This window comes from Pezoporus occidentalis, unplaced genomic scaffold, assembly GCF_034315485.1.
Source record: "Pezoporus occidentalis ecotype Australia unplaced genomic scaffold, CSIRO_AGI_Poc_V1 ctg13, whole genome shotgun sequence".
NCBI classification, from domain to species: domain Eukaryota; kingdom Metazoa; phylum Chordata; class Aves; order Psittaciformes; family Psittacidae; genus Pezoporus; species Pezoporus occidentalis.
In genome coordinates this window covers 8241355-8305470 of record NW_026913103.1, presented here as the reverse complement: position 1 = coordinate 8305470, position 64116 = coordinate 8241355, and the positions used below count along the sequence as shown (strand labels likewise).

The 64116-nt window shown below is 39.6% G+C and overlaps 2 protein-coding genes and 1 long non-coding RNA gene across 4 annotated transcripts; 1 reads left to right on the top strand and 2 right to left on the bottom strand.

Annotated features, from left to right (window-relative positions):
- Window positions 1–5884: 5884 nt before the first annotated feature.
- LOC134158413 (cytochrome b5 reductase 4) lies at window positions 5885–56606 on the bottom strand. Its single transcript, XM_062608310.1, has 16 exons — window positions 56460–56606; window positions 55050–55203; window positions 51888–51988; window positions 50129–50213; window positions 46468–46506; window positions 42994–43048; window positions 41309–41366; window positions 41112–41205; window positions 40518–40550; window positions 39726–39848; window positions 29264–29404; window positions 17846–17998; window positions 17053–17203; window positions 12187–12273; window positions 10584–10748; window positions 5885–9618 (listed from the first exon to the last, which is right to left on the bottom strand). The coding sequence occupies exons 1-16, from the start codon at window positions 56532–56534 to the stop codon at window positions 9564–9566; spliced, it is 1569 nt and encodes a 522-aa protein (XP_062464294.1). The 5' UTR covers window positions 56535–56606; the 3' UTR covers window positions 5885–9563.
- LOC134158414 (uncharacterized) lies at window positions 19488–27215 on the top strand. The gene is made up of 2 exons (XR_009962757.1): window positions 19488–19525; window positions 24638–27215. It is a non-coding gene; the product is annotated as an uncharacterized LOC134158414 (long non-coding RNA).
- A 946-nt stretch (window positions 56607–57552) lies between the features above and the next one.
- Window positions 57553–60369, bottom strand: RIPPLY2 (ripply transcriptional repressor 2). Of its 2 annotated transcripts, none has more exons than XM_062608126.1 (3): window positions 60047–60369; window positions 59559–59623; window positions 57553–57839 (listed from the first exon to the last, which is right to left on the bottom strand). In XM_062608126.1, exons 1-3 carry the CDS (start codon window positions 60131–60133, stop codon window positions 57680–57682), a joined length of 312 nt encoding a protein of 103 aa, XP_062464110.1. In that variant the 5' UTR covers window positions 60134–60369; the 3' UTR covers window positions 57553–57679. The 2 variants fall into 2 exon arrangements, with proteins under 2 accessions (XP_062464110.1, XP_062464109.1); XM_062608125.1 differs by lacking the exon at window positions 60047–60369 and adding an exon at window positions 59776–60040.
- Between the last annotated feature and the right edge of the window lie 3747 nt (window positions 60370–64116).

Genomic DNA, 64116 nt, shown 5'->3' with positions numbered 1-64116 from the left:
CTTTGCAAGTTTTCATTTGTAATCTCTAATCACCCAGTCCTGGTCTATTTTATAAGACCCTGCCCACAGTAGACAAACAGTACCTACATTCTATTACTTTCAGCAAAGAGAAAATAACTTGAATTTGTGTGTTTTGGGGTTTGTTTTTTTCCTTTTTTTTCATTTCCCTAAAGAATACTTCTCTACCTTCTTTTAACTACTTCTACCTCTAAAACCATAAAACGTGGTACATAAATTTAATCTGATTTGCAGGTACATGAAAAAGAGTAAACAAACCAGATGTAGCAGTGAGTATCTCTGCAACTTGAAATGATAAGAATTCCTCCTTTTTAATGACTATAATTTTTCCTACATAGACTAGCTACCATACCATAAGTAAAGGGATGGTATGGAAAAAACTGCTGCATAGTCAAGTATTCAAATTTACAAGTTTTATGCAATAATCCAATACTGTAGGCAAAGTTGCTTGTTATTTATTTACAAAAACACACGTGGCCACAACACTCCAATGGCTATATGCCTCAAGAGACTAATCAGCTGCTGATGCTGTCATCCTTAATGCAATATTACAGGTTGAGTGAATACACATGTGAAAAAATATGATAAACAGAGAAGGCGCGTGGTCTTGATGCGCCGGGTAGGTTATGCTCCTCAGCAACAGAATCTGCACAAAACCAAACTATGGATTAACAGGAATTGTCACCATGAAAAAGGAAATCTGCACACACATTCATAGAATCAAAGAATATTTGGGTATGAAGCAACCTCAGGAAGTCTCTAGTCTAGACCAAGCTGCGCGCAGCTGTACCCAGTCAGGTTTGGAAAGCCCCTGAGGGCAGAGACTGAGCCACCTCTTCAGCAGGCTCTTCCAGACAAAGTTTCCACAGAATCCTATACAAGAATTGTGCTGGAAGCATTTGTCTGAAGATCTGAAGTACTGTATTTCTCTGGCATATTTTATAAGTCACAGAAGCTCCTCTGCAATATGCTTTTGTAAACACCATCTCACACAGGAACGCAGAACAGTTGCAGGAATGTGCCTGTTTGATCACATCACCAGCAATAAAGGTTAATTACAAGAGAAAACCAGACTGTCAGCAGCTCACTTCAACAGCCACATAATGCTGTGATGCTGCCTAATGCAAACAGGCAGAGCACAAACATCACTACCTTAAAAAAGACCATTTTCACTTGCTAATAGAAATTAGCCTTGATGTTAGATATTCAGCATACTGTCCACCACTTCAGGGATTTAATATAAAAGTTAGAATCCGCAACAAGTCTTTCAAGTATTAGAGTAAGTAAAACTTGAAGTTACACTTCAGCCATTTTTAACAAACAGTGCATGTAGATTAGAAAGTTGAAGTAACGTCAAATGGCCATTTGCTGCTAAGCTACTCGTGCAAAGCTAGATGTGAGTAGTAACAGATCTATTAAAAACTTCAAAGGAAATCAGAGGCTTTTAAAAGTATGACAATTCATCCTAAATTACATCTTTTACAACCTCAAAATGCCTGAAGTTTTGAGAGCCTATCTTGGGGGAATCAAGCAGCTCTGCTGGTCTCAACAGAAAGTAAGCTTTGGAACTTGGAAATGAGAGTCCCTCCACTTTACTGCAAATGTCAAATTATGACTGCTTTCAACTACATACTTGGCCGTGATGTGGATTTCAATTGTTGAAAAATGATGCTTAAATAGGCATTTTCTCAATTGGGGATGTAAAATGCCATTCTTAAAGATGCCCTCCTGAAGTGGTCTAGGAAGAATCACTATAGGGATATAAGCCTTAACAAGGTCAAAGCAATGAAAACTGTAGGTGGAAGGAGAACATCTGGGGGTTACTCTCCTTTTTCCAAATGCAGCTCAAAGAGCCACATTACAGACCTATCTGCAAAAGAAGAATGAGAGAGGGGAAATGCACCAGTCTTCTACAGCAGCATTTTATGAGCCAGTGAACTCACATAAACGGTTTGTTTCTGAAAATTCCAATCCAAATTGTGATTTAATGTGCAGATTTTGTGGGTGTCACTTCCACAGGTCTGTGTGGTGGGTTTATGCTTTACTTTGGTTTTGGTTGGTTGGTTGGTTTCTCAAACTGCAAAATCAGGATGCAGCAGTCTGACGTAAAAGGCAAAAGGTTTATTTCCAAGCCACTGATAATATACCGTCTTACGAGGGAGGAGAACAAACTGTTTATTTCATGTGCATGCAGTACGAGCCACTGATGTTGAACAGTCACTGGCACACAGAGTTTATGACTCTTTTTTAAACATAAGGTGGGTGTTGCAGTGCTTTGTAATGCAGGACTTTTTCTTGAAAAGCAGCCAAGAGTTACTATGACTAAAGACACACCTACGTGGAGGTTTCTGTGGCTTCCCGCACCCCCGGATCAATTTTGCTCAGAAAAAAAGAATGCATGGGAGGGGACATGGAGCAAATTTTTCAACCTTACTCTGTAATGAATCTCCAACAGAAGAATGGGAACAACTGATGCAGTGAAATCATAAACACTGTGTAAACAAAACATTAGAATGTGGTTTTTTGGTTAATGAGGACCTACTAAATGATGACATGCTTCAAATTCCTTATATTTAACTGTGTGGTTTTAGTAAGGGAGCTTTTGTATGAACAATTACCTCTTAATGGACACACAAACATCTCCTTAAGCAGCAGCAGAGACATTATCAATTACACCACATCACATTGGCTCCTCTCACCTTGTTTTAATCAGTGTTTAAGTATGCAAGAATTTCTGAACTAAACCAAATACATTTGCAATTGGATTTTCCTACAAACAAATGTCTCCATCACATTTACTAAACCCAAGCAGATGAGTTTTTTAAAATACAGCTGGCAAATAACTGTTACAATTTATCATCCCTTTTTACTATCAGCAGCATGCAGCAGCCAGCTATAAAGCAGTTTTACACATGGATCACTATGTATAATTGGGGTTTCAATCTGTGTGTCTTCAACAACAAAATGCAATATAAACACCGAATTAACTATTGTTATTTTCATGTTTCTCGTGTGGAGAAACTTAAATACTTTATGAATAGTCTCTCTGCAGACTTGTTAATATACTGTACTCAAGTATTTACTTCGAATTACCATTTTAATTACACAAAATATATATCTACAGCTGTAAATGTAACAAATTACATGAGTTTATCCAAAATATGTTCCAAACAAAGAGCTGGGAGACTGCAGATATCCCTTTTTCCCCATGAATGATTTTCCATGTAAGTTCTCCATTTGACCCTGACAGCACAGTAATTAAGCCAGTGCCTTTTGATAAACGTTTCCAATTTCCTTTTTGAAAACTAAAAAAAAAAGAGTTTGCTTCTGGGTGAACTACCATGCAGAGGTGCAGAGAGCATCAATTCAAGAGAGTGTTTATCTGATATTAACCAGGTAATAGGAGAAGATTCTGATGTCATCTTCTACTTTTAATCTTATTTCCCAGGAAAGCATGGCTCTTTCCTGGTCAATATGCAAAGCACAAGAGCCTATTCTCTCTCTCCTCTTCCCATTAAATACCCCTGCACCTGTAGCTCAGCTTCAAAAGAAGCTGGGTAATGTATCATTTTGCTGATAGCACAAACTTACTGTAAAAGTAATTTTAACCAACTGGAAGCTTATGGGAAGAGCCACTCTATTTCAACAAGGCAACTGAACCAATGCTAAAGAACTAAAACTTGTACCAGTACAGGACAAAACACTCCACAGTTTTCCAGGAAATTAACATGTTGCATCCCTGGAAAATTCATAGTGAAAATTCTTAAAAACTTACACCATAGGCTGACAGTCTGCCAAGGAAACACCAAACACTGGATATATGTTTTAGGGTTTTTTAGTTTCCAAAAAATACTTATCTCTTGCTCTGTTACAAAAAAAACCCCATACATTATAACCATCAGAAGTTACAAAATAACCTTATGTACTTGTTGAGAACTAGATGCCACCACAACACAACTGTAGCGCAAATGTATTAGAAAAAAATTAAAAAAAATTGTTAACCACCCTAAATGATTATAATTTGTGACAGTCAAAATACCAAAGTATGAAGCTTTCCAGAACAGTATTATTCTTAATTACTTTAAAACAGACTACATCACAAGCCTATCTGACCTCATGAAATTCAACAAGGCCATGTGCAAGGGTCCTGCGTGTGGGTCGAGGCAACCCCAAGCACAAATACAGGCTGGGTGGAGAATGGATCGAGGGCAGCACTGAGGAGAAGAACCTGGGGTGCTGGTTGATGAGAAGCTCAACTTGAACCAGCAGTATGAGCTCACAGCCCAGAAAACCAACTGTATCCTCGGCTGCATCCAAAGGAGTTTGACTAGCAGGTAGAGGGAAGTGATTCTCCCCACCTACTCTGCTCTCTTGAGACCCCACATGCAGTAGTGTGTCCAGCTCTGGGGACCACAACACAAGAGGGATGTGGACCTGCTGGAGCCAAGTCCAGAGGAGTACCTCTCCTGTGAAGACAAGTTACCAACTTCCCAAAGGAAAGCAGAAACACTATTTAATGTTCAACATGTCACATCTCAGGATCATCAGCTTTCTTTTAATCCCCCAGGGCAATGGGATCCCCACAGCACACTGGTCCAAATGATAACTTCATTATCTGATTCATAGACAATCTCATGCAGGAAGCACCAGCCTCACCCATTTACTAGGCCACATTTACATACTCAATTTTTATTATGAACAGAAAGACTTCTGAACTCAGTATTTGACAGTGACTGAATGAGTTAAACAGAAACTAACTACCAAAAGCGATCCTTCAAAAGATTTCAAAGGTAAAACATTTGCATTTTGAGACCGCCAAGGATTTCTCTTTTACACGTTAGTCTTTTGGTCCGCATCAACAACATCAGCATTTCAGTATTACTCAGATTTTTATTAAGTATTAATAAAAATATTAAATATCACAAAGTAAATACAATTAATAATGATTTTAATTTTAATTATTAATTAAAAAATAATAAATTAATAAATTAAATTAATATTTTCATTTAAAATACAGCTTCAACAGGCTATGGAAATGGACTCTTTTTCCTGTGGACAGCAGTAGCTGAAGATCAATGAAACTTACTCCAACTCCATAAAGATCTGACCTGGAAGAACCACCACAGCAGAATACATCTGCACTCAATGTCTTGTTGGACTTGCAAGGGCAACTACCAATTTGATTGCTTTCCTTGCTTCACATTCGAGGTATTTTAAGACCTACTTGCCTTACAACACTGAACACAACTGATCATGTCAGCATCTTCCTTGCTTCAGGATGATGGTCCTGAAGCCTCCAAGAGCACCAATTCCTTCAAGCTGCAACTGTAAACAGCAATTACCAACAGTACACCAGACTGAAAACAAACTTTAGCCGATGCACATTAACTGAAGACTTCACAAACTTCTACACCTGCTCTGATGTAGTTCCACATTCGTGATCACCACATGGACTGCAGGAAGCCTTCGAGAAGTCATCATCTATTGACAAATACAGCCTATGTCCTAAAGAAAAGGATGAAGTCATTGACACACTGTGTCACAACAGCTACTTACACAGATTACTTTGTCCTTCTGGATAAAGGCAGGTAAGGACAACCAAAGCACAAGGGGCAGGATATAGGCAAAGTAACCTGTTAAAACCAAAAAGCCTGAGAAGGAGGCAATTAATAAAATTATTTTACACAGGAGATCATCCCATCACATCCTGGGTGATGGGAACATGAGAAAATCCTCACTACCCTAAGGTACAAAGGTACAAAGTTTAGTCATTAATACCAAAATGTAATTTTCTAAGTCACCACAATAATTCTGCACTTGTGACAGGAAAAAATAATAAAAACACATTGAGGGTTTTGTTGGCATTTTGTTTTTTTTTCCAGCATAGCACTGATGTTTCTGCTCAGCAGAAACCTGTTCAGAGCTTTGTAGTACAAATCACCCCAAATAATCCATTGCAAAATTGTAACTGAAAACATTCAGATCCTTCTAGGTGACAAAATGATGACACTATCACCATTTCTAGTGAAATAACTTGCTACCTATTGGCAAAAACTGACAACCAAATCCTTTGCTAACTTCAATATATGAAAGGGCACTGTAGAGATGACAGCTCATTTTATCATTGCCAGTCACTGTCAGATACCAATTTTGTCACAGAAAGTCATGAAAATGAAACTCCTATACTGATGTAGCATTAAGAAGCAGGCATCACTTATTACAGCGCACAGGGGATAGCTCTGCCTAACGTGCATGCCGATTCTTACAGGTTTCTTGCTTATAAGCATTCCTCTCATACACATGCACTGTAACTCCCAGAAATCTCACACATATTGTAATTTCTTCCCGGAACTAATTAACATGGGTTACTATCCACTAGAGCAGGCGCAGGTTGTTTTGGGTGAGGGCCCCAAGGTGGTTGTATCTTTGTTGGCCTTCGGCTGAACTCTCATTGTCTTCCTTTTATGGTCTTAGGTTGGCTTCTCTTCTGGCTTTGTGAGGAATGGTTCCCAGTTCAGTGAGCTGGATAGGCAAAGAATGTTCTTTACCCTTTCTCTTGTGCCTTCTTGACGCGTGTATGGTTTTGTTTGGTTAAAGATCAACTTGGCAGTTTGCTTCAGCTAACAATGGGTAAAACTGTTTTACTCCTACCATTTCCCCCCCCTTTTGAAACTTTTCTAGGCCTTCGAGCCATTTGATATGTTTCAACTTTAGTTTTGTCAACAGTAACATATACTCCTGCCATATTTTGTGTGATGATTTTCTTAATACAACCTAAAGCAATCCCAAGTAATATAATGATTACAACAATTACAATTACTGTTTGCAACAAGTTAGCAAGCCAACCAGTAGGCTAAAATCCAAGCCCATGTAGTATTTTGTTTGGACAAGTGGCTTCCGCTGTCCTGGTATCATTTCAAACCCCAGGTAGGTAACTTGTTACAATTTGAGCCTTTTCTCGAGATACTTTATTAGTTCCTTGGTGCAAAAAATTCAAAGGCTAAATGCTAGTTCCACACATTTCTCTTTAGTTTCCATCACCAGCGAAATGTCATCTACATATTGCAAGACCAACCTTTCTGGATTATCTTTCTTCTGCACTTCTCTTTCGCTACTTGGTTTCCAAATATTGTTGGACTGTTCTTGAACCCTTCAGTTAGAACAGTCCAGGAAAGTTAGGTCTTACAACCAGTTTGACGGTTTTCCCACTCAAAAGTGAAAACGGTTTGGCTTTGCTGATCAAGAGGTATGCAGAAGAAGGCATCCTTTACATCTATTACTATAAACCACTGATGATTTTCTGTGAGGGATGTTAATAAAGTGTAAGGATTGGCAATGACAGGGTGGACATCCTGAACTATTTGATTAATAGTCCCTGGATCTTCACTAATCTATACTTGCCTGTTCCAGGCTTTTTTAACAGGCAGGATAGGAGTACTGTACTCTGACTCCTATTCCATTAACAACCCAAATTTCTTATAATTTTCTATCAAACCCTTTATTCCATTTCTTGCTTCTAATTTCAAAGGGTATTTTTTTCTGTCTTACCACTCTCGATCCAGGTTTTAGGGTAATGCTTACAGGCTGAGCTTGTTGGGAACATCCTGGAGTTCCGCTAGCCCAAATCAGGGGTGTTACTGCATTTTCTACTTCCTCTGGTACTCCTTCAAGATTATTTGGTTCTGTTTTTCCCTGCAACATAAAAATCCTTGCCTTGACGGCTTTAGTCTCGGGTACCAATAACTGTACTTCTCCCCCTTTAAATATGATTTGAACATCCAGTTTACTTAACAGGTCTCTTCTCAGGAGGGGTATTGGGCATTCAGGCATATATAAAAACGGAGGAGTTAACTATTGCTTGCCAAATTTAAAATTAATGGCGTTAAAGAAAGTCCATTTTTCCAGTCGCACTGACAATGATCACAGCTTCTTTGCTTAAACTACCTTGCTTGGTATTTATAACTGAAAATGAAGCCCCTGTATCTAATAAAAAATACTTTTTGTTTCTCCAGTTCAAATGTAACCAGGGGTTCAGCTAGGGTCTGTTTCCCTGGTCCTCCTCATTGTTGACTTAAGGAAAGTTTCAATGCTCCCTCCCCAGACAGCCTCGGAGGGCATTCTCTCTTCCAATGTATATATTGGCCCTCACTGATTGCTATATTGTACTAATTTTGCCTTGGTTAAAGGATCCTCTCCCATCTGCTTTCAGTGTTTCAATACACATTTTAAGGGAGATTTCAGGATATCCTCCCATGGTTTAGACCCACTTGTCCCCATTTCTTAGAAATCCTAGCGACACCACAAATTATTCTTGTATCAATTACACCACCAATAGATTAAATTGATTTTTACCTCAACAGTAGGACCTGGTGAATTCCTTCTTCCAGTATAACACCCTATAATACAAGTCTTCTATCAATTTCACCTTTCTGAAGTGTATTATTAAAACATTTTCTCATGAATGCTTAAGTATTAATGCCACAACTGCAAGTCTGGCTACTACTTTGGAAGAAAAAATATCTATTCAACATAATAGGAGGATGTAAACAGTGCTAGATGTCACACAAAACAATGCCTCCAGACATTACCGACAATATCTAGAAAGGGGGTAGCTGCTTTGCTGCTGTTTTCTTCAAACTATTATTAGACAGCAGATTAATGCCTCATGATAACATACTTTAAATAGTGGAGTAAAAAAGCCCAAATTCAAATAACCTCATTTAATACTACTGCAATGTATCAAATATTTTTAGTACTTCTGTGGTCCTTACAGTGGTATCTGCAGGGCATAAACTGTCAAGTTTTTACCCCCAGAATGTCTCACAACAGCGGATGCCCAGTATCAGTGAGGCCACACAGAAAGTTTTGTGAGAGGCCACAGCTGTTTACCTCTGTTCTTAGTTCTCAGCTTGTGTCCTAAGCTAGTGCAAACCTTTCTGTATAACATTATAAAAGTAAAAAAAAAAAATACAACAATGCATGATGTAAAACTGTAATTTTTTTTTATTATTTGATGTAAATTTTATACTTTACCAAAGGTACTTCTATTCTTTGCTTACAAAGCTAAAAACGTATCTGGATCACTTGCAAGTCAAATAGAGAAATCAGATGAAAAAGAACATTTTTCAATGACCAGTTACCTGAGTTACAGTGCAATATTTCATTTCAGACAGTATTGCTCTTAAGACCTTTTACAGTAAGAAAGAATAATCTTTTTCAATTCAAACCTGAAATCAGTGCTTCTAATAAATTTAAGAATTCTCATGAACCAAAACCATGAAATATCTTACATAATGTACACTATGCATTTTTGCTTGCCTCTTTAATAAATTAATACCCTGGATGACTTAAGTATTAGCAAAAATATTTACAAAACCAAGATAAAACACATTATAAATTTTTTTCAAAGATACATTACTTCTGAGAAACAGTTTGGTACCAAGAGCGAGATTTCAAGTCTTACAAAATTGCTTCTCACTTATTTAAATTCATGAAGGTAAATAAATAACATTGAATTATACAAACATTAATCTTCTCCTATGGGATTATGCAGTGAAAGGGTGCACCTCTTCTTGGGAGTAACCAAGATCCTTCAAATATCTGAAAGTCAGAAATCAAGTTTGCAATATTAATACTTGGAGAACAAAATTCACCACAGATACAGCTAAACCTTAACTTGAGCACCACCTGTTTTTATTCAGGCATGCACAATGCAGTTTACCTTTGCTAATACATTTAGAAAACAATTCAAGCCCAGGAGCCCATAAGTACTATATGATCTTTTAGGATACTGAAACAAAAAAAAAACTAAAAATAAATAGAGGTATCACTTGCATTATCTCAGATTTCTGAAGTTAGCATAATTATTAGCCAATTCCACCCTCCATTAGATCCATGCACCTTACTTCAGTAGGGCTGCAGAAATGCAAGTGATGTCTATATTGGTTCAATATTTTGCAGCTGGGCAAGACACAGTGAGAGGACCTTTTATCTTCAAATATATGGCATATAAGATAAAGAAAGTATTAGGTACAGCCATAAATAAATGCATTAATTAAAAAAAAAATTGAGAAGGGCTTGTGATAGAACAACTGCTCTGAATTTTACTTTTTATAACTCCATTTGTCAAGCTAACACCAACACAGAAGTATTTCCTATTATAGCAACTTTGCTACGAATATCAAATTAAAAGCAGCATTTAAAACCCTGGGGAAAAAAGGTTATTGTTAAACACACGCTCTTAGAAAGTTTTGGACAGCTTACTAGAGCCATGAAATTTACATATTGCTGATACTTACTTAGCTACACACTAAATAAGCTCCTCTCCTCAAGTATGATGTCAAGTGTTTTTTAATTTTAATTTTAAAACAAACAAAAATAACAAAAAAAAGAAAAAAAAACAACATACAAAACCAGAAAACCACCCCCAAACCACCAGTTTTCTTTCAAAGCAGAAAGTAGAAGGCCATTTTTGAAAGACTACCAAGTGAGAAATGCTATAGCAGGTTAGATAATCAGATTTTTAAAACTTCCTCATTCTCTAGTTCATAATTTAAAATACTCACTGTACTCCTTGTTCTGTAAAGGGTGTTGGACCACAGATGCAGATAAGGACTTTGGAGTCTTTTCTGCTTCTTTTCACAAACTCAGAGAGAAGAGATGAAGAAATCATCCCCTGTTTACCCACCCAGTCCCTTACTGGTTGTGAGAGAATGAATTGAACCTCAAACCTGGTAAGCAGAAGAATATTTCATAAATAATCACCCCTGATTAGAAGAAATCCGCTACACAAAATGCTAGTGACTGAAATACTGGTGTTTCCTAAGGTTACTTTCCTGTTCTGTTCAGCTGCCACTGCACAGCATCAGATCTCACAGACATTTAGCTATTGCTACTGATCAAGTTAATCAAATCACCTCCAGTATTGTGTATTTAATTATTCAGTGCAACCTTTCAATCTTAAAAATGTTAGTTGCATATTTCACTTTACAAAGAAAAACAGCTGGTACCACTTGATACTAAGGCACAGATTTTACTGTTCTGTTATTCCCTTATACAAATGTTGGTGTAGCTCAATGTGCAAGTGATGAAATAAGAATGCTTAGCCCAGCTTCTGAAAATGTCAGTGCAATTTCCTCATTCATGAGAAAATACTGTAACTGGTTTCAAAAAGTCACTAACAGTAGTTACTGAGTAAAAAACAAGGATTCATGTATCTGAGGCTCCTACTGAAAGGAAGAAAGGGTTTTTACTGTAAATTTGCACAGTATATAGACTATGAAGCTTTGAATGTGCCAGACACCAGCAGGTTATGAAATAACCTGATTGATTCTTCACTTCGGTGTTGTGAAGGAACAAGTGAAATCAATTTGCTCATACAATTTCAGATAACAATTAAGTAAACATAATGTACAGTAAACAGAATGTACTTCTATCATGGGAAGTCTAGGCAGTGACAATTTATCTAGGGATAAAAGAGTACTGAAATTCAAAGGCAACCTGGTATTCCTATGTCTCCTGACAAGAGCTATGGCCTGCTAGCCAAATTGACATTACATGTGCAGTAGTGCATTTTAATCTGCAACTACATTCTAATGAAGGAAAAAATGCAACAATTCAAATTCAAATGAAACAATTCAAAACCAGAAAGTATAAATGAAAGAAACTGGCCTAATTTAAACTGCTAATTTAAACTTATTATTTTCTCAACTATGTGACACCAAAGAGACTTTTCAAGACTTCTTGAAATCCATAATGTTGCTCCCAGGAGTACACTATCCTTCTCTAGCACTCCTGTACTTCTCTTTGCATATCTGTATTTTTTATTGCTAAGGCTAATTTTCTTCACATTCAAAAACCTTCCCAGACAGACACAAAGATCATCTCATCTAACATGTAGTATCCAACAAACATCTATAAAGCACTGTCAAATCAAATCCCTGTCTGTCTATGGGACTTACAGATCCGAATGACATGGCCTGCTGTTATGCATCTGTAACCAATGTAAGCACATCTCACACTCCCTAGGTCTCATTAAATTCCTGGCTAAAAGTTCCCAGAATCAGAATCTGTCTTTGTGTCAAAGCTGTACAGTTAGTCTAAACCCCAAGACTTGCTCTCCTATTCACTGAGCTGGTACAAGTTGTTTTCCAGAGTACTTTTAAATACCTTTCATCTTTAAGAGCTAATTGCTCTAGTTGGTTTCTCCAAAGTATGTCATCTTCTGTTCTGTTGAAGAAGATTAGCTTCACTGTCCTTAAAAAAAATAAAAACATTAAAAAATTAACTGCTGATTGTTCCTCTATTTGAAACACATGTTAAAGAATCAGAACTTACTGCATTATACAGAAGCCTTTAACTTACATTTTTTGTTTGTTTGCAACTCTGCAATCCTCAGATCTTTCTGCCGCTAACCCAGTATAGTTTTTTTTTTATTTGCTGCACCTGAAAGTCTGTTGGACTTATGACCTGTCTTCTAAATGTCATAACCCTGTCTGTGGTTGCAACTTCTAGTTCAGGAACTGCCTCCCTAAGAAAAAAAAGTTTCTTGAAGTTACTAAGACCTGACTCAAATGATGGCAGTATACCTTGCCAAATTTCATCTAGTGGTTTCTCAGTATTGCTTGGGCATTACAATTAGTCACCAGTATATGAACTCTGACCGCCTTTGTAATATTACATTCACCAGGTCCTACAGGAGAAACTGGAATTTCAAGGTTAATGTCAGTATTAATTTCATAAAGATGGAATCTAAACACATAAAAGAGAAAATCAGCTGTAAGACTAAAGTATAGTTCTGCACTAAGTTACCTTATTTCTACTTTCTTTGTTGATTTATAAAATCTATTTACCTGAAAATCTATTTACCTGCTTATAGGCATTATATTTGAGTGGAAAAAGCAACAGCCACTTAAAGCCCTGTGGAATGCAGTTCAGGAACTGCTCGTATTTAACAGCACGTTGTCTGTCTCATATCAGTTGTCCCCAGGGTATTAGTCTGTCATTAGTAATAAATAATTTAGGTTTGTGTGGCTTCATCAAATTGTAGATTCTGTTTTGTAAAGTCAGTCGCTTTGTGTTTTACCTCCACTGACGCATAAAAACCTGAAGGGATAATAGCACTGGCCTTAATGACAGAGCATGTATTTATGTTCACATGGGTAACCTGTCAGCTAAGTCTGCTGGCCCTGCATGCCACACAGCCCTGTAGTTCCAGTTCTGTAACATGGCACTCCACTATACAGTGTGCCTTTTCCATGTAGCTGACCTTGCTTCTAAGAGACTAGGGCTAGACACAGTATGTTTATATAACAAAGTATGATGATTACTACTAATTTCCATCACCTCCTCCATACTTTGCAGAGAGCCATTTTTCATGCATGCATATCACAAATGCTAGGGCTTCTGTGGAGAGTTCATGATCTCCAGCTGCAATTTAAAAGCCTTTATCCTCCCAGTCAGAAGATACGTTTTTCTGACTCCTAACTTTTTCCCCTTCTGCAGTTTGGTAACACTTCAAGATACCAAGAAATTTCTCACAAACTACATTAGATGGCAAAGAACAGAGATCATCTTCTACTTAGGAGAAGCATGTTTTGTTTTCTGCTGCCAAAATGTAAAACTGCAGTATGACTGTTGTATGTAATACACATCATCAGTAGTGTTACTGAGAGAAAGAAGTTCCACATGCATTACAACTGAAAATAAGTTACAACACACAAGCTTTAGAAAACCTGTATGGAACAACACAGCCCCAAAAGCTATGCTGCATCTTTAAGTAACTAAAATAATCTTATTCAGAAGCTAGCCAAAAGTCCAAGTTCCTCACATGTTTCCCAGGGCCCACTTTCATGAAAACATGGAAAATAAAGCTCTCTTCAAGAACGTAGTGCTGTCAAACCTGGCATGGTACACCACAGCATTGAATGTTACTCAGGTAGGGAATGAAGTCAATAAAATGTGCAAAGAAAAGTCATGCATTTTGTTCACTGGGCACCCAAGGAGAGAAACTGGTTATTTGGAGAATAATGCTTTGAGACACCCTTATTGATACTTCCCAGCACAGATAAATATATCTGCTGCAGTACTGCTCTGTACTCAGCACTATGAAAAGAACAGAAATCCCCACACTTGGAATGAACTCACAACAGTTTTGCTAAAAATGAGGGAGAAAAGAGCTAAAAGGAAGAGGTGATTTAGATATGGTCCCCACCTGTACAGAAGAGCTGGTTGAGAGAATGATGACAGAAGTTAGGTAACAAATGAAAAACTTCATCAGCTCTTTGGAAAAAATAGGAATAATCTAACATACTGGAATCTACTTCAAGGGGTGTAGATTTCAAAGAGCGCAAAAAACTGGTGTGCAAAGTCATGTGGGACACTATATTAAAAGTGAGTATGAGAACAGAGTGGTAATTTAAGAATGAAAAGCTGAGAACAAACGAGACACAACTATCAAGGAGAACTGTGAATAAACTATAAGCATCCTATAGTTACTTGAGAAGAACGTTAGCCCTCTACGTAGTGTTTAGCGCCCTTGTGCCTCAGTCTTTTTCAAGAAATGTATCCATTTGATTGCAGTTATAAACCACCAGCAAAAAGGAGCAAAAATCTGATCTTATAAAGGATAAAACACCACTGAGGACTGATATTCTTCTAAAATGAGTACTTTGGCCAAATACTATTTGGCCTGTAAGAGAAGAAAAAAGGCTGAAGAAGAGCATTATGACTTCATGCACAAAAGGATACTGCAGACAGGAAGAAAACAAATTGCTTTCCACTTTTACCATAGGCAAGAAATAACAGAATTCAAAGACAATAGGGAGACTTTGGCTAGATATCAAGAACAGAAATCCAATGATCCAAGCCTGTTACATGCTGCACAGCAAATGCTGCTTAGGGAAACTGTGGCTTCTGCAGCATTTGCTGTGCAGCCCCAGAGGCTCAACAGTGCTCACCCAGCACTACAGAGGCCACTTTTGCACCCTCAGGTGACAAGTCAGTCATTATTCAAATCCTTCCTCAACTTTCTGCAATTCACATTCTAATGTGTGCAATCCAAGTTTATGGCAACCATTACTTTTCACAGTAAGACAATTTAATGCAAATTATATTTATACTATTTATATATACATATAACTCATGTATAAATAATATTTAAGAACACACACACACATACTAAAGACAATCTTGTAATGCTTTCCCAAAAGAGAAAGTGAGGGTTAAGGAGCAAATATAAGACCAAGAAACTAAGATGCCTAGAGCAGTCAGAGAAGCAAAGTTTTAAGTATCTGCATATAAACAGAACCTGTACCAAATCAAGTCATTCTAGCTCCTAACAGGCTACCAGGGCAAGAAGGAAAAATTCATTTACTTCAACTAGTAAGAAAATAGATATTGCTGCATCCCAAACTAACTGTGAGCATAAAGTTCCCATGAGAAAATGTGCTGAAGAGAGTTAAAATCAGCCACTCTGGTCACCTTTCAAGGACAGAGTAGAAACAAACACTATCTGTGAAGAAGTAGTATTTCACACACATTATCTAGTCTGTTTATTCTAGTTATTGACAAAGTGTCAAGATTTGCATCTTTTATTTTGCTCTCGTTAGCTTTGTTTTCATATTATCACAACTACTTTTATCTCCCCTCAAAAAAGAAAAAAAAAACCAATAAAATTATTCTAAATTCACTCAGTAATGCTTCCCAAGCACTTTGTCAGATGACAGATTTATTTTTGGATTCACAGAGCCTCTTTGGAAAAGCCAAACAGAACAGAGTCTTGCTGCTCACAAAATAGGATTATATATAATTGCTGAACAATAAACAAGACAAGAATAATGCCTGGGTTTAGACTTTTTTCTAGAAACAGATTTCTGCAGTACATGTCATCCTTTTTAGCTTTACTACGAAGATTAGTGTCCAAATAATCTCGCAAATAATCTCTCTATGCTGCTTCAAAATGTGCTTCATAAAGGTACATAATGAACCAAAACATCCTGTGCTTATATTGAATAGAACTCAGTATCAGAAATTAATCTCCATTACAAGAGTCCAAATTCAAAGCTACAGGAAAACAGTAGCACATCTATTGAACTCTCTTCCACAACAGCTTAAATCCAGTTAAGTTGTATTTTTCATTTTTATACTCTCCCAAATTACAATAGTTGACACTGACAAAAATGTAATCTGCCAAGAAATTATACAAGATGTGATTCTAGAGGAATATTTTTTCTAAAAGCAATGCAAGCACATCTTACCTCTATTGAAGTATACCCCTGCAGTAATTCCCTGCACTTCCCTTTGAAATTGAGCTATTGTACACTCTCTTACAGTTGTAAATGGACAATCGGATCAAGTAGAAGTACTAGTTCTGGGATTCTGAAGCACATTAGGGGTCAAAACAACCTGTTCACTTGACTAAGAACAAGTAATGCTTCCTTCTATAGGCTTTACAAGTAGAGTGCAGAATACATATACAATACATACCTTTTTATCCATTTTTAATATACTTAATGCTATGCTTACATAACTTGCACTTTATGAAAGCTGGTACTCATCTGATAAAAATGTATTACAGTTGGTTTTCAGGGGAAAAGAATATAAAAGTATGCTAGCTATTCTAACAGATTTAAGAGAAGCCCTAGCTAAACAGCTGCAAACCACCTCAGTCCAAAAACCAGTACCTACACTGAAATACTTCAATACTAAAAAAAGCACTCAAATGCAAAGCTGGTTAAAAAAAAGAAAAGCAAACCAAAACCCTTTAGAGCGAGCTCATTTGTATTACAACTAAAATCCAAAATATAAATCAGTCCATTTTGTTGATGTTAGCCGAGAATCAAGTAAGCGTAAGTTGCCAAAGACTCTGACAGACTCTTCCCTAAAGCATGCCAGCTTTTTGCATAAATTGAAGAAAAATGGTTGCATAGCACTTTATGTTGTTAATCATTTTATTAACAACGAGACTTGCCCACTATGTTTCATCCTTCCTTTGGATTACTCTATTTTAGGGTTAAATCATAAAAGTGTACATACCGGAGGCAATTAACTTCAGTCAGAGCAAAATTCAGCAGTTTAACCATTGGTGTGAAGCCTGTGCCTGCTGCCAATAAAAACAGCTCTTCTGAAGTTTGAACCTGTGACTTCTTGAAGCTACCTTCAGGACTGCTGACAGAAATATAGTCTCCTTTATTAAAAAAAAAATAAATAAAAAATAAAAGAAGGTGAACACTAATGAGAAGAAAACAGGCTAATCACTATTATGGGGTTTTTCAAGGCCATTTCATACTGCCTTCATCTTAGTATTAGGGTTCCTTTCAGAAAGGTACTATGCATTTTACACAAGGATCAAGGATTCTTGTTAAAAGAAGAGATATTCAATTAAAACATACTGTCTTGATGCATTTTACACTGTATGAGTTAATAAACATTTGTGAAATTGAGTGTTAAAAATCAACCTCAGTATCTGAAATGGAAAAGGAAATACATCTTAAGTCACATAAAACAGACCTAGTTTTCCTTATTCAAAAGTACAAAAAGTTGTTCTATAGAATATATACTATCAAAGTGATCAACTGTAATGTGTGATATAGTTAACATATCAAAACAGTTAAACATGAACATATTTGGATGATCAGACAGGAGAGCTTTATGTAATGGACAGCTAGTTACAGTGAGGGCATAGAAAATAAGATTTTTAAAAAGTTATAAATATGTCCTGATGTGTAAGGTAAACAACAAGAACAATCCAATACCCAGGCAGGGAAACTGGAAAGATAAAGTGAAAAAAAAAACAAAACACTACAAAACCACCCCAGCATATACTTACCAATTTGTAGATGGTCAAGGGCCTGTGTGAACAGTCCACGGGGATAAATTTTAATCATTAAATATATATGTGCACTATCATGGCAAGATGGTTCTTGGAAATCCAGTGGCAAAAAAGGCAATACAGGTGTGTATGGTTTTACTACCTCTGTCCCTAGACAGAAGACAAAAAGATAGCTGAAATAATATGAAAAGTACTCTACATCCAGCAAATTTATTCCAAGCAAATAACAAAATAAACAAACAGTAAACAAATAATCTGTATATCCCATCAAAATAACACCATCACATGCTTTTATGTAAGTATATTACTTTCCACAGCACGAGTTCTTATTACAGTAGCCTTCCGCTTCTAATTAAAATCTTCAGGCCACTGTACAATATGTTATTTCTACACTACTTAGCAATTCAAAACACTGGAAGAGAAGATTTAGTCATCCCAAAGAACATGAAAATATAAACATTTGCATTTAATTGCAAGTAACACTGCTTGATTTTTTCTAAAGTGAAACAGGAAATTCTTAGCACTGCATGATTATATTTTCTTTCACTACCATTTCATTTCATTTCAATATAATGACTGAAAGAAAATTTGCAAGAGTTGGACACCAGCAAAGAATTAGGTAGGGAGGAGGAGGTGCACAAAGCAGTTCTCAGTTAAATAGTACTTAAAAATACTTCTGAGAAATCTCTCTACCATGTATACTGCAATGGAAGGACAGAGTGGGAAATGGGGAAATTAGAGAACACCCCACTCCCCAGGCCCCAAAAGTTGTAACACTAAGGAAATTTTAGGGTAAAATGCAGCTGCTACTTCCAGCATGGAATGCGGCTGGCATGCACGGAATCTCCCAGAAGATAGTTCCTCAGGCACCCCTGCAACCTTGGCGTATGCTAAGAGAAACTGATTGGAGGGTGAAGCAGAGTGAGCGTCCTGCAGCCAGGCTCTGTTATACTTCCTGCAGGAGTGGGAACTTGAAAGCACCGTGCACTGATAAATTGCACACAGCTGCCAAACAAGCAAACTACATTCGTGTTTTTAAAAGCAAAGCAAGAGGATTTTACACCCATCAGTAACAAAGAGCGTGACTGGAGTCATTCAAGCTCCATACGCATAGAGACAGTTACTGTGAAAAGGCCTGAACAGATACAAGGGCCTCCAACAAGGTCAGGAGACCTAGGAACAACACTGATTTATGAGACCTGATAGCAAGAGAGAAGGCTCTGGCCTTGTGTAGGCGGACTGAGGAAACAGGAGTAACAAACCTCTAATCAGGAATGACTACCCTTGAAGTCTGGTACATCCTGACAACAGCTGGACATCATCAAAATATGGCTTCACATGCCAGCAAACATGATTAGGGTGTCCTTTAGATGAACTATCTTCATTATACTCTCATTGTAATACTAAAAATCACACCCACAGGTCAAAAAGACCCCTGCCCAGGTTTGAGATCCTTCTCTCAGCATGCGCAGAAAGAAAATCCATGATGTAACCGTATGCAAATCAGATGGCCAATCCGTACATGGTGGGAGGGTTATGGGGAGTTACTAACCTGAACTGAATTGTATAAATATGCAAAATCAGGAAAAGAAAAGTTAGGGAAGATTCCATCGTAACTACTGGGATCAGTCAACAGTTTGAATCTGTCTTCTCCCCCCCCATAGGGACACCTACTGGGTAAGAACTATACTCTATATGCTTTAATAATTCACTAATTTTGTATTTTGTATATGTTTTTGTATATGTTTTTGTGTATGTTATTTCACACTTGTTCTTGCAGTTAGTGTACTGCCAACAGCATCTTCAAACCTTAATCTGCCACAAATTTATATATAAAAAATTCTCAGCTGAGATCTCCTTTAGTTTGTTTCTGGAAACTTGAATAATTTACTCAATGGGTGCATCTGTTATCACGAATCCCTAAACAGGACAGCTGAATCACCCTTCGATATAGTGTGCTGTCCAGTGGAGCACCTTCAGAGGGCTCTGACGGGCTAATTGTGACAGAAAATTGGCATAGTTGGCAGGACTGCTATGGAAAAGCTACTACAGGAACAGAAATGCACCCCTTCCCAGGCTGGGAACAAGCGGGCTCAAAATTTTTGGAACACAGTTTTAAGAGCCTGTTTATCTCGTACACAGAAAGAAGCTAAAGATGTCCCTGCTCCCAAACTAATTGCTGATGCAGAATATTTAACTCTAAAATCAGAAAATGAGGTATTGAAGTCATCATTAAGTTCTGAAAGGGAGGCAGGAAAAAAACTGGGAATCCGAGTTGATGAACTTGTAACTGAAAATAATCATCTTAAGACTGAGGTTGACCGCCTTAAAACTCTGCTCGCTTTAACTGAGCGCAGAGAGAAACAGTTGTCAGATGATAAAACTCGCACCACTGTGCGTCCAATCCCCTGGTCACCAATGGAATTAGTGGAATTACAGGAAAAATATTCAAGGCAACCAGGAGAATCTGAAGTTGAGTATGTGTGGCGAGTTTCCCTTTCGGGAGGGGATCGAATTTTGTTGAGTGAAGAGGAAGCAGAAGGCTACTGGGGACCAGGAGTGTTTCTAACTACCACAGCAGGCGATCACAATTATTCCCTGACTGCACGGGCTGCATACTGGGCAGGCAGTATAAACCCAAAAGACAGAGGAGAGCCGCTGGTGATTAATACCACCGACTTTTCTGATTTTGCTGTGTCGGTGCAGAAAGCAGCATGCATACAAGCGATTTATGAGAGAGATGTGACAAGAAAATCCCCAATGTTAGCTCCTATTGACCCAACACGATTAATTCTTCTCATTTGTGGACTTCCAGACTGCCTTAAAATGCATGCAGCACACACCCTAGATCGCATAGAGGAATCCCGAGCTCGTAATAAGGGTGACCGTGATAGCCAGAGTCCTGGGCAGAATCAAGTTCACATAATCACTTGGAGTGAATTTGCACAGGAGATTATATCATACGGATGCAGAATCGGATGGGCCAGTTCAACTGTAAACCCACCCCATTCCCTGGATTCTAGTCAGCGAGTCCATCAGATGGGTACTCCAAAACCAAAATTCCAGGAGAGTTCCAAATTTGAGAAGGAACGGAATCACTGGTGGAGAAAAGCCATAGAATTAGGGGTACCCCGACAGTGGTTACACGGTGTCTCCACCAGCAACATCCGCATGTTAGTTCAATCTCTACATAAAAGAGGTAACTTGGGTGGAGAAAGCCAATCAGTTAAAAAACTACTGCCTCACAAAGAAAGTGCACCCTCTACACCAGAGCACAGTTTCATCGATCTGGAAGAACCCTCAAGAAAACCCCCCAAACCCCGGGGTGGGCAGAGAGCTACCCTGGCTGGTAGGTGTTAACAGTGCCATGTCTCTCCAGTCAACATGCTCAACCCATTACTGCAATCCCTGCTGGAGCCCAGAAAATACTGGTAGAATTCCCCAAATGCCAACACTAATGAAATGGCAGAAATTCCTGGTGTAAAGCTTAGCCAACGTAAAACTAAATTCAAAGGAACTGAAATAAGAGAAAGCCCCACTGCAAAAATCATACTCTGGTGGCCAGGGAAAAAAAAACAAAACAAAACAAAACAAAAACTAACTAAAATTGAGGCATTGATGGCACAGCATATGATGATATTTTAGGCTTTAATGTGCTGTATGGGCAAGCCTGGAAACTCCAGGATGGAGTGGTGTGGAGTTTCGGCTGCAGTAATGGGGAATGGATAAACGTTGATCCTAAGGAAAGTGGCACAGCTAAACTGTACTTACTAGCCGCATCTATTCCTTTTTACTCTCCTCTAAAGTTACCAACATCCAACAATGCCTGTTGCTAGCAGCTGCTCAGGCAGGGACTGATGGGGTGGTGACAGATTTAGAATAGAGGCATTCTCACAAGCTTTACAATTCCCCTGTATGGCCAGTGAAAAAAAAAACAACAAACAAATGGGCAGTGACAACTTACAGTGCACTACAGGCACCTAAATGCTAATTCTGCACCCTTAACTGCCACTGTACCAAGTGCTATTGAATTACTAACACAGATTCAAGGAGCATCCCATACCTGGATGGTGACACCAGATGTACAGGATATGTTTTTACAGGATCAAGACAAAAATCAATTCTTTTTCATGTAGAAAGGAGTACAATACACCTTTAATAGATTTCCCCAAGGTTATGAACAGTTACCTACTATTGCTCACAATGCATTTCCAGACATTCTGTTGACATTCCCAGTACCACCAGGGGTTACAACCTATCAGTACATTGATGACATACTGATGGGGGGGGGGAAATACAGAGAATGTTAACACTGTCATGAAAGGACTTCAGGAAAAATGGACAGATTTCGGCCTGAACATTCCTGAATCAAAATGTCAAGGACTGACACAAGAAGTAAGATTCTTAGGACCATGGGGGGTCAGAGGTGCCACTTTTGTTCCCCTTAATACTCTGAGGCAATTGAGTACCATGGAAGTGCAGCAAATTCTGGGAACTTTGATGTATTGGCAAAACCAAATTCCAGGGGTTTTATTATCACCCGACCTCTCTATAATTTGCTCAAAAAGGGGAAAGCACCGAAACGGACTGAACAACATGCAAATACACTAGAGTTGCTGATAAATGACTTAAGGTTATTCCAACAGCTGGGACCCATACATTCAGATGATCCTGTTCATGTGGAGTACAGCTTTAGTGAGCATGGCTCTCATTGTAATTTTTGGCAGAGGAACCAGATGGCTCAGAGAGACCATGAGAGTTTTGTTCTAATTCTTTTATTTATACTGAAACAACATATTCAGATCTTGAGAAAGGACTGTTGTCCTTGGTACAAGCAGCACAACAGGTAGAAAAGAACAAACCAAACAGTGATCATACAAGGACCCTTCCGCCTTTTTGGAGCTCGTCCATAGGGGTATGATGCCACCTAACGGCATTGACCAGAAACCCACTGTCCCTAAGCAGCATTCCTATTGGGAATCATAGGATAGAATCATAGAATCAGCTAGGTTGGGAAACACCTTTAAGATCATCAAGTTCAACCGTTACCCCAGGACTGCCAAAACCACCACTAAACCATATAACTAAGGGTCTCATCTATATGGTTAATGAACACTTCCACGGATGGTGATTCCACCACTTCCCTGGGCAGCCTATTCCAGTGCTGGCTCACATGATCTGTGCAGAAATTTTTCCTAATATCCAATCTAAACCTCCCCTGGCTCACCTTGAGGCCATTATCTTTAGTCCTATAGCTTGTTATCTGGGAGAAGAAACCAACCCCCACCTCATGTCATGATTTCCTGGCTGCACAATGGCTTCCAGCTCCTCCTATTTGTTGTCCATGCTGCAGGCATTGGCATAGATGCATTTAAGTTGCCCTGTGAATCTGGACTCCAATGATGGCATGCTACCCTGTGGCTCATTTCTAGTGAGCCTGGTGTCATCCTCTTCCCCCTTCAAACCTTGTTTAAAACCCTCTCTATAAGCCCTGCGAGTTGCTGGGCTAGAATTCTTTTTCCCCTCTGTGACAGATAAAGGAAGTGCACAGGGGGACAACAGTGGGAGAACCCAGAGCACTTCTACTAGCTGCACAATACATTGCAGATCATATTTACACTGATTTGTATGCTACTTTCAAAGGAGTCACTGACTGGATAAGCCCCTGGGAAGCCAATGACTGGCAGGTGAACAGAGTCCCAGTCTGACAAGCTCATAGCTTGAAACAGTTATTAGAAATAGGAAAAAAGAGTGTGTTGTACATTGGTTGGGTTAAATGACATGATCAAATATAATGGCTGCTTAGTTTAACCAGCAGGTGGACAGCTTTACACATCTGTGGAAGATTGATGCTGCTGTCCATGATCAAGATTGGGAGTGCCTGCTCTTATGGTCACATGTTGAACAGGGCCACATTTGATGGGCTGATTTATATCAAGAAGGCATTGCCCAAAGATTGCCTGTATCAGTTAAACTATGCGAGCGAATAGCAACCACCTGTTCACACTGTTGTTTGTGACTTAACAGGGACCAGCTGAGCAAGCCACCTCCTCTGTATATTGGAGATAAGAAAACACTGCGGCACATTGACTGTATCAGTCCATTGTGACTATCAGATATGAAAAAATTTATCCTGGTAGGAGTGGAAGTTATTTCTAGTCTCACCAGGACAACTAAGTTTGCATCAGTGAGCAGGGAAATCATGGTAAGAGGCTTCAAACAGTAGTTTAGTACACTCCCCTTCCCAGAGGAAATTCAAAGTGATAATGGGACACACTTCACAGCTACTGTAGTACAAGACTGAGCCAAAGAAGAGGGAATTTGCTGGGTATTTCACATCCCCTATTACCCTCCAAGCCAATGGTATTATTGAACATACTAATAGGTTGTTTAAGCAATTTGCTAAAACTCATGAATCTGAGTGTCACCTGTGATTGCCATATGCCTATCTGCCAACTGCCTATCAACTAAACAACAGATGGAGGAGGTAGTTGACCAAAAACTAAAGCCTGTTCTGTATTCACTATCACAATTGCTCCAAAAGTCTCCACTAAATCCAGGGAATACCCTACTGGGTTTTATGCTGGACAACCTGTATCAGTGCAGATGCCTCAAACTGGGACAGTGCCCGTGGTACTCATCACTCCCAAGAACCTCTATGACTGGGAAGCTAGGAATTACTCAGGAAATGTACATGGGATCAGTACCCGATGGATTTTACCCTCCTCTTAACTAACACCCGCCGGTTGTATTTTCAACCGAGCACATGGCATCTCTTTTTTCTTGCAGGAACCCTGAATGAACTGCCTATGGATGGAAGGATTAGCCTATACCAACCGTGAATGCATACACACAAATATGTCATCTATTTTAGCTGTGGTGCTATTTCTACAGTGCATGGTCAGCTGGAAACACAAATTTTAAGATGACAAAGAGCAATGCTGCACCCATGCTAATATTCCAGGGGCTGGCAATGATGCCTCTTGTAACCTGTGGCCTGAAAACTCTAGAGTGGCCATGTTCCCAAGCCTACCTTTAGTACACTTGAAGCTACATTCCAGTAAAACACACTTAAACTTAGCCACTGTAGTTGTGCATGGAACTGAAGTATATGCACAGCATGAGTAGAAGTGGGAGAAACCATACATAAAAAAGATTGAAATAACTCACTAAGTACCACTTCTGAAGCATTAGCACTCCAAGCAATGCCAGAGGAAGAAATACAAATAAGGGTGCTGGGCAATCAAGGGATCAATCCATGAAAAAGCCATTGAAATATGTCATACTAATCTTTCTAAACCAGGTAACAACAAGAAGTCTTGTTATGAAATACCAGAATCTGGTACCAGCTGGTGCTATTTTACTTTTACACATACTTGCATTTTATTCCTGGGGAACATGTAACGTAGAACTATTGTTTGATTTTGTGATTGTCAAATGCAAATTGTGACATTTTTGTGGCCATGGATAGAGATGTACATACTTCCAGACGTGCCTAAGCCTGGTCTAAATTTGTCTGCAGTAGTTCTACACAATAACATCACCTCTTACAGGCAAGAGTGGATTATGCAAGTGAAAATAAAAAAAAAAAAAAAAAAAAAAAATCAACAAATACCATCTTTAAGGGTAATTAAAGGAGACATCATTTTGATAGGATGCTGAATTGAAAAGCACACTAAATGCATGACAGTCTTCCACATTATTGTAAACTATGCTGAAGGAGAAGACAATGTACATATCTATCCTTTTAAACATGAATCATAGAATGGTTAGGGTTGGAAAGGACCTTAAGATCATCTAGTTCCAAGAATGCTGGTATACTTCAAAACTACCCCTTTCAGCACTCACAACGTGTCACTGGACAGACTCAACTCTCATTTGAGCTTAGGTCTTCAATTCAAGATTAATATTGAACAAGCATATTCACTAACTCAGCCCCCTACCCAACTGTCTCTCACATTTATAACGCTGGTAAAAGATATGAGACGGTGAAGAAGGTACCCTACCCACTGAAATTTGGGAAGTAATTTGGGATAATGCAATTGACTTTTTGAAAAAGTTCCAGTCCTGGTGGTATTTAGTAAATTTTACTTACAATCCCATCAACAGCATGGCCACAGCTCTTGTGTTAACTATACACAATGCTTCAGTTTATACTATATACCCAATCATTGTTAGTACTGAATCACAATGGAGCTATATTCTATCCCCTAGAGCATAGGCCCAAAGGATGGAAATAAATGGCAATATCCATTCAAGCATTGCGTGCAAACAGCAAGGATTTATTTGAGAGTAATACCTTCAAAGCTCAAGACATTTGTCTTGACTCTGAACAGAACATTTGCCATTTTGAAATACATCCTAATGAAAACTTTGAAACTGTAATTGTATGTATTGGCAAAGGATGCACAAGCATGGAAACTCTGTGCTTTTATACACAAAGATAATATTACCTGGAATACAAACAATCACTCAACTATTTGTGTTTGTAATTTTGTTGAGATTATAGGACGCGATTTCACTTACTCAGCTCCTGTCACATCTTATTGACTGATGAGATGCTTATTCAAGACCTACTGCCTACCCCTATTGGGATGAATCTCAATTTAATAAGAAAATTGCTACAATATGAAGACCTGAAATGGTTGCTGAAGCAAGATCAGGACAATGGGCAAAAGATTAATTGCTGTCCATCACGACGCAGAAGAAATACATCATGTGCTGGAATGAGCAAAGAAAGATGCAGAACATCAGTGGGGAACTCTTCTTGGATGGTCACCAACTGCTACAGGAATTCTCAACAACATGCTTCACCTTGTTGCTATTCTAACTGATATTAACTATTTTGCTCTTCATCACTGTATTGTAGATTAGAATCTGGATTATTGTAAAGTGAGTCATTTATCACTTTCCCCCGGAGAATGTATACGTGCATGACAATCCGCATACTATATATGCAGAAGATATCCCTAAATCAGACTAAATATTATGAAGCTTGAGTGACTATAGTCACCGTGTGGATTATGTGGGAAAATGGGGGAAATTAGAGACCAATCCTCCAAACTCCCAAAGTTATAATATAACATTAAGGAAATTTTAGGGTAAAATGCAGCTGCTACTTCCAGCATGGAATGTGGTTGGCATGCACAGAATCTCCCAGAAGATAGTTCCCCAGGCAACCCTGCAATCTTGGCATATGCTGAGAAACTGAACGGAGGGTGGAGCGGAGTGAAGGCCCCGCGGCCAGGCTCTGTTGTACTCCCTGCAGGAGTGGGAACTTGAAAGCACCATGCACTGATAAATTGCACACAGCTGCCAAACAAGCAAACTACATTTATGTTATGAAAAGCAAAGCAAGAGAATTTTACACCCATCAGTAACAAAGAGTGTGACTGAGTCACTCAAGCTCCATAGGCATAGAGGTAAAATAATTTTAACTTGTGTTAAGTAACCTGTGAAAAGGCCTGAACAGATAACAGGCTTCCTATAAGGTTAGGAGACCTGAGAACGATACTGACTTACGAGACTTGATAGCGGGAAAGGAAGCTCTAGCCTTGTGTAGGTGGATTAAGGAAAACAGGACTGATGAACCTCTAATAAGGAATGACTGCCCTTGAAGTCAAGTACTTCCTGACACATGGACATCACAGAATCAACTAGGTTGGGAAACACCTTTAAGATCATCAAGACCAACCATTACCCCGGGACTGCTATGTCTACCACTAAACCATGTCAACTAAGGGTCTCATCTACATGGCTACTGAACACTTCCAGGGACACTGATTCTACCACTTCTGTGCGCAACCTGTTCCAATACCTGATCGCCCTTTTGATGAAGAATTTTTTCCTAATATCCAGTCTAAACCTTCCCTGGTGCAGCTTGAGGCCATTACTTCCTGTCCTGTTACTTGGGGAAAGAGACCATCTGCCTCTTCTCTCTGCCTTCCCTTTCAGGTAGTTGTAAACAGCAATAATGTCCCGTCCCCATCCCCCCAACTCTTCTCCAGACTAAACAATGCCAATTCCCTCAACCATTCCTTCTAAGACTTGTGCTCCAGGTTGTGCTCCAGGCTCCTCACCACTTTGCTGCCCTTCTCTGGACCTGCTCTGGCACCTCATTCTCTCTTGTAGTGAGGGACCAAAAACTGAACAGATTATTTGAGGTGTGGCCTCAGTAGCATCAGTTTTAGCAGGATTATTACTTCCCTAGTCCTGCTCACCACACTATTTCTGACACAGGCTGGGATGTTGTTGGCCTTCTTGGCTGCCTGTGACTTCATGTGTAGAAAAAAAATGATTAGGGTGTCCTTCAGATGAACTATCCTCATTATACTCTCATTATAATACTAAAAATCACACCCCAGGTCAAAGACCCTTCCCTGAGGGTATAGGGATGCTTAGTGGCTAAGAGCTATACTCTAGTGTGCTTAATGACTAACTTTAGCTGGCTTTTGTGAAGTTATTTCACACTTGTTCTTGCAGTTAGTATACTGTCAACTGCAATATTTGAACCTCAGTCAGTTAGAAATTTGTATAATAAAAATTCTCATCCAAGATCTATATTGTGTGAGTTTCTGGGAACCTGAGTAATTAACTTGATGAGTGAGTCCATTAGCGCAAATCCCCAAGCAGGACAGTCAAATCACTCCCCAATACAGCATGCTGTCCAGGGGACCACCTGCAGAGGGCTCCAACAGGCCAATCAGGCTCAAGGGTCTCAGCTTTCCTGGGACCTTGACAGACCCACTGAACATAAATGTTTGGGGTAAAACCCTCCTTCAATGTGACATACAGTGACCAGCATAACCATTAGTATATAAATGTTAAAAATTATCCTTAAGAAAATAAACCAGTTATTTCTTTGACCTCTCATTTTAAGTTCACCTTTTACAAAATTTGAAAGAATAACACTTAAACAATGCTTTTTCAAGATGCATTTTTCTCACAACCTCACGTTACGGCTAATATACAACTGGATTGTAAAGCAGTGTTACCAGGACTACTATAAATACCTCTGAAAAAAAAAAAAGGGGGGGGAGGGGCAAAATTGCAACATTATCCCCCACATGGCAAAAAGGCTGTAAACTAAAAGGAACTGGATAATCGTATATAACACATACACGATGAGCTTCCCCCTGCCCACCAAATCTGAACAGCACTACTTCAGCAGAGAAATTGTTTTAAAGGGAGTTGAAAGAAGAGCTGGTAAGGTCAAGTAAGTACCATCCACTTTAAGAGTTATCTTTACAGCAGTATTAATCCAGTCTGTTCATTACTAAGCACTGACTGTGATCCTGGAAGCAGAGACTTTCTAACTACAACCAGGGAATCAGTTGCCATGGACTTTGCATTCTCCCAAGATTACAAAAAGGGATTTGTTAACATACACATTGTTACATTCTTAATTTTTCTTACCTGCAATGATTTGTTTGAGGTAAACATGTTGTCCAGTGGGAACACGGAGATGTGTGCTCTCAGGCAACAGTAAGCAGAAGAGCTTGGTGTCATGGGTAACTTCCGTCTTAGAAACCAGCTTACATTTTCTGTAGAACAGTCCTAAAAACATGGTTTCACTTGTTACTTAAGTCTCAATCCGTCTTTCTGTACTTATGCATCTTTTAGTAAGAGATGGAGAAAGGTGTGTATTTCACTATAGACAATTATAAAAAGACTACAAACAGATGCTTCTTGTATACTTAAAATTATTTTTCTAATTTTGGACTAAGGACTCACTTATAACCTTAGACTAGGTTTACAACAAACTGAATATGTGAGTTATCAGCATTGACTGGGAAGGAGCAGAAAACCACCAAATACTAACAGAAAACAGAACCCCTTTTGCTATACCTCATCTGCACTAAATTTACCATATAACTGCAGCAAGCATGCATAGATGCAGACTAAAACCAGCCTGGGTAATGCAAATGAAATGTAAGCTAGGCACAGCACCACAGTTCCTCAGCAACAGACTATCTAAACCCAGCATCTCGGAAATTCATTGACTTGACCACCCCACACTGTTGTACTTTCACTGCTGTTAGCACAACAAGAACTTCCGATACAGCTTTGCAAGTTCAGGTACACAATACCAATACTTACACATAAAATGTGTAAGTATTAAATGCTTACACACAATATAAAATGAGACTAACATCTGTGCCTACATAGGCAACAGAGCATTATCAGTAAGTCTTTCAGACAAGAATTGGTGCCTTTTGGCTAGCTAGAAATTATCAACTCCAGTTATATGTTCACGTGCTTACTTAAATCAACTACAAGGTCATATGCACAGCACAGACTTTTGTTGACACAGCTGTTCTGGAGTTGAGGATGTGGGTCTCAAATACAGTGACTTTCAACCTGTGCATCCACTAAATGCCAGGCAAAAGGTAACTGAAAAAAAGAAAGCAAGAATAACAATGAAATAATCACTATGAAAGGTCTGCATTTCCATGAAAAGTTTTCAAGAAAATGAGAAAGAAATTAGGCAAAGAACATAGCTATTTAGAATAATTATAAAAACCCCAAACAAACAAACCCTTATATATACCTGTTAGTGATGGAGAAAAAAAAATACTATCAGGAAAAGGGAAGGAATATTTAGCTTTGTTCAAGGACAAAGGGGAAAAGCTGTAACAGTTTCACCAAAACCTGATGGAAGCTTATTTTGTTTTCTCTATACCTGCAGCAAGCTCAGAGCAAGATAAGCCATTTATTCTGTTTCTGCTACTACAGGAGCAATAACCCATGACTTATACTGAAAATGATCTCTGTGGCAAAGCACTCATTGTAAGTGCCAGACCTACACCTGTTTTAACTAAGCAGCCATCCTGAGCTATGTAATCTACATCATTACATCACTTCACAATCTAAGAGAGGATCTGAAAACACATCAAAATAGAGGGCTATGCCCTGCTGATTAGAGCCAGAGACTGCAGAACATAAGTAGGCATAAAGCAGCCAGGAATAAGTACTTGAAAGAGCAAAGGGCACAGATGCAACAACAACCACTTGGTAGCTGGAAAGAAACATGCTTACAAATGTTAATTTAACAAATGCCAAATATAGGAAGGCATTCCCCAACTCTCAAGTATCATATTCTATTAACTGACACTGGCCTTTTGCCATTAACACAATAGGTTAGTACTCGACCACTTGGAAATAAATAGCAGAGTTTTTTGTCGCAGTCTTCATAGGCAACCGGCCACACTGCCCAAGCTGCAGAAGGCAAATGCATGGACTGGTTGCATGGAGAACCACCTGCTGTAGGAGAAGATCAGGTTTGAGACCATCTAAGCAACCTGAAGGTGCACAAGTCCATGGAACCTGCTGAGATGTATCCGTGGTTCTGAGGGAACTTGCAGATGAAGTTGCTAAACCATTAACCATCATATTTGATGAGCTGTTGCAGTCCACTGTCGCATGGACTGGAAAAGAGGAAACAACTCCCATTTTTGAAAAGTGAAAGAAAGGAAGTGCCGGGGAACTACAGGCCAGTCATTCCCATCTCTGTGACTGGCAAGATCATGCATCATATCCCACGAAAAACTATGCTAAGACACATGGACAACAAGGAGGTGATTTGTGACAGCAAATATGGCTTCACTAATGGCAGATCGTGCCTGACAAATTTGGTAGGTGGCCTTCTACAATGGGGTTACAGTATTGGTGGATAAGGGATGAGCAAGTGACATCTACCTGAACTTGTGCAATGCATTTGACACTGTCCTGCACGACATCCTTTTTTCTAAACTGAAGAAACTTGAATTTTATTTTTGATGGGGCTTTGAGCAACCTGATCTAGTGGAAGGCATCCCTGACCAGGGCAGGGGTGCTGGAACTAGATGAGCTTTAAGGTCCCATCCAACCCTAACCATTATATGATTCTGTAAGTACCCCAACTTTCCTAAAATAACAATTGCCATATAAGGCAAGTGACAGCATACTGCAGAAAACCAGATACAAAACTGGAAGTGTAAACTGAAGATGACGAGAAGTGATTCTTCCCGTTCTACCTTTAGAAGAGCATTTTTCATCTAAGTCTTTGTATAATAATAAGCCCTAGAATTTTAGTTCTAACCTGAAATATCAGTATGAGGACAGTATCACCCTGCCTAAACAGGTCAGGAAGTGTAACAGGCTATACAATAGTGGAAGCAGCACTTTATGCTTCCAAACCAAGTAGCCTGTTCCCTACAATAATCTTACCATGTTGTGAGAGACTGATTTGAAATCAGATTTCACTGTCCATTGTCTCAAAGATTGGTCTGAGAAGCTGAGATGGAAATCCACCTATCGTTTGTCTCAGAGATGGGTGGGAGGAGTTGAGATAAGACTCTTCCATCCATTGCTTGGGAGAAGGGTGTGAGGACCTGAACTGGGACTTCACCATCCATCGCCTGAGGGATGAGTGGGAAAGAGCTAAGACTCTTCCATCCATTACTTTGAGGACTGGTGTGAGCTATTACCCCAAGAGCTGCTGCAGACACATGTGTGTCAAAGAGCTGGCTGCAGGACCAGGGAAATTGGTCCACCAGGAACATGTAATATGTGACATGAAGAACAGAGGTACTCAACCCTCAACTCTTTACAAAAGGAGAAAGAAAGGTAATCCCCAAGAGATACAGCACCAAGAGGGACATCACCAAGGAGCCATGGCCATGAGGATTACTCCAGAAGGACACCTCTGTGAGGACACTCACCACCGATGACTGCTACAGACCTTGAGGGACACCCTCCATGAGACATCACCATAAGGGCAACTCAATGAGACACACTCCATGGGGTACCTTCAAGGGGACTCCAGAGGGATGCCTCCATGACGATACTCACCAACAACTCTTGGGGGACACTCTGCTCTGATACTGACTACAAACCCTGAAGAACTCCCACCACCAACAACAACAGATCCCTGAACACCACTGGATTCATGGTGGTGACTCTCTCTCTCTCTCTCTGCACCCCAAATTCTTACTTCATTCTCTGCCTTTTTTTCAATCTGTCCTATTGCTAACCCTTTATTACTATAATAACTCTTTTTGTAAAATAAATTGTTCGATTACGGTACTTGACCTCATTTGTATCTTAATTTCACTCTTGGGATCATGAACTGAAACAAGGTCCAGCACTGGGGTTTTCCTCCAATCGGACCCCGACACATGTCATTTGCCATTTTCAATGTAAAATTTATAACCATTTCTAGTAAATATTTTCACATAAAGCCTTTCAAAATTTGACAGGCTCAAATATGAGAATACTTGAGCATGACGCCCTTTTAACCACACTTTCTGCACTGAAGTAATTTCACTGAAGTAACATTTCTTCTCCCCTCTTTTTCTCATGTTACTGAAAAACACTCAAGTCACTAGCATCAATAGCTGAGCTACTCATGAAACAGGACGAGATGCAAAGGATACAAGCTGCAACTCAGGAAATTCCAACTAGGCATCAGCATGAGGGTGGTGTTGCCAAACACTGGGGCAAACACAGGCTGCCCAGAGCCTCTGTTCTTGGAGATACTCAGACTTTGACTGGACAGCTTCAAGCAGGAGGCTAGACCACATGACTTCCAAAGGTCACTTTCAACTATGTTTGAGTCCACTATTTCCACTAGTCTCTGATTCCACTATATCTTTACATCTTAATAGTTACAAGAAGTACCTTATCCTTTCGTATTTTTGCCACTGCAATAGCAGATGCTTCTTTACTTTCTGATTTAAGTCACATGCCAATGCTCTTTTGAATAGGAATGGAATTTATTACTGTAATGAGTGTACATCACTTGTAGACGGCCGAAATCCTGAAGTCAGCCAAAATTCTTCCTCAACAACAACTCTTCTTAACCGAGTCCTGCCTGACAGAGGACTTATGCAAGTCTAGAGTGAAATCTTCCTTAAATGCAAGACAAAATGTTAACAAAACTCTAGGCATTGCTGCAGCTCAATTGACTGCTGCCATTGCTTCCCTGCTCTCTTACCTCCAACAGCACCACTAAAGGGAACCCTAACTCAGTAAAGCTGGCTGAACTTCATTTTTGACTAGGACTACAGTTCAAGAACAGACACCAATTGCTGGACGTTAAAAAAACAAAACAAGATCAGCTTGAGAGGGTCTCAGAAAGCTAGCCCACCCACTCTTCTTCCCCAGGGCAGAAAGGATTGCTTTGAGTATTTCAGTGGCTTCATCTAATGAATTGCCATTTTCTAAGTTACTTATCTGTACTGCAGTTCCTTAATGCAGCATTATTACCATTTTGCTGCTCCCAGATATTCTGGATTAAACAGCCAAAGAGTTGAAGGCACCTGGGGATTAGTTAGAGGGTTCCATGATGGTGCAGTCAATTGCTACCTGAAGGAATGGCCATTGCTGTTAAATTGTGTTCTTCAATAAGCATAGGATCACAGCCTTCCAATTCAACCACAACAGAAACAAAATAATTTTAAATAGAGGAAAGCTTTCAAACAAATAGTATTTATTCACAAAATGCTTAAAGGTTAAGAGTTTAAATAAACTGTTCCAGGTCAGCCATGCTTCTAACTGGCTTTATTTCCAAGGGTATAAATAAACTCTGCTAGAAGGTCAACTGTCTAAATGCATATGCGTGGAAATATACATGCAGGTTACTAGATCTTAGCTGCATATGCAATTTGTGCATGGGCTAAATTAGTATCAAATTCATTATGCAGCCATGGCATTTTTCTGCATACACGTACTTTCTTAAGTTATTCAAATACCTACTAGAGAGTTATCTACTAGAAATGTGTACAGAGACATGATGCAAAGCCTCTGACATGGAGATCTTTACTGTTTTCTCACATCTTTTAACTAACATCCTACAAACTGCTTATTTTGAATGAGCCACATTTCAGATACATCAAAAGAATGCCTACAGCGCTGAAAAGTATAAGGCAACAGTCCATTTCATACTAATCTTCACCTTGAACTAAAGCAAAACAGCAGTTCTCCAGATATATATGTATAAAAATGCTAGAATTGCTGTTAATTCTGCAAACTTAAGACTTACTTGAAAGAATTTGTGAGGTTGGTAATATAGGTCACAATACTGAACAGCTAATGCTTTTCCAGATATTTGGGAGTAGAGAGAAGTTAAACTGATTTATCATCTGATTCACCATTTCCCAACAATTTTCTGACCTTTCCAACCTGACAAATTCCCACATGTAACAGATTAACCTTTACCTCCCCCTTTTTCTTTTTAATTTGCCATATAGAACTTTAATGCCAATTCAATCCATCTGATTTCTGAGAACAGACGCCTTTCCAGGTCTAAGCAAACCCCTAGTTTAAGTTATCCTCTTCGCTACATTAACTAAAATTAGTTCATTATCAGTGGTTCCAATAAAATCTGGAGCTACAAGAACAACTGGCAATGCAGAAAAGCCTTTCAGCAAGAGAACAACAGCCTCTGGGAGCAAGCTGAAGGAGAATAGTTGCTGTCAGGAACCCATAAAGCCAAGTTAATTGTCAGATACTAAAGACATACAAATATACAAAATACAAAGCAAAAGACACTGCTCCCGCAATTCTGGAGAATGATGCAAGTGCCCAGCAATAAATCCTGATTCTCAAAGTATAGAAAGCAATCAGCGAGGAAGTTAGGTTTGACCAAAATTTCTGCAGACATCACAGCTCCTGATCTATTCTCAGAGCAATCACTGCTACCAAAACCCTGCTATGTAAACCCAATGCAACCACAGGCTAATCACCCTCTAAACTGAATTTCCTCCTCTGCTAGAATCAAGAAATACATCACCTTGATACACAGAATCACAGAATAGTTTGGGTTGGAAGGGACCTTCAAAGGTCACCTAGTTCAACCCCCCTGCAATGAGATACTTTCTGGAGAATATCATTCTTTTGCCTACTGGGTTCTTCTTCATGTACATGCAATGTTTTTTATTCAGAGCAACAAGTCTTTTGAAGGGGCAGATTTGTACTCAGCAATGAAGTCTTATTTTAAATGGTCAGTGGTGAAAGTCTTGATGATAATTTGGCAGAATTCAGTTTTTTCCACAAAACCTACTAGCACATTGATACACACATGCACACAAAGTTAAAAGATCTCTTTTACCAACCAAAGGTGAACAATGCTGAAATTCAAGTTTGGGTGGGTTTTGGTGGTTGGTTTGGGTTGTTTTTTTTTTCTTTCCCAGTTGCTGTCTTTTGAAAAGATCTTTGATAAAATGCAGATCTATGTAACAGTATTACAGTGCTTGCCTGTAACCTCCAAGACTTCACTGCAATTCCACCTCGACACAGAACCATGATATGCAGTGCTGATCACAACCTATCCCCTCATGAGTGAGCTTCCATACCTTATTTCCCAGAAAAGGCACCTACAAGAAAATCATGCCTTAATACCTAGGTGAAAAACTGTACTATATCATTGCACTGTGGGTTTTGTTTGTTTGGTGTTTGTTTAAACAAGAAAGTTCTACCTTCCTTTTTTAATACTGCATTTAAATGTCACAGGATGCTGGCACTAAGACCATTAGCTTTTGTTTATTCTTCCTAATGAACATTTTCATAATAGCTAGCTAAGAGTAATGTCACCAACTTCCCTACACTAACAATCTAATTATACTGAATTGTGCTTTCAATTAAATACTGTTGGTATAAATAATTACTAAGCACTTAATCCTTCGTAAGGAGCAGAAACAGTATTAATATTCCTCTGAATCTACTGAGAGATCCTAAGACACAGTGTAGTTCCTGAAACTACATCAATATTTGTTTTAAAATTCCCCTCAACTTTGAAGAAATTCCACAATTCTGTTCCTTCCTCTCAGTTAGCTAACAGATACACTGGCCAAAACGTTAGTCTAAACTCAGCAGGAATTTGAGAGTCCATAGGCAATTTAAGCTGGGAAAGTGATATTCCCAGATGAGGGGGAAAAAGGGGTTAATGCTAATTGATTCTTCATAGCAAGTAGCTATCACAGGCTTCCAGTATCATCTCTGCATTGCACCACTGCCTCTGAAGAACAGCTTCACCTCTTTTTCTGTAAAATTTAGAACTGGCCACTGGCAAAATAAAAGTACAGGCACTTAGGAGGGTTGTGGTGGTCACCCCCTCACATCACAAATCACAAATTCATTCATGAATGCTGTCATGTGAACAAGTAATAACATAAAATCAAGCAAAGTATTCAAGTGTCAGTCTTGCCTGATTTTCAGCCCTTCTGCCTGTGATTTAAATCAAATGTAAATGTGTGAAATTATCAAAAAAGAAATTATAGAAAAACAAGATAAGAAAACCCCGAGGAATTAAACATCAGTGCTCCCATAAGCACTTACTACTATTCATAGCCTTAGAATAATCCCACCACAAAACTGGAAGTGTGGAAATATTCTGAATAAAATTATTACTTCTATTAGAAAGTATCAAAATATCAGTAACTTTCCAAAAGAACTAAGCTCTTTCCAAAAGAACTACAAATACACAAAACTTGAACAAAATAAATAAAATCAGACATAAGATAACACTACTTCTGAATCTGTTCCCAGATTTTCAGAAGTGGAAATTATCAGTTACAGTGTCTTAAGACTCTCACATTCATCAGAAAGAAAAGGCAATGCTGAGATTAAGCAGTGGAAGATACATAAATCCAAGTGAAAAAAAGAACAGAATATTTAACACAAGGCATCTGTGCTACCCTATATGTAGTGCTGCATAGAAATACTAGATATTAAGCTATTTCATAGCTTTAACTAGCCAGTTTACATCTTGGAAGCAAAGCAGCTCTCACAAGGAACTACTTCAACACTGGTACTGCTTCTGCTGCTCACACTCAAATCCCAATATATCTTATGTCAGCTGTTCCACCTGCTCTTTCCAGCCATGATAAAATTACTTACCAGGCTGGAAGCCTTGATTATATCATTTCCAGCATAAAGTAATTTTGCTTCAGAAAAAAGCAGTTTTGCATACAAAAATAAACGCACACCCGGTAAAGATAGGGATATTATCTGGAGTTGTTAATTGTTATTTTTGTACTCACACTGTGCGAGGCACAAGTTTCTTCACCTGTAACATTATTTTGCACCCACAGAAGTGGAAGCAAAATTAAAAATGGAGTAAAAGGCAGTGCAATTTTAAGCAGAAACAGAAAGTGGCTACTTTAGACTAAACTGAGTGAACAGAAGCTTCCAACATGTAGATTCTATGGCCGAGTTGAAAGCACAGCAGTGGAATAAAGGACAGATATCTAGGCCTGAATACTCTTGCTCTATAAACCTCCTGGCATGTTCCATTTTAAAATTGAAGTTTCAAAATTAAATAACCTGCAGAATAAAAGTTTCTGGAGTATGGATTAAAAAGCCATAGACACCAATATATTTGCTAGGTTCGTTACCTTTGTAATCAGGAAACTGAAGAAACCTAGGCTCAGCAAGTCCTTTAACTTCATTGCCTGAAGGTTCAATTTAAACTCATCTGAACTCATCAGTGATACATAATAAAGTTATCCAAAACCTGTAATACTTCTCTGAATAACAGATCAAATGCTATTTTGGAGACTGACTTCTTAGGAAAAAAAAAGGCAGAACAATCATCTAGGATGCATTGGTTATTAATGCTCAATTTGTATTTCTGATAACTGCATCAAATCATCCTTGCCTTATTAATATCCAAAGGATCCATAAAGCCACTATATTGTACAGCTCTTGTTCTTTCTTATTTTCTCATTTTGTTTTTCTTAATCATAAAAAATGGCAAGGAGGGAGAAAATGAGCAATGAACAGTGGACAACATATTATTCCAGGTTGTATCCCCTTAAATACAGAGGATTATATTGAAAAATCTGATTTTAAAGTGCATGACTCAATAGTTGCTAAAACTGTCATGAGGAAAATTACATTCTACATAAGCTAAAGGGAGTGAAAGAGAGATGCTTTTATGCAGCTGGTCTTCCTTTTTGTAACACAGTAACGTCTCAACTTTAAAGGCTTAAGTAGCACAAATGAGAGCCAGTAAGAGGTGTACAACATGGTGAACATTTAATTAGCTCTTACAAGTGTACAGCCTTGCTTTCACACATGATAAGGCAGACTAACATCAGTCAATTTTTGAGCATTGTCAGGCAAAAGGTCAAGGAGGCTCCTAAGAAACTGGACAGCTGCAGTAATACAAGCATGCTCCTGATGTTACATAATGTAATTGTGCAGAAATTTCAAATATAGGTATAAAAAAAAGGCAGTACACTGATCAGGGTAATACGTTTTGGTGCTGCATCAAGTTCACACTATTCTGTTACCACAACTGAACTCATACAACAACTACTGCTTCTTGCAGACACATCAGCTTATTCAAGGCTGGCTTTGATACCTACACATGGCTTGAAGTCCTTAAATAATCACATCTCAAGTTACAAAGATGCAGTCTGCTAGAACAACATTACTATAGATGCAGTAAAGCTGGAAGTGGAGTTTTTTTTTTTATTCCTTCACTACAGTTACTCCTATAGTGCATGGACTTGTGTCAGTCATTATCTCCTCAGGGTCTACTGAAGTTTTCATATGGACAGAAAGGGTATTGAGCACACAGGTAGCCACAAGACAGAACAATGCTCAAGCAGTCTTCACCTTCCTCTATTAGGTTCTTCCAGTCTTTCTGCAAGCCTGGAAAACCTCCAATTCCACTGTGCGACAAAACAAGCCAGCAAAGCAAAGACAAACACCTCTAAACTGAACCCTTTCAGAGAGAATTCCTGACCAGCTTTCAATGAGACCAGATAACAATGCTGAAAGAAATGAAGATATGACTACAGAAAAAGAAAATCCTGGGAGAGACCAAACATGACTAACAAGCTCAAAAAAGGGTTACAACAGCTGGTAACATGGGCATGAAACTGCTTACCTCTGTCCGTACGTTTCATAAATGTATTATGATTCTCCAAGGGCTGTCCCAGAATTTTCCAATGAACGTTATCCTTTTTCTTTAAGATAATCTCTACTTTCCCAACTTTTTCAGCAATATTTACTAAAAATTAAAAGGTTTCATATCGTTACTTTTAATTACACTCTGTACAAAAAAAAATTTTACTCCTCCATTATAATTACATTTTAGAAGAATTAGTCATTTCTCAAGACACATGGAATTAACCTGTTACATTAAGATAGCTGGAAGTATATTTAATTTGATATCTCTATAATGCTTTACAGTGCATTTAAAACAACAAGCACTTATGCATAATTAATGTATCTTATTTAAAATAAATACATTGTGAGAAGCTTCGCAGCCTGTGAGTTCAAAAAGAAGGCTCATGAATTCAGAGTCCTCCTTTACTTAAAATTGGTAAATACCACTATTTACTAGTACCTTTCTTCTCAAGGCCATTTGAGTAATTAAATGCTAGAAAATCCCAGTCTAAGCAAAGTTTAAAAATACACCACAGAACCAACTTTAATGATTTTAACATTTAGTCATACTCATAGGAATCAAAGCACCATCAATATATTACTTTCACAGGTCCAAATGCCACAATTAAAACAAACAAATAAATAAATAAATGATTTGGTTTGATCTGATTGTGTCAGAACCTGGTGGTAAGCAAAATTGTAAAGTGTCTGGCAAGTCAGAAAAATAAACTGAAGTTCCACTTTCTGATATTAGAATTGATACACAAGGGCTGCAAGAGATGGCACTTACCAGCCACGTCTTCTTGAACGGCATGACTCAAATCTGAAATTAAGAGAAACAAACTCCATGTTAAGCAAAACCAAAATTACATTCTAGTTGTCAAATACGCACACAGTTTAAGGCTAGGAGTACTGAATGAACTAATCACCTAGAACTCTATGAATCTTTATCAGGCCCTGAAATTTCCCTTGTTACTTCTGCAGGCCTACTACATAACATTAACAAAGGCATTGTTTCCCTCCCCCATTACTTTTAACAGACTCATGTACAGCTACCAATCTGCATTATCTACATCATTCCACTTGCCCTTTCAAATAAGGGCATCTTAATAACTATCAAAAATACGCTTGAAGAAAAAGTCTACATAAACATCAATTTCTTATCACACTTTATTCCACATGTAAAAATTCAATAGATACTAAACAGATGAAGATGTGAGTTGATAAACAATGTAATTCATTTACAACAAGGTACTTTAATTACCTCTAATGAAAGAGAAGGAATATATTAAATGGTATCTGTAAAAAACATATGGTCTGATGAGAGTTTAATAAAGCAGAATGAAAATGTAGTACTTTCAAATTGCAAAATTATTGTACCTACCAACTTCTAAAAGATATGAGTAGTCATCCACGATTATCTCTCCCCTTAATCGTTTGTCTTCACAGTCAAGTATCACCAAGTCTGCATTCATACCCTTTCATAGACAAGGAAAAAAAACATTTGAATAAAGTTCTCTCAGAATTCAAGTTGGATCACAAATGGATCTTGCAATTCTCCCTTTCATAAAATACACTTACCTTCTGCTTAGTATATACGGCAATGGTGATCAAACTATCTGTTTGGAACCAGTCATAACTGTAAAACAAGAAATCCAGTAAAGAGAAGAATATATACTTTCTTTGGGTATACCAAAATATATTTAACTAGCAGTTTTCAAGTAGAGCTTTCATGAATTTACAAGCCAAATACACTATTTAATATTTTTTGAATAGGTAAGTCCAGAGCTAATGATTTTGAAAATACTGTTAAGATAACAAAAGAGTCTAATTACACATCTTGATCGTTAGCACATTGTAGCTAAAATTATATGGTGTTAGTTTTACATAAAAAGCACCTGAATCCTCTTTGCAGTATAGGAACCTTACTAAGATGATGATGATAATCTTGACTGCAGACAGAATTATTATACAGCCAGGGTGGCTTCCAAGAATTATAGACTGCATTCACATACCACAAAACCACAGTTCCTTTCATCTCCACAAATCAAGATTTTGCATTGCTATGTTCCCAAGCTGCCCAAACCTTGCAATAAATCCAGAGAAAGGTATGAAACCGAAAGCCTCCAAATGATAATTGGAGGGGTTCATATGGACATATACTTGCCAAGAAGTAACTTACCCACCTAACCCAGAAAAGCTATTCCTTTCTCTACTCATTTTCATCAGGACCATATGTCTGACAATCTCATGCCTTGCTCTCCACCACAGACATCTATAGTTCTCACTTAACTTCTATATGGGTTGCAAGCCCCGCCAGTGAAAGTCAATTCTATCCCCACAACAAAGTTAACCCCTCGCACCTACATTGCTGCCACCTTCTCTTCTCCCCAGTGTTCTAGCCACTTCCATTTACTGTTTGCACTCCTGGACCAGAAAAAAAAAAAAAAAAAAAAAAAAAGGCAAAAGAGGAGAATGTCCCTCCCAGTAGACACTCTTGACAGCCAAAACATTCTAGGCTGCACATATCACACACCAGAAAATGCTAGACACAGGAAGAAAGGCAGCAAGGTTTGGGGATCACTTCAGAAGGCAAGCCATATTTCCAGTTGTTCACAAGCCACAATATTTTGTATGACTGCATGTAGCTAGCCCACAAATTACACATTTACAGGACATTTTTATGCAAAGGGAGAAAATAAACCCTGGTGACTCAAGGTATCATGGAGCAAAAAAATACCTCAGGGACAACAGCAGGGATACCACAGTGGGGTTTTAGTGCCTGCTTCACTTTGCATATTGTAGAAACTTGCATACGGCTATCATATCTTAATATACTTCAGCTTGAAACAGAGTACTTTTCCAAGGCATACCAACTCATACATTAATGGACAGATCAACTGAAGTCAAAGAAGTAAGCAGGCCAGTTGGAATAATTTTCTAGGAGCTTTCTCAAGAAGCAAGGATGAAAAGCCTACAAATATGCACCATGCATTTTTTTACGATGGGAGGCACTGCGAGCATTAGAAACCGACAGAGCAAGCAGAGAACCTTGCATCACCATCTGCCTATACAGTCAACATGACCTTGGCAAGTTGTTTAAGCCTGAACCTCAGCTTTCCTACCTGAAATAGGCTGCTAATGATATACACTCATTTAGCTGAAACATCAAGAGCTAACCATGGAAGAAGTTGCCTGCATTTTCTAAGAACCGCACAGAACTATTAAATAGAACGTTTGACAGACAACAAAAGAAAAAAGTTTACCTTGGAGTTAAATCTTTAGAAGAAGTACACAGTACTTTCTTCTTAGGAAGCATACCTAGAATGAGGAGAGAGTCATTAAGATATTTACTGTGATGCTCGCTTAATCAAAATCAGAGTCAGAGATTCTGAGAATCGAAATCAGAATCAGAGATATTTTGGGGTTTAGAAACTGAATGTTCTAAATACCCCTCCACAACATTTAGTGGCTTCATTTCTTCAGGCAGCCAGAGGCATCCATGCACTTTTTAAATTTTATTTTTATTCAGCACTTTCTTTTGGAGAGTAAGCTCCTAAAACATGAAGTTCTACTTCAGAAAATATATTCCATATATGGCAGAACCTGTGCATGCAACCCTTCCAGTACACGTAGCCCAGTCCCAGTTTCATCTGTTACTAGCTTGTGCTTTCACACTTTGTGATAATGAAGCATGGAAGAAGGGTTATTGGAATGAATCTCCTTTAACAGAAGTATTTGTTAATACAATTCAGATGAACAAATTCAACTTGAGATATCTGGTCTCACTTAATTCACAAGGTCAATTTCACATCAGCCAGTTAATCTACTTTGCACTTCTCTAGGAATTTTCACAGAATTCAGTTACTCACTTTAATAATTAAACAACGTGAAACAGTCTGAAGAAGCTTTTGTGGGAGGCAACACTTGGTCAGTCTTTGAAAATATCAGCTATACTAATCTCTGGCCTAACAGAAACTTAGCGTATTTGGCAAAAACTTGAGCAGAGATGACAGATAAAACTGATGAAGAATTGCAGTTGCTTTTAAAACAAAATACTTATATAGGATCATGATGGAGACAGCTGCACAGACAGAAATATAGTATGATTTGTAACTCCACATGAACAGCAGTTTTCCTGGACAATAGCTCAGTAGAGGTCTCAGATAACAGTTGGTAAATTCTAGATTCAAGGTCATTCAAATTAAACCTTGCAAACATGAAATGGCTATGCATCAAATAATGTATGAATTCCCAGTTACGTAGATTATCCTCTTCTAAATGCTAGTAAATTTTGTAGCTTGACTACAAGCTTAAACATAGTAATTGAGTAGCTCCACCATGTGGAAAGTAGATAAACAGAAAGGCACTCACGTCTAATCCAATCTGTCAAAACTATTTCATCATCCAAAAGGGGGAATTAACCCAAAGCAGTTAACACTTGCTGGAATTACTTATTCTTTGATCCTTAATTACCTCTAAAGTATACACCATCTGCAGCTTCCAAGGAAGCTAAATGGCACAGCAGTCAGATCCTTGCAAAAGAAAACCAATTACCTAACAAAAAAGCCTTCTCAAAGGCTAAACCCTCTTTGAGGACAGCTGGAGAGAGACTTTTTACAAGAGCCTGTAGGGATAGGACAAAGGAAAATGGCCTTAAAATGAAAGAGGGTAGATTTAGATCAGATATCAGGAAAAAAAATCTCCACTGTGAGGGTGGTGAGGTGCTGGCACAGGTTGCCCAGAAAAGCTAGGGCTGTCCCATCCCTGGCAGTGTTCAAGGCCAGGTTAGACAGGGCTTGGGGCAATCAGGTCTAGTGGAAGATGTCCCTGCCCACAGCAGGGGGTTGGAATTAGGTGATCATTAAGGTCCCTTCCAACCCAAACCATTCTGATTCTATGGCTTATATCATATGCTTAGGTTGGCCTCCACGGGTAAGAGAAATTCACGGTCATACGTGCTCCTTTTTGATTTTGCAGGTCAACAGAAATATGTGAACAGCCACAATAAAACAGAGCTTTCTGGCAAACCAAGTTATCTATGAATTATTCTGCAATGCTGTATGATGCTATGTGAAAACAAGAAGTCACACTGCAATAAAAAGACAGTATTTCTATGATTCAGGTGATCAATAAAGCAATTAAGTAAAGTGCTCTACTGGTCATGGTGGTCATAAGTAAAGAAAAGCTGGTGGTGAAGCCAAAGGCTAACAGCAGACATGAAATGAAAGAGTTTAAGGTGACCAGGATGAACAGCAGAATTATAGCTCTGCATCTCATGAGAGCAAACTTTACTTAATTCTGGGAACTGCTTCACAGAATCCCATGGGAGAGCAAGGCTAGTGATAAGTTTCTCACATTATCCTCATAGCCACATTGGAGAGAGCTGGGCTTGATATGTGGGTTAAAATCTGGATAGAAAATTAGTAGGACTGTCAGTCACAAAAGGTTTGATCAGCAGTCCAAAGTCCAACTGGTGGCTAGTTACAGAACTAGTACCTAAGAACAGGGAATGCCGATAGTGTTTCATAGTGTCATTAGGAACCTGAAGGGCACACAATGTCCCACTATCAGGAAGGAAGTGAGCAACTACAAAGCATAAAAAGCAGTCAAAACACAAACGGTTATGGCTGCCATTCAAAGGGATGTAGACCAACTGAAGAAACAGGCTGACAAAAGTTCCATGAAGCTCAGAAGCAACACAAAATTTTGCACCAGGGGAAGGAAAATAAATCTGATGAAACAAAACAAGCAGGAGGCCTGTCTAGACAGAAAGGAGCTTTGCAGAGAATCTCCCAATAACTTGGTAGACAAGCCAAACTTGGGCAGATAACTGCATCTTTGTTGTGATGAAGGCCAACTTTATCCTGGACAAGAGTACAGCCGTCAGTTCAAGGGAAGCAATTCTTCCTCTCTGTTCAGCATTTGTGAGGCCAATCTGGAGTACTGTGTCCAGTTTGGGCTCCCTGGTGCAGGACAGATGTTGATATACCAGAACAAGTCCAGAGAAAGGCCACCAAAATGGTCAGCAGCTGGAGCAGCATAACATATGAAAGGACAGTGAGGGAACTGTGGGTGTTCAGCCTGCAGAAGAAAAGGCTAAGGAGGAAATCCAAATGTAGTCGTCAACTAGCTAAAGAGAAGGAGGTGGGAGAGAAGGAATTATAGAGAAGATGGCCAGATGCTTCTCCAGAGAAGGACAAGAGGCAATAGACAAGCTGCAATGAAAAATTGGCAGAAGGGTGAAAAAACAAAATACCATACCTTGTCTCCTCACCTCTTCCCATAAGGGTGAGATTGCTCATGAGCAGTATCATACACCATCTAGCTTTGAGCAGGAGACCAGACAGAACAAGCTACAGATGTTCCTTCCAACCTGAACTATCTTGTCTTGACCCTGCTACTCCAACCCTATGGCCATCTATCTTTTCTGATACAGAGAAGGATTTCTACAGCACACAGTAATTTGTGACCTAACTAGTCTCAGTCAAACAGAAAGCTCATCCGTCTCATACTTCCCTTATCTATACTGCTCTAGAGCAGCCTTTTAAATACTTTTAAACACTGAATTCACAATACCTGATTAGGATTCTGCCTTCTGTAATTTCCACAGATCACTAAAGCCTCAACATCAGATTCAAACATAATGACAGAGAGAAGCCTGGACAAACACTGCTCATTCAATAATATTTAACTAAGTTTCAGATTCACTGCTTGCCTCACTCCAGGTGAATACTTACCATTAAGCTGTTTCTTCTCTTCAGACACAGAAGTAATCTCTACAAACATTAAGAAAAAATGAGCACCACAGTAAGAAGTTGCAGCACAGTACTTGCACACATCATGCTAAAGAAACAAGCCAAGTAAGAATCCACAACTAAACCTTCCAAAACATTAATAGATTGACCAGGATGCTTCGTATGTCAAGAAGTTTCAAATAAATGCAGCACTGGTTGCCATTCCAAGATTATATATAATTAAACAAATAGCATTTTAAACATGCCAGAAGTTGCACAGCACTAAAGGGCAGGAAAAGCAAGAACTCCAGCACTTCAAAACAAACACCACAGATTATCTTTTGCAATGATAAACTTCCCAGCTAAGAAACTCACTAGATCTGTCAGACCTTCAATGACACTTGCGGTGTGACAACACTTAGCTGAAACTGAATCTGACCAACCCAGCATCTGGAAATCGAAACCAAATCCTTGGCAGAAACCCAAGGGAAAAAAAATAATGCTTCTGCAAGCTCCTTCTGTCAAATTAGTTTATTTAACAAGTTACTGTCTGAATTTTTCATTAAATCCACGGTATGCAACTATTCCAAACACACAACAACTAGCAGAAATAAAAAACCCTAAAAACCAAAACATCAAAACAATAACTAAATAAACAAAAAAACCCAACCAAGCAGGTGAATAAAACATTGTATCATGTCATAGATAAGGTGCTCAACTTGAGTCGAAAGGCACTGCACCTCTCAGCCACATAACCTTCTGCTCACAGCAAATTGGGGAAACTAAGCTCTTTGGATGTGCCCAGGCCCCTTTCTGCCTTTTCTACATTGCACATCTCAATGTCCCAATATAAAGGTGAATTTTATATTCTCTTTGATTGGAGCCAGTTTTGGGGAAGTGGGAGAAACAGCAGTGTGTTTCTTCTGCTCCCTTTTATGAAAATCAAAACGTGAACTTTTCTCCCCTGCTCTTCTGAATCCCTTTCAGTGCTCTGCATCACAGCAGCCAGTGCCAGGGGAAAAATGCCACTGCAAGTGAAGGAAATGTTCCTGGAACAAAACACCACACATACAATAGTGCAAAATAACTTCAGAGCTGCCCAAGAATTGTGTTCATCAAAGGCTTTCATGTTGTGCCACAGCAAAAAAAAAAAAAAAAAAAAAATCAAGATAAATGGGACAGTTCACCCAGATGCCTGTGTATTCTTATTCTAGAGTACATCACTTCAAGCTTTCTGAAAGGATAGGCAAGTAATTTACAAAATGTCATTTCTGATGAAAGGTAATTTTTTGTGTTCAAAAGTCTGCTCTCACATCACGACATTTTAACAAACTGCACCAAAACTGGCATTGCAGTTTTAAGGACAGTTTGAGGCATTTCCAAGACACAGCCCTACCTCTCTTCCTTGGATGACACCATAGCTCTCAGTCTAACCTCACTGAATTAAGAGTATTACAATATGCATTCCAACTCCCAAGTTACGTTACCATTGAAGTAACACAGGGACATGTACTAATGTGCCTGATAAACATTATCAGGATTGAAAAATACCAGACAACAAACTAATGTCCTTACTAGTGTTTAGAGCTGAGCACCCTGAAGCGAAAGCAAGCAGTTTAATGCTGTACACGTTTGTTGAGGGAGACACTGAAAACATCTCTTACATGCCTGAGGACTGCTCTGGTTACTGCACTGGTCTTCTCAGGAAGTATAAACACCACATGTTTCAGTGCACAGATCCACTGTAACACTTCAGGGAAGTGAAGGGACACTTCAGAATTGCCTATTAGCCACTACCATACCATTAAGCAGCATTCCCAATAGACAAGCTGACAGAACATCACTTATAACCACCATTTTCACGACTCTTCTTTCCTAAAGAAATAGCACACTAGAGTATGCAAGGACAATAGCTTCCTTATACAGTTTGATGACCAAATAATTGTACCATCTTTGAAAAATACACCAGAACACAGGAAGAAAAACTAAGTTAAACCACAAATCTTCCAGTAATGCCCCAACAAACCTATATATGCCCTACCTGCACTGTACTGAGACTGTATAAAACAGCAAGTACCAACACTTGCCTAATGCCAAACACTCAGCTTGTCACAAAAAAAAACACACCACTATATTCCATAATTTGAAGTCCTGTCTTTCCTTGATATTTATGAGCCCACTTAATTCTACATTCAAAAACATGCACCTTACTTAGTAGTATTCCGTTTTCAAATGCAAACTTCGCTGAATATGGTCTTTCTGGAAGGATGCAAGACTACAACTATTGCTGGCTGATAGTGAAGTTAGTTAATCATGCTTCTGACCTCAAAGTCAACTTTGAGAATTTTACAGTGAAGAATTTTAGCAAATCCAGTCTAATCTGGTTGATTCTTACTGAGATTACATTTTTTTTAAGCCTGAAATGGCTAACAGACACAAGCAATGGAACTGGTTTTATGGAGTTGGCAACTTTCATCCTGCAAACTTTGCTCCAGCAAAACAGACAGAAGAGTCCTACTATGGAGGAAAGCCAAAAAAGTATACAGCAGAAAACAGACTGTCATAGCTGGCAGGAGCAAAGACATGTCTCAAGAATACCTTCTAGTTGCAAAAGTCAGGTTTACTTTTAAATTTCTCACTGAGCTGACAAAGTAGCAGTAATTTATCTGTAACACCTCGACTCCATTAAGCAGTTACATTTTTGAGGTTTCTTCATACTTTGGTGCATTCTCCCCAAAAGCTCCACACTGGAAACAGCTACCCAGCCACATGGAGATACAAAATATTATTCTTCATGTACAGACCAAACTCAACCTAACCGTAAGGCGATATAAGTGCTAAGGAGGTATGTGGTGCACCTTGCCAGAAGCTTAAGAGCTACAAGAGATGAATTTGTGAACTAAAAGATGCCACTGAATTTGAGAAGAAGAGCTGCAACTATTAATTTCTTCATGTTTTCCCTGCCGTTGTGCTAAGGGTCAATACTCCATAACAGAGTCTGCTTCCTACCTATAAGAAATTTTTGCTGTGGCCTACAAACCAAAACAAATACTGAAGATTAAACTCTCTGGAAACCATCATAGGCATTTTAGACAATATACTAAATCTCTTGCTGTCCTGGCTCAGAGGAGTCTGTTGTCTCAGCAAAATCTTTTCCAACTAAATTTGAACTAAAGAACCAAATAAAGTATTCTGGAAAGGATAACTGTTCATAAAGTGTATTCAAAGATCTCAATATATACGCAACTTGCCAGACACGTCTGCTGCTGAAATCACCAGACTGAAAATACTAACTTTATTTCAAGCTAAGAGAGGTATGACAGTTTGCCCCCAGGGATCAGAAGGAGAAACAGGGATGTGGGAGAAAAAAAAACAACAAATCATATATATATGTGTATATATATATATATATATATGCCCACAACACACGCATGTCTGTTTCTGGTGACTAAAAAGAAAAAATTGCAGCAGTCCATCACTTAAAAAAGTTTCCATGCATAAACCAGATTCATCTTCAGGTATCTGCTGTAAAAAGACTGAATATTTGCAACAACCTTCATCTCTATGCCAGAATAGGCTCTCCCTGTAAACAGGATTCCTTGCAATTTCCAGATAATTTTTTAATACAGCATAGTAGACATTACTGCATTCTTAAAAACCTCACCTTTTGGGGCAGTAATAGGCTTGACAGCCATTCTCCCAACAAGACATTCCTTCAGCATCGATTCATAATTGACCCAGCGATGAACCTATAGTAACAAAATATGGTTTTATAAAATTTGTAATTCATACTATGGTGTCCTAAGCACTGAAATAGAAAAACAGAAAGATTAATTTTTTCGTAGTGGCTGACGTAATTCACTTAGCAGCGGTTTTGTGGTGGTTTTTTTTTTAAAGACTCATTATTACATTGCTTAGTACTTATTTTTACTTCTACGACAGATAACATGTAATTAAGTGAAAAAAGTAGATAGTTTAATCATTTTATGTTTTGCAGTATCTCAATATCATAACTTTGAACTACAGAAAATATTTCAGAAAAGCACTTTTAAGATGTGTGAAATGAAGAACTTTGAATTACACTTCATTTTTTAGGAATTTGAGAAACACTAGCAACCTACCAAACCCTTAAAAGCATCAGTATCCGACAGACACAGAATACTAAAGCAGAGGGGATAACAAGAGAAATGCCTCCAGAACAGAAAAGATATCAGCCAGAAACAAAAAATGTGAACAGCATATTTTAAGTATCTGAACAATGCTTTCCACTCCTATGATGGGGGTGGAAGGGAATAAAAAAATGTATCAAGTATGTATCTGAACTTAGTAACAACTTGATGGGCTTCCCCAGATGTGCCTGATGCCAAGACTCCTGTTAGAGAATATATCATCCGACGACCCAGCTACAGAATTCCAGGCCACAACTTGATTCTCCATCAACTTTAAGGAGAGAAACTCCAGATTTCTGGAAACCAGAGAATTATGCCCAAATCCAACACTGCATTTGCGAAGGGATTAACCAAAGATAAACTTAAACATCATCAAATCTTTATTTACATTCATTGTTAAAACCATTTTGCAAATAGGGCATAACATACTGTAATAAGCCAACTGTAAAGAGGTAACAGACTTCCTGTTCAAAAACAGAGGAAGTTTCTTTTCTGCCTTTTCCCAGTTTCTCAGAAAAAACTTGTGAGCCAAGGAGACTCAAAGAATCTGTTTCTAAAAAATACCAACTCAGTGAATCATCTTTTACAGCACCAGGTTTGCAAGCTATTTCTTACAGAAAATACACCCATTCTGCAGACCCTTTATTTTCCAAGTCTTTAAAAAACATTTAAAGAAATGAAGGAGCCCAACTGATACATTATGATTTCTTCACTGTGAGGTAATAGCAGCCCCAGCATTTTTATTTAGTACTTGACTCCCTGATAATGCAGGGGATAAATTAATGGGTAAAAGAATATTACAAGCATTTTTCAAAAAATTAAACTTCTGAGAAGAAAATGCCTCTCAAACAACAGCAATCGGTTGTTGTAGTGACTTATTAAGAAGGTGGCATCTCAGGCTACTGCTACTTTATTGTTATTTCTCCTAAAAAATAATAAAATGGTCAAATTGAAGCAACATTTCAACATCAAAGTGACATCTTGATTGCTGTCTTCTGGTATGCTTCTTTCAGTAAAGAAGTGCCATTCTCAGCAATAACTCAGTGCCTTTTCTTAGACCTGAAAAAGTTCCTCCGGGAGTAGAGGGAGGGAAAGAAGGGGGGGAGTGAGTGAATGAGTTGCCTGACTCGGTTTAAACCACGACAAGTTCAAATCACCATTTCCACTGGAATGTCCTAAAATAATCAGAAAACATGCATTTCCTTTTTCAAAATACCTTTCAATGAGCAAGTGTAATTTGCTGCCAGTTCTCACCTGGTCAAAGAGATCTGTACCATCAGTTCCTGCCGCTTTCATTAGTTCATCCTCACCACCGGGATGATATTCCATATATGGTGTGACATTATATACAAATCCTGAAGAAAATGGAACATAAAAACAAGTAAGCAGCATTTCCACAAGCTCTACAACCACTCCTATCTCCAAAACCAGTGAAAAGTTAATGTATATTCAACAGTGTAATGGCAAATAGTAAACATAGCTGCAACAAATAGTATGACTTCACAAAACACAATGGTATAGAGAACAAGACAAGATGTTCCTACACGGAGATGCCAATCCTATAATGCCATGCCACTTTGTCCAGTGAACATATGAAGAAACCTGCAGGGTTAAGGCTTCAACCTTGAAGGTGAACATGGTATATGCTAGCTAGGGGGTAACTAGGACCAGAGACTGATTTAAACAAAGACATAAAATTGAGCCTGTTAGTGCACAGAACTGTTTTCACTCTCCAACTAAGTTACCCCTGAAGTGCTGTTGTACTTGTTTCTGTATACTCCATCATCTATGGAATAAAATTCCTACAGGAATGAACTGTCCCCCATAAGGACAAACTGCTACCATCAGCAACAAAACTTCAACTCTTCAGATTCAGCAACATAAAAGAACTTAAGATAGTCTATGCTCATTAAAGGCTTATAACTCTGGTACCAAATTTGTCCCAGTAAAAGGGTTCAGCATTCTTTCTGCATGAGTCTTAGGATTTCCAGGAAGATAAAACAATGCCTCTTCACAGGTCTGAAATCATGAAATCTAATTATTGTTGCTATGCAACCAGAGTAATTAGAGCCTGGAGAATGCAGCTATAAACAGATTTAACTGCAGACATGTTGGTGTTAACAGGACTATTGCAGGCCTACCTAGCAGAATATTTAAAGACACACACATTACCAAAACAGAAAGCTACCAGAAGTGGAACTGCACCAGTGCTTTTGTAAGAAGCTTTTAACACATTAAGAAGTGTACATTAATTACTCCGGACGGAGAGGTAAGCATTCAGCACTGAGCCTGGGGAAGACATACTTGGGAGAATCCTAGTTGGTAAGAACAGCCATCGCAGACAACACAGAAAAGAAAGACCTCTGCATGTTTTACTGAGCAGATCTTCTGATGGATGTATTCACTACGCCATCTTGCGGGCAGCATTGATTACTGCACACACTAAAAGTAGCAACATTGTTACGACCTCCTGACTATTAGTCAGTTAATCAATTTACCATCAAACATGCACGAGCAAAAGAAATCTCATTTATATACCCTTCACACTTTAACTGCCCTTACATCCCACTTACATATATAAATCTCTGTCCTATATGACAGCATTATTTGATGATCATCATACCAGGGTTTTGAACAAAGTTAGCTCTTCATTTACTTCACTATCCTCTCATCAATTTCTGTCCTAATAGATACACAGTCTAAGTACCATTGCAAAGACTTCATTTAGCTTTTCCACAATGGTGTTATATTGCTACCTGCCCATATATCAGGTCTACAGATAATCTACCAGGATTCTCGGTTATGCTGTTTTTTTTCATTAGTCTGTCAACAAAGAAAAAGCAGAGAGAGGAAAATATAAAGACATACAAAAGCAGCATGATGGAGTTCTTGTAAAACCAGTATCAGAGATGCAGTCAAGGGGAAATAAGAGATTAAACCAAAACATAAAAAGTTTTAAGCAATGATTTTGTATTCAGTAGATGTCCCTTTTTGAGTGAGAAAAACGAATAGACCTCCACAGTAAATAAGCTCTCCTCTTTAACTGTAGTTTTGCTAGCAAGTGCAAGAGCACACAGAGCATTAACAATCCTATTATTTTGTTCAAAAGCCAGTACTGAATGACATTTTACCCTTACTCTCTTATTCCTTTCAATGTCAAAAAAATCCCAGTCACCCTCACAGAGATACTGAACTGCTGGAGTTCAGAGACGACATTACAACAAATACCAATGCTGTTCCTTACCAGAACAAAGTTACAATTAACAAACCACTCCTCCTACAGAAATGTCACATTAGCTACTCAAGTGTTAATAATCTACCTTTGTAGAAGTGTTGTTATAACATATATAAGGTGATATTGATGTATTTTAGCCTCTAAACAAATTAACCAGAGGGAATATTTTGTTCCTTTCTGTAAGACAACTAGGAACTTCATTTTCAGCACTGAAAATACTTACCTAGCTACAGCTACTGCTCCAAAGTTTTGAGCTGAAATTTCATTAAAATAGCCGCATAAATAGAATGGCTTATTTGCCACAGATGTTTGATTGCTAGATAGAAATTATGATTGTTCTGTGTTACAACTGTCATTAGCCCTACTCAGTTTTATGGAGGTTTATATACGCTTACACATTTGTTTCCCAAAGACCATTCCACAGGCCTAAGTAATATTTTAAGTATTTTTATGTCTCTAGATGCCTTAAAGCAATCACTAAAACCAGTCAACTGTTAAGGATAATAAACTGATGTCAGCATTTTCAATGCCTTATTTTTGCTAACCCCTTGTTATTTGAGGCATTACCTTATATCTTGTGTTTTATTATGTTCATATGTATATTTGGGGCCTACAAGGATGCTGGCAAGGGACTCTTCGCTAGGGACTGTAGTGACAGGACAAGGGGTAACGGATTACAACTTGAAACAGAGGAAGTTCAAGTTATATACAGGGAAGAGGCTCTTTACTGTAAGGGTGGTGAGGCACTGTAATGGGTTGCCCAAGGAAGTTGTGAATGCTCCATCCCTGGTGGTGTTCAAGGCCAGGCTGGTCAGAGCCTTGGGTGACATGGTTTAGTGTGAGGTGTCCCTGCCCATGGCAGGGGGGTTGGAACTTGATGATCTTTTCCAATCCTTACTCTTTTGTGATTCTATGATTCTATATATAAAACAAGCATAAATTATGCTCATTTGGAAGACTTCTTAAGAAAGGCTTGAAAACAAGAAAATCTTTGGGGCACAAAATCTCTTACCTTGATCGAAGTTCTGCCCAATTATGCCAAAATTACACCCTGCTGAGGCACAGAAGGTGCATAGTTTGTTTTGGGGAGTGGCTTTTGTTGTTTTTTGTTCCTCCTGTTTTTTACGTACAGAAGAGAAAATGTAGGCAAAAAACACAGAAGGAACATCACAGCAACCAACCTCTTATACATATCCAGCAGTCCTCTTTTTTGTTGTGCTTAGCAAGCTCATCTTCAGTCACTTCAATTAGTCTCCCTTTTAAACCAGTCATGTCTTTCCCACTTTTAGTTAGTCGAATCCAATCCATAAGACTCCTTCCTGGCTTTAAAGGTACCTGAAAAATAACAAACACACAAACACTGTTAAACTCTAAAGTAAAAAAGAGCCATTCAAAACACTTTTCTAAACTCCCTAGGAAGAGTTAAAACAAGAAATAACACAATGTGTATTCTTCACTGATATCTGGGAGCCCTACTCAGCAGCAAGGGTGCTTAAGGAAGCATCCTATCTGGTAACCCAGACAAGGGAATTATGGAACATGAACAAACATTTAGATGACTCTTCACAAAGCAAACTGCAGATACCAAGTCCTCCTGTGGTGCTAAAAAGCTTTTACCAGCATCATTTGAGATACAGCCTGGAAACCTACCAGCAACAAGGAAGAGAGATTTGAAAATCATGGCCAAGTAGGACAAGTTAGGAAAGTTCACCTTCAGAGCATTCATAAAGACTTGCTGCAAGCCCTATAGCAAGTGGAAATCTCACCCAGAAAAAGGTGGGACCAAACTCTTCCAGCTTACCAGGGATGTAACAGCAATGGTGGGCCCAGAAAGACAGAGCAAAATCTTCAGAATGTCTAGCACCTTCCTTTTCAACACCACCACAGAGCGGGAACCCTTTGATTCGAACTTTTAACAGCGCGGAACAGGGTTAGGGAATGGAGGTCTTACAAAACTGCAGCGAAACCAGAAGCGAGAAAACTAAAGAGCACACAGACCCACATCACTTGATGGTTATTTTAGTCTAAGTACGAGTTTGCTTTCCAAACCTCACATCTGCAGACACCAAGTGCCCCCCAAATCACCCCGTCTTCAGGGTAAGCTGAAAGTCTCCATCTCCGCACAGAAGGCCCTGGAGACAGGCTGAGAAGGCAGAGCAGGAAGCGTTATCACCACCGCCTTCGAAAACGAGAAGTACGAAGCATTTTCTGGCGAAGCAGCCGAACCCAGGGGCTCTGCCACAGCCGTCGTGTTCCCTCAGCAACTGCTGTAGTACGAGACCTCTCGAGGGACGCGGCCAGCCGCAACCCCGCCCCAGCCGGAACCGGGAGCCGACCGGCAAACCCCAGCAGCTCCGCCGACAGGGAAGCTCAGCCGAGGCAGCCGGCCGAAACGCAGCCGACCAAAACGCAGCCGGCCAAACACTGGCCTCACCGGGCCCTCCATCCCCCACCAAAGCGTCAGTCACCGGCAGCCCAGCGGCCCGGGCAATAAGCAGCGCTACAGGGCTCTCCGCCGCGGTGCCGGGGAGGGCCCCAGCGCCGGCTGCGATCGACTCCTAGCCCCGCGACGGCGGCCGAGCTGCACCTACCTTAGCGCGGCCGCCTGCTGCCGCCCGCTGTTGGGAGCTGGGCGCAGGGAAAGCCTGCGGCGGCACATTCAGCATGCTGCCGGCCGAGCTGCGGCCTGCGCCCCGCAGGGCAGGGGGGCGGGATGAGCGCTCCAGCGCAGGGCGCAGGCGCGGGACGGGCGGAACCCGGGCCTGGGCGGGGTTGAGGGGCGCTAGCGGTGGTGTAGGTGGAGGTAGTTCTCGCCGGCCGCCCTCTGGGCTGCTAGCAGGAAACCGCCTGGCATTGATCATTCCCCGCTGCCATCGCGAGGCCTGGGGGTACCACTTTAGGACGGGGCGGTGGCAGGTGCGAGGAGAGGGGGGTCTGCATACCTCGTACGCCTCCTTGTCTCCCCTAGGGAGTTCGTCGTGCGTCGCACTCAAGTCGGTTTAATGTCCAGGTCCCCCAGATACGACGGGGCAAGCTTCGCAGGGATGCTGTTGGCACGCCGAGCCAGTCCTGCCTGCAGCAACACTCACACGGGCAGCTTCAAGTACGCGTGCTGTCAGTGGAATAGAAGTTTTGGCTTTTTTTGTTCCATTAGGGGCTTTGCTTCAGTTACCAAAGCCGAACTCAATCAAAACAACTCACGCTAGACGTTCTCATTTCTTGATCTCCACTTTACAGACTAAAGCAGAGATCAATAGAGTTTCATACTGTATTTCCATATAACAATACAGCACATGTACATGAGAGCACAAGTGACTCAAAGAAGGGGGTTGCCTTAAAAGCAAAAACTAGAGTAGCAGTTGCACCCTTCTCTCCAACCAAGAGAGATTTCTCTTTTCCATGTTTGAAACTCCATTGTAACAGCATGAGTGATTAAGAGTACTTAATCCAATGATTCCTTGACATGCTTCCACGTGGAGCCTACTAAATCACAATGAAAATGCTTTCTTTGTGTGTCCTCAAACTTTGAGGAAGTCACATAACCTTTGAGCCCTTTAAAGCACGGCTTCCTTCTGTGCTTCTAAAATTGATGTCTACAAAATATAGGACCTCAGATAAAAATACTAATCAACACCTTCCCTACCTAAAACAGAACAGGAATAGAACAAAGAAAAAAGGTTCAGATAAAATTACAAGACATTTCAGTTTTATTAAGAATAACTTACAAATAAATTATCTTTAAAAATATTATAATACATTTTTATATTAGGTTTAAATTAAGTCTTAGAAGTTGTGTTGGCCTTTCCTGAAGTCAGCAATCTGATGGTGTTCGTGAATCTTGCTCCTGTTCATCATCTTCACTATCTGAGTCTTCATAAAAGGAAATTGTAGCTTGAACTGGAAAGTTTTTCAGAAGTGCTTCGGCTTCCTGATACAAGTAATCATAGCATCTTGATTTGGGCCAAAATAGTCTGAAACAAGAACACAGTATGTTTGCTTATTGTTATTACATATTCTACTTGGAGGCTGACAGACAACAGTGAAATTCTGTTAAGCATCCTACAGAGTTTTTCCTTTACATGCTAAACTGCTTTCTACATTTAAATAGAAAAGAAAATCCCCAGTTTCTCTATTTTTGTCTGAAGAGATAAAGATGCACTTAAAGTGCTGTTTCCACAGCAAAACTGCTGTAAACCCCAAGATCTACTGCATCTGAAACTTCCCACTCCAGTGCCTCATTAACAGTGTTACCTGAGGATCCAATCCAAGCAGTACTACCCTCACTGGAACTATTCCTTATCAGGTGTCAAACTAGATCCCCAATATATTTGGATTAAATTAGGCGCTTTGTTACTGAAGGTCCCCAACCCAGCTGTTTACAATGGTGTGAGACAAATCTCAAAGTGAAAGGAATGATAAAGGTCTAGGAGGATCAGACCTTGATATTTCACCCCTGTCTTTTCAGAATCATTCTATGATCCAACAGACTCCTCATGGAAGATGCTCCCCGGGTCTAGATTTTTTAATATCATCTGTGTTGTATCCAGAAATTAACATGAAATTGCTGATAATACCATGATTACCAAGGGCTATCAGCTAGTGCTCTAATGTATTGCAATTAATATACTCCACAGTTCCAGTTCCTTTTCAATTGGCATTGCTATTTTGGTGCTCTTTTGCTTACAGTTTGGAAATAGCTGAAAGAAACAGACAAGACCCAAGAGCTAAGAGACCAGCACATGGCTACATAATAAAATGCTGACTACAGGTTGCTTATAATACAATGTTTACATTAAGAAACAGAACTAGAGAGTTTTCTAGCAATTACAAAAAGTGCTTTCTAGGCTACTGTTTAACAGAACACAGCTTCCTTTGAGGCAGAAGGTAACTGACATTTATAGCATGTCTCCATTCCCTGTGTTCCCTTCAGCATTCCTCATCCCCAAGCCCCAGAGCAGTCACAGTGAAGTCAAGGTCTGTGCATCCGTATTTAAAGGATCAGAGCCTAGATTTGGGAGAAAGCTACATCTTGCCTGGAATAAATATTTCTGCAATTACTTTCAGCACCTTGCAACACCTACTGGTACTTCTGAATACAGGCTCTCCTGCAGATTCAACTGTAGTTTTATTTCCTTTTTAGAACTGACAGCTCAGATATTACTACTACCTTCCTCATTAAAGCAGTAATTACATGAATATCTCATCAGTGCTGGCTTAGTCCATATCCTATCATCCTGCCACTCTTTCCCACCTGCTTCCTTGCACCGGCAGGACTGCACAGCAAACTACCCCACCTAGGTTTTTTAGTTCTGAGCACAGGAATGAGTAGCAAGGTGCTTCAGCCAAGTCTGCCATCACACATCAAAACATACCCTAAAACCAGCCACGTAACTGTGCAACATGTCTAAGTCACGCCACAGCAGCATGCCGGCATCTTATCTTAAATCCCACAAGCGCTGACAGTGATTCACTCAAAGGCCTGTCAGTTCATAAGCACTTGGATGGCTAAATCACTCCGAACAATCTCTACATAAATGCATGGGTGGGAACAAAAGGGGCGGGGGAGCCGCTCGATCAGCCCAGTAACACACTCCCGATGAAGGGACTCTTCCCTCTTTCCCGGCCGCGCCGTACAGCGGGACCGGGTGCTGCCCCGCAAGAACCCGCTGTAGGCCCGGACAGCCACTTACCTGACGGGGTGCGTGTACTGCGCCAGCTTTCGGGAGGCTTCCGCCAGCCCGCAGGGGCGGTGTGGCTGCTGGGGAGAGAACAGAGATCAGCCCACAGGCACAGCACGGCACCAGCCCTCGGGGGGGCCCGCCAGAACCCCATAAACGCTTCTACCGGACCCACCCCGCGTGCCCCACTCACCGCGGCGGAATCGGTGTCGGTACCGCTCCGCCTTACCGCCTCGCCCGGCGCGGCCACCCATGGCCTCCAGAAAGGCGCAGAGCTACGGGACAAGGGTAGGATCGTTAAGGCTGAGCTAGTCCGCGCCCTGCACCGGGCCGAGGCGGCAAGAGGCGAGCACCCCTGTGGGGACAGCGCCGCTGGGGATGGGCAGACACAGGCGCACCCCGTCCCGCCGCTAGCTTGCATCCTCTGCCCGTGCATGGCTGCTCGCCTGGCCCTGTTCGCTCCGGGCCTGGAGGGTTTTATAGCCGGCGGCGGAGCCCACCTCCCCCAGCTCGTTTGCCAGCGCCATCCACAAAAAGGTTCCGCGCGAAGGCGCCGCTGTGTAAACACGGGGCGCGGGCACGTGCATGTTCCAAATGGCCCTGGGGGCAGCGTAGGGAGGGGGGTTTCGCAAGTCGGTGTTAATCGCACTTGAGCAGACACATGGCTGATGCTCGCGGGAGCGGCGAGCTCCTGTGGGAACAGCGCGGGAGGTGAGCAGCACCGGGGACGGGCCCGGCTCGCTCTCCCGTCCCGTTGTCCGGTGTCAAGCAGCCGCCGACACAGCCTTTTGTCTTTAAAACCGTGTTTATTTACCGCCCCGGGCGGCGAAGCAATGCTTGTGGGGAGGAAGGGGGGGGGGGAGGGCGGAACGGAGAACCAGCGGCTCCTCGCCTCCGGGCACCGCGGCCCGCAAGGGTACGGGTACCGGTACCGCCGCTGCTCCTCGCGTCCAAGCCGGCGGGAGCCGTGGGAACGGGAGCGCTTCCAGAGGCGCCCAGGCAGGGTCCGCGGGCACGGACACAAGAGTCTCACCCTGGAGGGTGGAGAAAGCGATGCTTAACACCGCGTCACCCCCCGGCACACCGTGACATGCTCCCCCTACGATAACATTGCTTTCTTCGTGTGCGCCCACGTACACTGGGTCGGGTTTGGTGTTTGTTTTTTTTTTTTGTGTTTTATATGTTGTATTTTGACCAAGGAAACCTGATGTCCTTTATTCTTCTTCATGTGGTCCCGCTCCTTCATTCGCTGCCAGCATGAGATGCTGCTGCTACATGCAGGAGGTTTCATGCCAGACTTGTACCATTTCCATGTTACCTGGTACCAACAGAGTTTATTCTTATGTCTATTTTCATTTTTCTTATCCTCCCTCTGTCCCCTTTTCTTTCCGAGGTTGCAATCACTGATGCATGGAAGGGGGGTGGAAGCAACAGAGTGATCATATATAGGAGCTGGGGTACCAGTAGTAATGCCAGCCCTGGGGAAGCTACAGAGGGCCGGTGGGCTGGAGGTGCCCTAGATGCTGGAGGAGGGCTTCAAACCCAGGTAATTTACTAGTATTTCTTAGGTACCACAACGACGAAAGCACTCTACTCTCTGCAATAATTTTGCTTTTGTGAGTGTGGCCATAAGGAGTGTGCCTTCCTTAATGCTGCCCAAAAATAGCTGCAAAGAGGAAGTTACTTGTACCTTCTCCACAATATCTTTGGCACATTTCACTGAATGGTATCATACGTATTAGAAGCTGTGTAGGAAATCTAATCAGATGAATATTTTCAGATCTTTAAGTCAAAACCAGGTGTAGACTGCATCACCTCTCTGGAGAAAAGCAACCTCTTCCTTTGAAAGAGAAATAGATGGAAGAATGCTTACATTTAAGGTTGCACATGCTGTGATACATTCCAACTTCAGCAGTGGATGTATTCTGGTACTGCAGAGATTTTGGCATTTGACCAATTGGAAAAATTGATAATTATGACTTCACAAGTTATTCAAGGGAAAAGCATTACATTGTGAAAAACCTAGTTTAGTAGGACATTAAGGTGGAGCCAAATGTTTATAAGACCAAGATTTCCGGAGTACTTTTGCTGCACTGTGGTGTTTGTAGTTGTTTGTGTTTTTTCCCCCGCCTCATTTTCACTGTGGTCTTGAGTCAGATTAATTAAAATCTGAGTGAACAAAAGGCTAAAACTCCCAGTAAATACTCATCTTACAGTTAAAAAATAGACAATAGGGCAAAGTAATTTGTACAATAAGCTGAGTTTGATCATAAGCAAAATTGTATCTATTTTTCCTCTGTTTCCAAATGGCTACTTATGAAACCTTGTCCCATGAGGTAAAGTGTAAACCAGATGTTTAAAAGCTGTCTGATGGTAGATTCTTCTTTTGCCTAAATGAAGTGAGAGCAATAATTTTTGTAGTTGGTATTTCTCTTTTGAGAAATATAACACAGGCTGTGTAAGACAAAAAAAAAAAAATAGGGGCCAGGGTGATTTTCTAAAGAAGAAATGCAGGAACATCATTCATCACGAAGGACTAAGAACACAACATCAGCTTTATCTGTTTGAGAAGTAAAAAATTTAGTTTCAGCATCTACAGTAAAAGCAACAAACCCAGGGGTGATTTGGGCCAATGATTCTTAATTATCTCAAGATTCTTTTTAATACCTGCCTGAAATGAGAAAACATCCTAGGGAGAAAGTGTGATTTACCCATTAGAGAGCAAATTGAAACAGAGGTGTTGAAAGGATAAGGAGAAAATAATGACTAACAGCTGTTGTTCCCCTGCATATTTTCACACTATATGACTCTTCTTGGCTTTATAGTTTAGTAATGCAGTCTTATTTGTTGAGAAAAATACAATATCTGTAATTGCATATTAATTTCTTATTACTGACATCATTAAAAACAAAACAAAACAAAACCCAACCAAAAACCCCACCCAAACAAAAAGCCCCTGACATTTTGTTCTCTTCCCATTGACCTTGAAATATAGGCTAGAAATTGTTAAACCAAGGCTAGAAAATTGTTTGTAATAGCTGTCTTGTCTTCTTTGGTTTGCACACAGAGCAAAGTAACAGTACATGGGTAAGTTAGTAAACCGCTCATGATAAAACCTCTGTGGCAGGAGCTGTGTAAAGCCACTGAGCAAGTAGCTGGTCGAGTGGGAGGAATGGATCACACTTAAAATGGGGTTTTTGCATATAGTAGTGGAAATCATAGTTCTGAATTCAACCTGAAGTCTGATAGAGGCAGTTCCTTCATACATTCTTGAATCATCTAATTAAAATTATATTCTCCTTTCTGTGCCTTTTGTTTTCTCAGAATGTATACAATGCAGTATTTATTCAGAATGAAAGTAATTAACTTGTTTTGGTTTAAATTGATTAAAAGTGCTTTTGTGGCTTTCTGCAGTATGACATCTTGAAATGTAATGCACTGTTAATAGGATACACAGAAGAGCAAACAGGTCTGTGCAGATTTGAGTGTGCTACTATAAACAAAGAAGGTGTTCACAAATGGCTTAGAGCTAAATTTGACAAGACAGTGCTAATCACACTTGGACATGGGAATATCTGGACAGAGGATGCTCAGCTGCCTTCATATTATCCTCTACGCAGTCAGTGATACCTTTCACTTATTAGTAAAACAGGCACACTGCATGAAAATTATTGCGTGAGTATATATAGTATATAGGGAGAGAATTGGCTAGATCTTGCTAAGTCTTTGTTCTATTGAGAAAGGCGAGGTCAAACATATGGAACTGCTCCTCTGCTTACTGAAACTGGGTTCAGTTTCCTCACTCATTAACATCTAAATTTGATCTTGAGTATTTTATAGCCTAACTTCATCTTGATGCTTCCAATTCCAGCAACACTTTAGGACTGGGTTTTGGAAATTAAGTGTGTGCCTGATATTTGTATAAAGATACTGACTGTACATACATAATTTATTTACATGTTTGGTCTGTTGTCTCATAAGTGGTTTTTTATCCATTAAATGCAAATTTTCATAGGAAATAAATGTGCACAACTTTGAGAGATGTTAATCTGTGTGCAGTTTTTATTAGTGGAAATTTTGCAGTAGTGTCTTATGAGGTAGCAAGCATTTTTTAGTTGTGATATGACATATGGGACATTTTCTGCTATAACTTGAAGGTGAAGCATCAGTTTTTAAAGAACAAAGAACAACACGGATGTTTTTACCAACCTCTGTCCTCACAATTATCTGGTTTTGATACAGTATTTTCTATATCACTAATATACTTGAAAGTGGGCTTGGTTCAACATTTCTACAAAATGATTTTTTTTTTTTTAATCAGTAAATGAGATCCAAACTGGGTCCTGAAAAATAAAATAAGTACAATGAAGTTTTCTTAGGGGAAAAAAATAAATGGAACAGGAGTTAATCAGCAGATCAGTCTATTCATATTACCAATGGCTGTAAAACTATTCCATGGCTAATAAAGACCCTGCTTGTTCTGTTGGTGTTGTGTATTTTTATTTGCATCCTACTTACATACAAAAATGCAGCACATATCCAAACAGTGTAGTTTCACTGAAGCCCAAGT

What these genes read in the sequence shown, in the direction of transcription:
- LOC134158413 (XM_062608310.1), bottom strand. Translation starts at nt 56,534, where the DNA reads ATGCTGAATGTGCCGCCGCAGGCTTTCCCTGCGCCCAGCTCCCAACAG. An exon ending in CGTTCAAGAAGACGTGGCTG is followed by an intron (nt 39,849 to 40,517) that starts GTAAGTGCCATC and finishes TTTAATTTTTAG; the next exon opens with TAAATATTGCTGAAAAAGTT. An exon ending in CCTCAAACAAATCATTGCAG is followed by an intron (nt 17,999 to 29,263) that starts GTAAGAAAAATT and finishes TCTTCTGTCTAG; the next exon opens with GGACAGAGGTAGTAAAACCA.
- RIPPLY2 (XM_062608125.1), bottom strand. Translation starts at nt 59,982, where the DNA reads ATGCACGGGCAGAGGATGCAAGCTAGCGGCGGGACGGGGTGCGCCTGT. An exon ending in TGGCCGCGCCGGGCGAGGCG is followed by an intron (nt 59,624 to 59,775) that starts GTAAGGCGGAGC and finishes TCTCCCCAGCAG; the next exon opens with CCACACCGCCCCTGCGGGCT. An exon ending in CAGTACACGCACCCCGTCAG is followed by an intron (nt 57,840 to 59,558) that starts GTAAGTGGCTGT and finishes TTCTTGTTTCAG; the next exon opens with ACTATTTTGGCCCAAATCAA.